Here is a 72,089-nt window from a genome sequence, read left to right as displayed (position 1 = left end):
TATGTATATTCACATAACCCATGCGCTTATGCCATATGTCAATATCTACAATGACACTTGTTCCATGTGCAAACATGGTTTCCTTTACCTTAGGCACGTTCACATCCAAAGTAAATATCTTGACATTTTTATTACCTTTTGCAACCAGGTGACACTGATTTTTGAAGTCTTCCATAAAACATCCTTAAGGATTAAATCTCACTTGCAGACCCTACTCAACCAATTGTCCAATAGAAACCAAGTTCTTTGTAATATTTGGATCATGAATTATATCTGCCAACAAATACTTCATTTTTTATCCTGCATAGACAATAACACTTTACCAACATGCGCAATGGGATGTGTCTACATAACCTAGTTTTTCCATTTTTTGCATGTCTCTAAACCACTCACCATGACTGGTCATGGTGGTTAGAGGTGCCAGAATCCATATACCATATATCTTGAGATCATAACACATCTCCTATTTGTGGAACTAAGCATGTGTTGCGCATCACAAAAACAGCTGCTCACTTCTATCATCACCACCATGTTTACTAGATGATGCATAATTGCCTTGCTGCAACTTTCCACTCTTAATGTCATTCTACTTTTTATAGCAGTCCTTTGCCATGTGCCCTGGTATGCCACAATTATAGCACTCCATGCTATTTTCACTTTGATTTCTTTGCCAACCACCTCGGTCTCTTTGGCTCCCCCTACCTCTAGACTGGCCTCTTCCACCTATGTATGATTGTTGCTGCTTTGCGAATCACTAGTTGTCCAGAATTCTAGTTTCCTTATCGGCCACACCTTGGCCTCGACCACAACCTCTTCTGAGTAGAAGGCCTATTTTGGTGTGTTCTTATTTTGTGAAGAAGAGTTGTCACCAAGAGACTTTTCTTCTATGATCAGTATAGACACTAAGTCCCAAAAGTTGGGAACATTCTCCCTGACTGCAATGGAGGTCCTGAATGGCTTGTAAACTATGTTAATTATTGATAGTAAAGATAATGATTCCACTTTACTTCAATACATGGGCTTTAAAAATCCCATAAAGTGTAATAATTTGTATTTCATTTATGCTCATCCATTAATGATCGTATCGAATATTTGATATTTTGGTTTTGATTTTTAGAACAATTAAATCACATCTTTTGTGAAAATGGAAAATATTATTAATACTATAGTAAAGATAATGATTCCACTTTACTTCAATACATGGGCTCATCCATTAATGATCATACCAAATATTTGATATTTTTGTTATGATTTTCAGAACAATTAAATCATATCTCTTGTGAAAATGGAAAATATTATTAATACCTCAGTAAAGATAATGCTTCCACTTTACTTCAATACATGGGCTTTAAAAATCCCATAAAGTGCAATAATTTATATTTCATTTATGCTCTCTCTCTCTCTCTCTCTCTCTCTCTCTCTCTCTCTCTCTCTCTCTCTCTCTCTCTCTCTCTCACACACACACACACACACACACACACACATACATGCACACATACACATACAAACACAAACACACACACACACACACACACACAAATTATCTCTCTCTCACACATGTGCATCCACACACATACATGCATGAGCACTCTCTCTCTCTCTCTCTCTCTCTCTCTCTCTCTCTCTCTCTCTCTCTCTCTCTCACACACACACACACACACACACACACACACACATGCAAATATATATTATCTATAATATTATATTTTATTATATTTAGACACATATACCTATATATACATGTGTATTTATAAAATAAATAAACACACATACACATATAATTTTAATTAATTAAATTTTAATCAATGGGGATCCATGGTGAGGTGTTCTCACTCTTAAATAAATGTATCTTCCATACAATGTCTTTTGTCTTTTCTTTACAATGAGAGAGAGAAAGAGAGAGATACCTACACTTTAAAGTTTTCATCATGAAGCTCACCTTTTAAGACGGAGGCCCCTATTTTTCTCTCAAGAAAATCATTAGGTAGGAAGGGATAGAGAGAAAGAGAGAGATACCTATGCGTTGAAGTTTTCATCATGAAGCTCACCTTTTAAGAGGGAGGCCCCTATTTTTCTCGCAAGAAAATCATTAGGTAAGAAGGGATAGCTATGATGTGAGATAAAAAAATTCAAATTTGAGAATGACACATGTGGTAGGGGGGAGAAATAAAATAAAAAGAGCATTGAAACTAAGCGTGAACCAAGGTTGCATTGAAAGATGTGAGATTTAAATTCAAAATTGCACCCTTTCCAAAATCCTCCTTTCTCGCTTCCCCCTTTTCTCTCCTTCTCCTCACCTTTCTCGTTTTCTCAAACTCTCCCTCTCCTTTGGCCATGTGGATCCTTGGGAACTCGCTTTATCTTGTATAGATGTTGGACACACGCTCCCTACTTCTATGCATTACTTCACTATCGTAGTCTTGGCCCCAAAGGAGCTTAACACCGTGCAACCTTTGTCGTTGTGTAGTGGGTCCCAATTCCCTTCACTTCTCTGGGCCAATAAGCTCACTCTTGAACTCCGTGCAGCATCAAACAATGATGTACAGTGTTGACCTACCCCAAGTGTACACTATAAAAGGTGATTCCATATAATCAACTAGGCATATCCGAGTGGAGAGTCACCATGTGACCGCCGCAAGCTAAGGTGCACTACATGCTTAGGGTGAATGCTAAGGGTGATGTAAGCATGCTTGTAGTTAGAGGTCAATGATCAGCTAGCTGGGACTTTTCCCGATCATTGGTGCAACCCTCAAGGATAGCCGCTATCCTCTTTGTGGTTGTTGCTAAGTCTTTAAACATGTGGGTTAACTAATAACAGGTCCATGCATAAACATTGTCATGTCCCAACCATGAGGTCAAGGGTGCAAAGGAGATACTGTTGTTCGAACTTTTAATGCTTGTACCATTTTTAAGCGGTGGAGAGCTTGGTCAGAGTGAGAGCTTTGTTTACTACTGGTCTTTTATAACAAAGTGTAAAGATCTTCCTTCTCAACCCTATTTTATGTTCATGTATGTGTATTGTGTATGATGTGAGAGTAATCATTGTAGAAGACTTTAAAGATAAGTGTAGGTTAGTTGCAAAAGGCAATAGAGTGGGCAGAATGTTTACATTGAATGTAAATATACCTAAAGTGAGTGCTACAATGTTTGTAAATGGTTTAGGAGTTGTTGCAGATACATATATTTAGCATAAGAGAATTGGGCATGTAAATGTGCAAAGAATGAAGTTCATGCAAACTAAAGAAATTGTGACAGGGCTGCCTAAGTTTAAGGTTGAAGGTATGCAAAAAGTATGCAAAGCATGTCAATTTGGAAAGAAAACAAAGCATGTATTTCCCATGTATTTCTACATGACAGAAATGTGAGCAGGAATGTACTGGAGGTTGTGCATTCATATGTATGGGGTCTTGCAAAGACTATGTCTATGGGTGGCTATACAAGTACTACGTAACATTCATTGATGACCACACGAGGAAAGTGTGGGTGTATTTCATGAAGGAGAAGAATGCAAAGACTATGTCTATGGGTGGCTATACAGGTACTACGTAACATTCATTGATGAGACCACACGAGGAAAGTGTGGATGTATTTCATGAAGGAGAAGAATGAATTGTTCACTTGTTTTCAGAATTTCATAGTTATGGTGGCTGAAAAACAGATAGAAAAGCATGTGAAGTGCCTAAGGTCAGATGGAGGGGGAGAATACTTCTCCAATGAGTTCTTTAAATTCTTGCGAAAGAATGTCATTCAGAGACAATTTAAGCCGTAAACTTGATGACAAAGAGATGGAGATGCATGTGTATGATCAAGAGATGATTGCCATTTTGCATGCAATCAAGAAGTGGCATCACTATCTTTATGGAAGCAAATTCTATGTGCAAAGTGACCATAGGGTTATTCAATTCTTCCTATCTCAATCAAACCTCTCACCTAAGCAAAGAAGATGGCTAGCTGCCCTTCAACAATATGATTGTTTCATCTCAATTCCACACATTTACTCCAAGTCAAATCCTAAACCTACAGAGCTTCTCTATACCCAATACCTTTGTGAAGATGTCAGCCACTTGATCCTCTATGCTGACATATACCAAAATCCACATCATCTACTAGAACCTTCTCCCTCACAAAGTGATAATACACCTCAATGTGCTTATTATGGATTAGTTTACTAGCCAATTTTATGCTACTCAACACGTTATCATAATAAATGACAATGGCTCATCATTATGCCTAAAGTGTAGTTGTTTGGTGCTGTTTATTAAACTATCTCTCGGAAAAATCATATGATGCACCTTTCAAGATAATGAATATTCTCCACCATATCCAACCTTTTAAGTAGCATAAAGCTTGCATAATTTACATGATGAAACCTAACATGCCAAATTGTGGCATGATTTGTTCACACAAGTAGAACAAGCATGCTGATGTACTTGTTGAGAATAAAACCTGTATAATCTCCCCTATAAAGTGCCGGTGTGAAAGCTCGTCAACTTGTATTTTTCAGGTTTGCAGTCCCTTTGTTGGCTACATTTTCTTCTCTAATGGATACATAACACTTGTAGAGGGGGTCTTGTGTGGATTGTGGCTTTGGTGGAACAGCTTGGTACTTGAGGTTTGGTACTTGAGGAGGATACTTGGTTTTGCAGATTTGTGCATTTCTAAGTTGAGCCCGAGTTCAATTATGGCTGCCTCACTGTTCTTCATATGTTTTCTAAGTCTGCCAAGTTGGATGGCTCCAACTATACATTGTGGAAGGTGAAGGTGAAGTCAGCCTTGCATGGAGTGAATCTCTAGGACTGGCTAGTTCCAGCTGCCAATGCCACCTCTCCCACCCTCTCTATAGTTGGTGTGACTCAAGTGCACATGTTGATGCTTAGGAGGCAAATGATCGTCGTGTTTTCTCCTTTCTCATTCTGAATTGTCACAGGATCCTCTTATGTGCGTAGAGCAGATGTGGCACATGAAGTTTGGACGACCCTTGCAGATCTTTATGAGCTTAAGTCTCCAGGTCAGATTTTGGCTTTGGAAAAGTAGCTTATGAATCTTTCGGTCTCTGAATTTCCTTCTTTATCTATTTTCATCTCGAAGATGAAAGATCACCGAGACAAGCTTGTTGTATATGTGGCAAGAATATATCTACTCAGGATATGGCTAGTCGGCTTCTCTCCAAGCTTCTAGAGAGGTTTGATGCTTATTTTCAGTCTCTTTTTTCTTCTCTTTGAACATTTCTCGTTACTTAGGAGGAAGTGCTTCCCTCCATTATGTAGATTGAGTCTCGTTTGAGGAGAGCGGACCGGACCTCTAGTGGTTTTGATAGAGCTTTAGCTCCTGGAGATAAATGGAAGCATCGATAGAAGAAAGGGAAAGGGAGTTCTGACAAGAGCTTCAAGGACAATGACAAAGATAAAGATAAATCTTCTAAAAACAAGGACATGAAGTGTCAGTATTGTGGCAAGAAGGGTCATAATACCTTAGTGCATAGTCTCGAGGTCTTGTAATAGCCATATGGGGAGGGATGCATCACAAGAACTCTCCTTGATATCTCCAAGTCAGAGACACGATAGTAGCGCTCCACCTAACCAATAGGGTCTCCTATTCAATGCAAGAAACAAGAAGAAACGAAGTAATAAAAGGTACTCATTTGTCAAGAGGTTGGGATTGTTACCTCATATAGAGACCATCACAAACAATGCTCTAGAATTCAATACACCAAAGGTGTGTAACATGAATTCACCATAAAATGACAATAACACAAGAACATGAATAAATTATAGAATGCCAAGTATGGCATGTATCCATATGTGTCAATAAATTAGATGTACATTCATCGTCAATAAAGTGATTACATCTCGAGGAGGACTCTCGAGTATCTACATTATAACATCGATCAGCTACCATACTGAAGCCATCGCCTCTGCATACTCTGGTAGTACACTTTACCAACAAAAAGAAATGGGAGAATAAATTTATGTCACACATAACTCAACGGAATATTCAAACAAACAGACAAACAAAAATCCATAAATCCATAATGTAATATAGCAAAATATAGCAATCCAAAACCAACTGGCTTGGGAAAGCTCACTAGTCATAGGGGTTCTCTCCAGCATGTACATCTATATCATCTCCAACATCCCTTGAGGTACCTACATATGCAGCTTCCCTAGACTCCTATGCACAGCATAGGGATCACAAAGGTAGAGATGATATGCTCATCCCTATCAATAACTGCACAAACACGGCCTATACGTAGGCATGCTTGGAAAAGCAATGCTGTCCCACAACCGAGCTCCAGGCATATACCATCTGGTGGAGAAAGAATCTCCATGAAGCATGCTATGAAGGGCACACTACACTCCATCACACCACGCAACTCCTCCCCCATAGGTGATCTAACCCTCACAATCGGATGGCAAGTGATGATAGAGTACAAAATCCTTGAACTTCATGCCCAAAGCCTTAAAGTGAGGCTTGCTCCCCTGGCAAAATGAAGCTACAACCATCCCATGCCTTCGTGAAATGAACATCATAAAGGTACAATACTACAAAGGACACAAGAAGACGTTATAAACATTTTTCAATCATGCAAAATTGACCATGCAAAAAAGTGTCCAATGGACAAGCAATTACCTTAGAGCGTAGTCTCGAGGTCTCGTAATAGCCATATGGGGAGGGATGCATCACAAGAACTATCCTTGATATCTCCATGTCAGAGACACGACAGTAGCGCTCCACCTAACCAATATGGTCTTCTATTCAATGCAAGGAACATGAAGAAACGAAGTAATAAAAGGTACACATTTATAAAGAGGTTGGGATTGTTACCTCCTATAGAGACCATCACAAACAACGCTCTAGAATTCAATACACCAAAGGTGTGTAACATAAATTCACCATAAAATGACAATGACACAAGAACATATCGATTTTTAAAGATGACGTTTTTCGTGACACTACATGTATCCTTATAAGCCAAGTTGAATTCTTACAAAAAAGATGTAGTCAGAATAAAACATAGAATGCCAAGTATGGTATGTATCCATATGTGTCAATAAATCAGATGTACATTCATCGTTGTCATATAAAGTGATTTCATCTCGAGGAGGACTCTTGAGTATCTACATTATAACGTCGATCAGCTACCATACTGAAGCCATCACCTCTGCATACTCTCGCAGTATACTTCACAACAAAACGAAAGGGGAGAATAAATTTATGTCACACATAACTCAACGGAATATTCAAACAAACGGAGAAACAAAAATCCATAAATCCATATTGTAATATAGCAAAATATAGCAATCCAAGACCAACTAGCTTGGGGAAGCTGACTAGTCATAGGGGTTCTCTCTAGCATGTACATCTATAGCATCTCCAACATCCCCTGAGGTACCTACATATGTAGCTTCCCTAGACTCCTATGCAGCATAGGGATCACAAAGGTAGAGATGATATGCTCTTCCCTATCAACAACTGCACAAACACGGCCTATACGTAGGCATGCTTGGAAAAGCGGTGCTGTCCCACAACTGAGCTCCAAGCATATACCAGCAAAGCTGGTGGAGAAAGCTTCTCCATGAAGCATGCTATAAAGGGCACACTACACTCCATCACACCATGCAACTCCTCCCCCATAGGTGATCTAGCCTTCACATCGGATGGCAAGTGATGATAGAGTTCATAATCCTTGAACTTCATGCCCAAAGCCTTAAAGTGAGGCACGCTCCCCTGGTGAAATGAAGCTATAACCATCCCACGCCTCTATGAAATGAACATCATAAAGGTATAATACTACAAAGGACACAAGAAGACGTTATAAACATTTTCCAGTCATGCAAAATTGACCATGCAAAAAAGTGTCCAATGGAGAAGCAATTTCCTTAGTGCGTAGTCTTGAGGTCTCGTAATAGCCATATGGGGAGGGATGAATAACAAGAACTCTCCTTGATATCTCCAAGTCAAAGACACGACAGTAATGCTCCACCTAACCAATAGGGTCTCCTATTCAATGCAAGGAACATGAAGAAATGAAGTAATAAAAGGTACTTATTTTTTTGTAAAGAGGTTAGAATAATTACCTCCTATAGAGACCATCACAAACAACGCTCTAGAATTCAATACACCAAAGGTGTGTAACATAAATTCACCATAAAATGACAATAACACAAGAACATATCGATTTTTAAATACTATGTTTTTTTGCGACACTACATGTATCCTTATAAGCCAAGTTGAATTCTTCCAAAAAAGATGTAGTCAAAATAAAACATAGAATGCCAAGTATGGCATGCATCCATATGTGTCAATAAATCATATGTACATTCATCGTCAATAAAGTGATTGCATCTCGAGGAGGACTCTCGAGTATCTACATCATAACGTTGATCAGTTACCATGCTGAAGCCATCGCCTCTGCGTATTCTGGCAGTACACTTCGACAACAAAAAGAAAGGGGAGAATAAATTTATGTCACACATAACTCAACGGAATATTCAAACAAATGGAGAAAAAAAAATCCATAAATCCATAATGTAATATAGCAAAATATAGCAATCCAAAACTGGCTTGGGGAAGCTCACTAGTCATAGGGTTTCTTTCGAGCATGTACATCTATATCACCTCCAACATCCCTTGAGGTACCTACATATGCAGCTTCCCTAGACTCCTATACAGCATAGGGATAGCAAAGGTAGAGATGATATGCTCATCCCTATCAACAGCAGCTACACAAGCACAGCCTATACGTAGGCATGCTTGGAAAAGCGGTGCTGTCCCACAACCGAGCTCCAAGCATATACCATCTAGTGGAGAAAGCATCTCCATGAAGCATGCTATGAAGGGCACACTACACTCCATCACACCACGCAACTCCTCCCCCATAGTAGGTGATCTAGCCCTCACATCGGCGGATGGCAAGTGATGATAGAGTACAGAATCCTTGAACTTCACGTCCCAAAAAATGCTCTAAAATTCAATACACCAAAGGTGTGTAGCATAAATTCACCATAAAATGACAATAACACAAGAACATATCGATTTTTAAACATTACGTTTTTCACGACACTACATGTGTCCTTATAAGCCAAGTTGAATTCTTACAAAAAAGATGTAGTGAGAATAAATTATAGAATGCCAAGTATGGCATGTATCCATATGTGTCAATAAATCAGATGTACATTCATCATCAAATAAAGTGATTGCATCTCGAGGAGGACTCTCGAGTATCTACATTATAATGTCGATCAGCTACCATACTAAAGCCATCACGTCTGTATACTCTAGCAGTACATTTCGTTAACAAAAAGAAAGGGGAGAATAAATTTATGTCGCATGTAACTCAACGGAATATTCAAACAAACGGAGAAACAAAAATCCATAAATCCATAATGTAATATAGGAAATTATAGCAATCCAAATCCAAGTGGCTTGGGGAAGCTCACTAGTCATAGGGGTTCTCTCCAGCATGTATCATCTCCAACATCCCCTGAGGTACCTACATATGCAGCTTCCCTAGACTCCTATGCAGCATAGGGATGTATATACAGACCTGCCAAAGAGTCAAGCTAAATGCACAAGCCTTGGCATCCCATTCCACCAAGACTACAATCGATTCCGTGAGAATTTGATGTCCCATACCATCAAATTACCACCAAACCAATTGATGTGACATATAAAAAGGCTCTTTCCCCCCTCGAAAGATCACCACAAACTCTCGAGCAGTGGGATGTCGACTGGCAATAAAAAGAAGAGAAAACCATGCTAGTAAGTTTAAGAACAGTTCTCTTCGATCAACTTCTATAAGGGCATTGGGCATTACATCTCAAGACTATACCCCTTTCAGATTTACCTTGATTTCTACAAATCAATCCTAAATCTGTTATTATTATCTAGGCGTATGCTAATCCCTCAGATTAGTACTCCTAGATAAACCATTGAATTGAGTACTACTAGCAGCACTGCTAGCCCCTTTATCCCAAGTAATACACTTCTAGGGATTACTTTTACAAGGCAATTCACGTGACTAAATCAAACTAGTCACTACTCTCTAGGCCCAAGTAGTGACACTATTTTGTTACTACCAACAAGGGCCAGCTTGCCTCTACAGACCAAGGCTCTCTTGTTGCTACAAACAGTAAGCAAATTGTTTGGACACAAGGCATAACCACATCAAGACTACGCTTGTACATGGTCCTTATTTGCCAAAGTTATCACAATCTTCTAGCAACTGTTAAAAGATTGTGAAGGGTTATGAGCACTACGACTCAATTAGGCTGACCTTGATTTCTCGCGATAAGCACTTCGTTTAATTTGGGCACAACTGACGCCATTGCCGGTCCTCTTAGCCCAAGTAAAACACACCGCAGTTTTAGATTTACACTATAGCCAAACTACGTGACTTTGATGGTCAATACTAAGTCTATGTTCAGCTTAAATTTAGTCTCTCTGAACCAAATGTGTGATCACCACATGTGCTACCCTCAATTCACTTCGAACTAGGACCAAGTCACTCCGGACTAGACCTGAGTGGTGACACTACAGAGAAGGTGTGTCTACAGAAGAACACATTTGTTTGTCACTACAAAACAAACACAAATTTGTCCGAACAAAAACTTTGACTCTGCAAGACAACGTTCGCAAAAGTGTAAATTGAAATCTGGCGAGGCTACGCTCCCAGAGTCTTCATAACAAAAATAAAAATGGTCGAGAGGCTATGCCTTGCCGGGATTATCCCTTGCGGCGGGGATTATCTTTCCTCCCCTTCCGAGAGAGTATTCGTTTGAAATTTTCTCATTTTTAATTTCATAAAAATGAATAAGAAAAATATATTAAAGAAATAAATGGTTTTTAACCCTTTTCTTTTTTTTCTTTTTTTTTCTTTTTCTGGCCGGCGTTGTGGCTACTTTGGCCGCCGCGCGGCTGGCTGCCGTGCCGCTAGCATGGCTGGCCTGGCCGGGCCTCAGCAGGGCCGTCAACTCCGCCCGCCCGCCATCCACCCTTTCAACGAGAAGTTCCCCTATACGAGCTCGTGGGCATCGCCCTCTTCGGCGACGGTGCCTCGGGTGTCATTGTGGATGCCCTACCCCAGCTCCACGTCATGGAGAGGCTGCTGTATGAGATCCACTGGGTGGGCGAGGTGCTGGCGCCCGACTCCGAGAAGATCATTGAAGGCATGCTTAAGCTGGAGGGTCTACAGTTCTACCTGAACCGGAGCCTTCAGCGCTTGTGTCGAAACATGTGGGCGCTTTCTGTTGTCGGACGGCACTGGACAACGCGCCCACCTTAAAACACAGTATTTTCTGGCCACTGCCGTGGGGCTGGTGTCGCCCCCCCCACACAGTTCAACGAAACGCTTTTCGTTCCAGAAAAGCTTCAGTGAATTCTTTCGCAGATAAGCTTCGTTACCAAACAAAAAATATATTCGCAGATAAGCTTCAACACAGGAAAAAAAACAAGAAGCTTACCTCCAATTTGCTTGCTGTGTGTGACGGGGGGAGAGAGAGAGAGTTCTTCCCTTCCATTCTTCTTGGCTGCCTCCCTCCACACACTCCATTGTGGAGATAAGGGTGAGAAGATGAATGGTTGAAAACCATCGAGCGGGCTCCGGTCCCCCGCTCACGTGCGGACTCTAACGATCCCATCGAACCATGCTCTGATACCAGTGTTAGATATCCGTAACGCCGCTACTACGAGCGTTACCACAAGAGGGGACGGCCTCTGGCTCACCACCCAGCCATAGAGGAAGAATAAGGATTGCCCCTCATCCCCCAGGCTATATAGTGTGTGGCCTGCCATCCACACTAGCCTAGCCGCCCATGACTCCGCATGGGCGTCCTCTCCCACTGAACCCCGGACATGGCCATGCGGTCTGCCGTCGGTCACAGGCATTACAGCCTACGTGACACTTCTCCATCATTTTGAACATTGACAGTCGGTTGTATTCGCAAGTACTGCCACCTCTCAACGTGGTCCTTGTTTACACATCTCCTCCATTGGCCTTTCATGCACACATGGCAAAAGTAGGACAATGGTTTGCACCATAGCCCGTGCATATCTGATTAATTGTAGCCGTTGACACAGTGGAAGGATCGAGACCCTTTGATTCGCATGCAATCCCACTCTCTATCTCTGTCTACATCACCAAGCTTGATCTCCTAGAATCTACGATTGACTTTCTTCCCTGTCAATGGACATTCTTTCCTGAGGGTTGCATTGAGGAATGCCACCACACTTGAAGCGTTATATAACACCCATCCGTCAGATTTCAGCTGCTCCTGTGTGAGAGCTCTTTTGAGCACCACACCAGCCCCATCGTGCTCGCCCTTCCCATGGCCGGATGCAAAGAAACTGTGCATCATCTCAATACCTGTCATATTGAAGTATCGGGCTACAAAATAGAAAGGGCGCCTTGCTTTGAATTGTGAAGCAGCGCCATCAAACCACACCCAGTGTCGCTTGACACTGCATCCTTGAGCTTTCAGCCACTCATTGTGCAAAAGAAAGCAGTGCTGCACAAACAAAGTGTCGTGGATTTTGTCATCAGAGATGTAGAAGTGGGTTGTCTTCTGAATGGTACCAAGCACATCACGTAGGTACGAAATGTGGACCAAGATTGTCACCTGAGTTGAATACCAATGCATTGACTGAATTTCATTCTATACCTTAATGTAGTAATTCTCTGCAAAATCCACTACCGACACCACTACATCATCTGGAAATTTATCCAAACACTCTTTGAATTGTTTAGCTTGCTATCTATACTTATAATTGTGTTTGATGAAGTTTCCCAATTTGCTTTGAAGCAAGGAAGTGAAAGTCCTTAGGCTGACTTGGCGAACAACAAAATCTTTTCGAGTTTTTGCTTGACCGTTCTCATCCACTTCCTGTGTAGGAACGTCATCAAAAAGCTTGACAGTCATCATAGAGATGTCATCGCTATTTTCATGTGGACACAAGGAGATCTGTTTAATGCCACAATGTTGGCATGTACCCAAAAGACATTGTCTACAGTGATAAGCACAGTCAATGGGTTTTGGGCATGATACAGACTCCCACAGGTCTGTTAAGCTTGGAAATGTGGCATTAGAGGCCGCGCACTGTGCTGTTCCATCATGAGAACTGCAAACAAGGCACCTACAAACTGTATGGCCGGCCATGTAGCCCATATCTTCCTTGGCGCATCTGATTAAGAGCTTCCTTGAAGTAGAAAAGCTGCACATGGTATTCACAGCAACAAGTGTTGCGGTCCTTCAACTTGCGTACGAAGTATGGCTTTAGATGCTCAAAACATCTGAGGGAGATCCTTATGTTAGGATGAGCCACTTGGAACCGCATATAGAAGTCCCTCTATGACAAAGAAGACAAATTTAGACACACTAACAAGCATTATAAATCATTCTGAAGCAACCTATAGCATTGGTAAGCATTATGATACACTTTCAACAATGAGTGTAAAGCTATGACACTCATTGGGTAAAGCTCTTAGACGCACTTAGTAGCACCTTCTGCACCTGGCAGCACTTGTAAATGGTTGTAAAGCACTATAAAGCACTCTCAGGCACCTGCAAGCACTTAGAAGCCTGAGGATCCATTTAGATGAACTTGGAATAACATGGAATTTCTTGGAAGCACTTGGAAGCACTTAGAAGCACTTGGAAACACTAGCAAACACTTACAAGCAAGTAAAGCATGTGGAAGCACTTGGAAGCACTTGGAAGCACTTAGAAGCACTTAGAAGCACTTAGAGGCACATGGAATCACTAGCAAGCACTTAGAAGCACTTGGAAGCACTTAGAACAACTAGCAAGCACTTAGAAGCACTTGGAAGCACTTAGAACAACTAGCAAACACTTGGAACCACTAGCAAGCACTTAGAAGCACTTGGAAGTACTTAGAAGCACATGGAAGCACTTAGAAGCACATGGAAGCACTAGCACTTAGAAGCACTTGCAGCACTTGCAAGCACTTAGAAGCACTTAGCAAGCATTTAGAAGCCCTAGCAAGCACTTGGAAGCAGTTAGAAGCTCCTGTTATCACTTCTGAAGCTCTGTTAAGCCATTACGAGCATAAGCACTTGGAAGCATTTGGAAGAACTCTCAGGCACCTGGCAGCTTTTTGAAGCACTATTAAAGCACTCAGAAGCAACAAAAGGATTTTAGAAGCACGCAGAAACATTTAGATGCACTTGGAAGCACTTACAAGCACTTGGAAGCACTTACAAGCACTTGGAAGCACTTACAAGCACTTGGAAGCAGTTAGAAGCTCCTGTTTTATCACTTCTGAAGCTCTGTTAAGCCATTACAAGCATAAGCACTTGGAAGCATTTGGGCACTTGGCAGCTTTTTGAAGCACTATTAAGCACTCAGAAGCAACAAAAGGCACTTAGAAGCACACAGAAACATTTAGATGCACTTGGAAGCACTTACAAGCACTTTGAAGCAGTTAGAAGCTCCTGTTATCACTTTTGAAGCTTTGTTAAGAAGCACTATAAAGCATGGTTAAGCAATATAGTGCACTGTCGGTCACTCAGAAGTGGTTTGAAAATGCTCAGAAGCACTAAGATGCACTCATGACTTGGAATTTCTTGGAATCACCACCCATGAAGCACTCAGAAGCATCTAAAATCAATTGTAAAGCTTTGTAAAGCACTATAGTGCATGGTTAAGCATTGTAATGCACTGTGAGGCACTTACAAACATTTGGAAGCATGGCAAAGCACTCTAATGCCCTATCATACAAAATTTTAGTACTGTCAAGCACTCTAAACCACTGACATTTAGAAATCAGTATCGTATAGAAGAGCATATCCGGATACACTATCAATCATATGCGAGCAACTGTGTAGCTCTTACAACACACTCTCAACACAGTGATATACCTGAGGCAAATCGAGTAGATGCACTGGATGCAGTACATGCGCACTCTTGCCTATCCTCTTTCGAACAACATCTTTCTTGTTTGGGGAGATGTGAGTTTCCACTGACCAAAACTGAAACATGATTTCCCTGATTTCACTGGTGATGGTGCTTGCCCTATGCAATTGATGGCAGTGACAAGAATTTAAGGGAAGTGACCCTTCCTCCGCTTCATGTTGCAGCTAAAAATTGGCCGCAATGACATTCCTTTGATGAACTCCTAAAGCCTTGGCAACTTCTCTACCACTCATTTGATTGTCAACACCAGATGTGCCATTGAGGCATGCCATGACAATAGCCCACTTTAAAAACAACTCGTTATTTGAATGGGGTGTCTTCACCTCAGATAATGTATGACAAATGTTAGAGAAAATGAGTCTCTCAACTGTCTTTGATGTGTGCTGCAACACTGAGAACGTTGGATGACGAAGGAGCTGTTATAGAATCTTTGTTTGAAGGCCCTCGAAAAGCCCGTTTGTTTGTTTGCACCAGCACTGAGAAACTGCTCTGCAGATTTTCTTTGCCTCTCACTCATCAATGTCACCATCCTCGTGAGAACGTGCCATCCTCTTCTCAATGCTTCTTTGTTCCCTCTTCTTTGCAACCCAATAGTTTCGAAGACCTGGCAGAAATACTCTCGGGATGTGTTGTGTGATAGACAATGGGGGAAGATATACGGAGCCTCCTGTATTGCCATTCTGTACACTTTGAGACTCCATGTGGAGCCAGTTATGAGGGAGCAAGGAGACTGAGGTTATTGCAAAGAAGACCATTAAAGCACAACTGTAGTCTTCATGGAAGAGAGAGAGAGAGAGAGAGAGAGAGAGAGAGAGAGAGAGAGAGAGAGGGAGAGAGAGAGAGAGGGAGATAGTACAGATGAATACAGCTTGCGCTCAAGCTTTGTGTGTAGGCGGGAAGCAGAGGCTATGGCACAGAGAGAGAGAGAGGTAGAGAGTGAGAGAGAGTGAGAGAGAGAGAGAGTCACGGCAAGCCAATGGATTGCAGGACGAGTGCAAATTGAGTGGAGAAGAGAGAATATTCAGAAGCGTTTAATGGGCATACCATTCCCTTAATGAATGCTCAGTTGCATTTTCAAGCCCGCCTCATTTTCAAATTTAAGCCTCTTTCTCCTCCCAAAGGGGTGGCTAAAAGGAGTGTCCAAGACACTCCTTTTTGGTACCATCTATACATGCTTTCACCCAAAAGGAAGCTAAACTTAAAGCACTTACCGATTCTCATAAAGAAAATTTAAGATAAGTGCCTGAATATTTCAAGTCCTACAATATTGGGGACATGTTAATATGCAGTGAGAAAGCTCAGAGAATGCCTAGCACAGAGCCTCATACATCTTACGATGGTCTAGCCAAGGTTAATGAGTAAATCTTATTGACCTAGGGGAAGAACCAAAGCCAAAATTCATTGCAAAAGATTTAACCCCAGGTCAAGAAGAAGATATCAAGATATTTTCACTTGGAAATACACGGATATGAAGGGAATTACTCTGAAAGTGGTAAAACACACCATTCCTTTACTAGATGGTGCTAAACCCACTAAACAACAAAGAGCCTACAGCTTAAATCCCAAATATGGACAAATGGTCAAAGAGGTGCTAGACAAGCTCATTGATGTATGATTTGTCTATGAGATAGAACACATAGAATGGGTATCCCCGATAGTGATTGTTCCAAAAAAGAATGGAAAACTTAGAGTGTGCATAAACCTCAAAAAGGCTCAACATGAGACAACATTTGCTATGGAATGGGGGATCTATGCATATCGCGTCATGCCATTCAATGCCCCAGCCACTTTCCAACACTTAATGAGCACATCTTTCAAGGATCTTCTACAAAAGATCTTAGAAATATTCATTGATGATTTCTGTGTGCACTCAAAATGGAAAGAGCATATCGCTTGTCAAAGACAAGTCTTTGAGAGATGTAGATTGTATTGCATCTAAATCTCAGTTTTCGGTAAAGTATGGAATCCTTTTAGGACACATTGTCTCTAAAATTGGAATATCCATGGATGATAGCAAAATCCAATTAATATTAGAACTTCCACCCCCGACAAATTATAGAGAAGTCCAAAGATTCATGGGCCATGTTGGTTAGTACAGAAGGTTTATCTTCTTATATGCCGTATTTTCCCGACCATTGTATAAACTCCTAATTATATTTTACTGGATAGATCAATGACAATGGGCATATGAGAAGCTAAAAAAGGCTTTAGTAGCCAGTGCACCAATCTCTTAAGAGCTCCAAATTGGGATCTAACTTTCCATGTGCACATCGATACACCATCACTTGCCATTGAATGTGTACTAGCCCACCCTGAGAACACAACATCGACTTCCCTGTAAGCTTTGCTAGTCGTCAACTTAATGACACTGAGGAAAATTACACAACAATAGAAAGAGAAGGACTAGCTATGGTTTATGCTGTAAAGAAATACATGCATTATTTATTGGCTAACCAATTCATTTTCTTTATTGACCATCAAGCATTCCTATATTTGGTAAACAAACCTTGCACTACATGACGCATCACTAGATGGTTACTTATCCTTTTGGAATTCGACTTTATAGTAATAGTTAGAAAGGTTTCATTGCATATGCATGCTGATCATCTTTCAAGAATACCGAATGGAGAACCACCAAGTGTGAAGATGACCTTCTTGATGCTCCTTTATTTCAAATTGACCATGTGCTCAACTGGAGTGATGAAATAGCTCACTTCTTAGTAAATGGGCTTTCTACTGATCATCCTATAAACAAGGACAAAGCTAGATGCCTAATCAAGAAGGCTAAACCCTATCAAATGATAGCGGGAATGCTTTATAAGAAGGGTCAAGATGGAATCATGAGAAAATGTGTTCATGAAGATGACTTTGTAGCCGTTTTTGAACAAGCCGATTCAAGAACAACCAAAGGACATTTTGCAGTAGGTGCAGCATCATGTGGTATGAAGGGTGTTGCCCACGGGCATAGTGGCATGAATTTGGGTGGCGTAACATGGCTTGATAAGTGGAGGATCGTACAGAAGCTCTAATGGGTGTTGATGAAATATGGCTAATGGTACCAATGGTCTAGTTGTTTGCAAAGATATCCCCCTTACTCTTGGGTCCATTTGGTGGAAATGGCATGGCACAATAGAGGGAGATGTGATAAATGGAGGAAATGGGGTGAAGGCTCCTCCATTGGTCCTAATAGTAAATATAGATATGTTAAGTAGTCCTGGAACAATGACTATTGGGGTTACCATAATTGTGACCAAGGGCATGAGACTAATAGGTAATGTTGTGGGGTTGGTCTCATAAGTGCTATTATGAGTGGTGTATTACTCAGCACCATAGCATCTAGAATGGTGGTGGTAGTATCTTATTATGTAGGGACATCTCTGCGGTCTAGAAACATGAACCCATGCTCACAGCTTCTTGGATTCCCATGTAACCTTAGGGAATGGAAACTGGAGCTTGGATTATGGTATAGCCAGGTTTCACTATATATGTGGGATCATATGGGCTTATCGGTGGTGTCTCCATCTCACTTAGGGTAGGACCCCGTACATTGCTTGTCCCAATCTATGTCACAAGTGATATTGAGAGGGTATGGTGATTTCATGTCTCAGCCTCGCTTTCTCCACCATAGCATGAATATAATCCACAACCATTGGAAGACGCTCTTCCTCATCCACCGTGGTAGCAGAGGCAGCTTGATTATTTTCATCCCAACTGACAGCACAGATGAGGCCCATAGCAAAGTCTGTCAGGGTTTCATGAATCGCATCAAATCGCCAATTTCATCCCAATTGACATCATAGAAGAGGCCTGTAGCCAAGTCCGTTAGGGTTTCATGAGTCGCATCAAATTGCTTAATTTCATCCAAACAATTGACAACATAGAAGAGGCCCATAGCCGTCCATCAAGGTTTCATGAGTCACATCAAATTGCCAATTTTAGTTTGTAACACTGTATCTAAGAATCTTATGCATAGATCCATTTTGGATACAAATTCATTGTGTCTGGTACCCTCTAGGCTATCAGGAACATCAAATAGATGTTCAGTTTGGATGGCCTCGACAACTGGTGCAATTTGGGCCACTAATCTTTGCTAGGCTTGACATAGTGTTTCTTCCTCTTTCGTTCTAGCAGTTCGAATCGAGGACTCTACTTCTTGCACTTTCTCTTTTGTCTTGCCATCTGGCAATAAGATTTGTGTAGGATTTAGTTCAACAGGCCACAATGGGTTGCCGATCACAAGATAGGCTGAAATTTCTACGTGCATGGGGTTTGTATGTGTGACAAGGCTACATTGGGTGTGGCCTTGGAGTTGACCTTAACTCCTTCATCACTAGTTTGATATGTTGCATGGGTATGTCCATAGGGTGCAATCGAAGCCGAAGCCTAAGCCTTGAAGTAATTGGCCATGTAGTCAATCAAGCTAGTGGCTAGTCTTGTGTTCATTGTTTACGTGAGGTTTTCTCTCCCAAGGCATTGTAGTCCTTCCATTGATCCATAATCAGATGAAGTGGCACTACCTGAGAGTCTTAGGCCTTGCACCACGCTAAACTGATTCCCTTTGAAGAAGGTCCCGAGCCAAGGGTGGGCTGGTAGGAACCTAGTTGGGTGGAAGCGCTTTCCTCTAAATTTGTGTGAAACACACCCAAATCTTAACTGCATTTCATTTCAAGCTTTTTTTTATTTTAAAATTATTTTAAAAGTGTTGCCCAAGTTTGTCCAAAAAGTGGGTTTTAGGTGTCTCTAAACAATACTACGGCAAGAAATGGTACACTTTTTTTGAGCCGGTCAGGTGAGTTCCTATAGTTGAGGGGTCCTTAACTATGAAAATTCGTAAATTTTTCAAGTCATATACAAGTTACGTCAAAATGATCGCAATGGCGTACAACACATATTTGGCAAGTTTATGTGTGCACTTTTTTTTAAAAAAAAATCTTTATTTTTTATTTTCGTTTTCATTTTAAGTATCCACTTTTAGACCTTGGGTTTGGGTGGTTTGACTCCTTCTAGAGTATAGCCAGGTGCATTTATTACCTTACCCAACCAATGGACCGAATTCAATGGGATTAATTGATTGGATTAAGCCTAATGGCAAAAACTAGATTTACATAGAAATCAATCAGAAATTAATTTTTATCTAATCCACTCACTCAAATCCGAATGTTGGCAAGAGACCAACATTGGCCATGTAACAAGTCTAAACTAGTGTTTACCCTATGCCCAGATTTGATTTCGGGGTCTAATTACCCAAATAAAATCAATTTTGAGACCCAATTATTCTTTTTTCGAAAATGAAAAATTAAAAAAACTTCACAAAAACTAAAAAAACATAAAATGCAAAAAGTGCAAAAAATAATAATATAGAAACGGTGGAACGAATTGGGGGATTAAGGGTAACAAGCATAAAATAACAATAACAAGAAGCAAACATAATGCAAAACAAGCGTAAAACAGAAACAATACCCAAGCATTTAAGATGCAATAGTGGCCAAGCAGTACAGCTATTCCCCGGCAACAGTGCCAATTATGATAAGCCCTTGTGCTAAATCGAGAACTAATGTACCATAGTAAGCACACAAATGCATAGGCAAGGTATGTCACTTACTGCATGATAGCTTGAGCTTGGGATTCTCAAGGTAGCACTGTTGATGGAGCATGCAAGAGCTCACGTGAGAGCATGTCGTCATCGCGCCGTCATCGTTGCCCACACTCCTTGTAGCTCAACCGCCTCGCAACTTGATCCCTCTTCCACACACTCACTTAGACATGCATAGAAAAGCACCTATAGAGCTAAAATCATGCATACAAGCCAAAAAAAAAAAAGAGAGAGGGAGAGAGTAGGGAATAAGAGCAGTCTTAGATTATACATAAGATAATACAAGAGAATGAGGGGTTGGGGTTCCCTTTTACCTTATCTTCTTTGTTTTTAGGATTTACACCATTGAGGTGGCCAAGGCTAAAAATTATGTCCTAGGTCTCCTAGATTGTTTACACTAGTATAAACCTTCTACTCATGCTGGTACCCTTAATTAAGCTATCTTGTGGCACGCTTTTCATAGACAATTGGTGAGCGCTCATGTAAAATATACAATACATAACCATTTAAATGAAATCTGGACTTTCCGGCTTCTACAACCAAATGAAGTGAAAGTGAAGAGGTGGTCGGCCTTGATGCGTAAGAGGTCTCTAGCAAGGGTTAACAAGGACCAACCCAAAAGTTGATGAAGTGGCCTCCAGCATCGGCCAATATACCATGTTATTAAAAACTTTACCATGTTATTTACCAATGAGACTGAATACTTACTCTAGATATCTATTGTGAATGGATGCAACTGATGAAATTATTTTTAGATGGAGTAGATGATCAAGTAATAGTGATGTAGAGATAGCACTACATGAATGGTGCATAGCACATACATGCTTATGAATAATATGCTACCATGGCTGAACACAAGAGAGTACTCATTCACGACATTGTTATAAGGGGAGCTCGACCAAACACCAATCCTTTTATAGGCAAGAAAATCGACATCATGATTCATACTACATTGCAACATTTTGGGATTGAGGGGAGGGAAAACAAAAGAGAAAATTATGTGAACCTTTGTGCCATGGTTAACATAAATTTAGGAACATACAATTTTTGTTGTCCCACCCATGCACACTCCCCCCACAAATTCTTGAGGGGGTTTAGTTTACAACATATCCTTGGCAACCAAAAACATTTGATGAATATGGATTCTTACTTTTCTCACTTTCACCATCAAGACCACTTGCTCTATAAAGACCCAAATAAGTCACGATACACTTAATATTGTACCTTTCCCTCCCCCACACTCTTTCCCCTTCCACACACACACACACACACACACACACACACAACCACCACACGTACACGCTTGTGCAAAATGTGTATCATGTATTTTAAGTCATTAACATGATTTTGTATTTGATAGTAGGTTTCACAGAGAGAGAGAGAGAGAGAGAGAGAGAGAGAGAGAGAGAGAGAGAGAGAGAGAGAGAGAGAGAGAGAGAGAGAGAGAGAGAGAGAGAGAGATTTTATTAACGTCTTCCAAAAGACCGAACTTGGCCTATGAGACAAATCAGTGTACCTCTATGGGGTATCCTCTGTCATCCCAACAAAATGAAAAAGTACTGAACTAAAAAGCTGAATCAGGGTGTGCAATAAGTACAATGAGTGGGGGAGGGGATGGAGATCTACTACTAAGAGAATGCAAAGCTATATGCATGAAGTATATAATCATGATATGCAACCTAGCTAGCTCCATCCTGTACCATACTGGGGGTATAAAATGGTGTACATCAATGAAGGGGGTGACCACAGCTCCCTAAAGAACATGCCTGGGTCTGCTAGGAAGAAGCAAGCCAGTCGCTCTTCTGCACCCTCTCTGTGAAACTAGGCTTTGATCTCTGTCATCTCTCTCTACTATAGGCGTGGTGTCTGAAAGCTAGGTGCCCTTTGTCTCCTGCGAGCTCTGAGTGTCTCTGCTCTCTGGAGAGTAATTCCTTGTCGTGTAGGGGCTGGGAGTGGGATGGATCTATGAAAAAATGTAGTAATCTGTGCCTGTCATCCCCCCTCTGGAGCTGTTTGAGCCTGTAATGATGTCTCTCTGTGCTGTATGTCTAGAATGAATCTCCCTAGTATGCGCTGGTCTGCTGCCTCAAAGATCTGTCGGAGGGAATGTGGCTCTCTGAACAAAATGGGATATCTCTCTCTGATGGTTGTATATGTTCTGCATCTACATACATAATGCTCCTCACTCTCCACCTCCTCTTTGCACAATCTGCATACCCTCTCCTCTCGGGGGATCCGTTGCTTCTCTGCCAGTCTCGATCTCCAATCGATGTGATGAAACTCTAAGCTGACTAATAGCCACTCGGGAGCCGTGTGGTAAAAAGCCCTCCATGTATCTAGGCCTCTCTATAAATCCATCATCAGTGATACTCATGAAGTGATCTCTGTAGTATAGCATCTTCGGTGGAAGAGGCTGTGTAGGTGATATCCATGTCTCTCGTGAATAGAGCTGCCATAGGTCCTGTGTCAATACTCTGTTCCTCTCACTATGAGAGAGACGGATATGTGGTGCATCCATGTCTTACTGGAATGGTGGTAGATGATCCATGTCTAGAGCAGGCTGTGAGAACCAATGTGTGACCTGTGCATACCATGATCCTCTGTCTCTTGCCTCCTCAGCCAGCTGTCTAGATGCCTCAAAAGCTCTATATGACAATCTGTCCTGTGGCATCTCTCTGAATCTGTCTAGCAGGCATATAGTCTGGAATATGGCCTCTACCATCATAGGAGGCACAGCAAACTCTGCTCGGATAATGTCATGAGGTACTGACGGTTTGCTGCATATCATGCATGCCATCATGAGGGCCTGTGGTCTCTCTATCTGTGTCCACCAATGGGTAGCAAGGCCTGGCACCCATATTGCTGCTCCATACATCAGTGCCGGTGTGACTAATGTGTCAAATTGCCACCCCTTCATCTGGGGCTCTTGAAAATGCACCTGGTGGCACTGTCTCTCTGCGTATCCCTGTGTCAATCTAGCTCTGGCTGTTGAACCCATGGTGAAGCGTGTGGCTGCTTCTGCAGAGAAGGTAACCCCTAGGTACACATATGATGTCACCACCTCCACCTGGCATCCTGCGAGAGTGAATGTCAGCTGACTCCTGCCCTATCTCGATGTATGAAAGACCATAACCTTGGTTTTCCCAAGGTTCATAGTAAGACCCCTCTGTGTGTAGAAATCATCGAGTGCATGTAGATGCTGCTGTACATTGGAGACTCAGACATTAATACAATATCATCAGCATAAAGCATAATATGTACTGAGGTATCTGCTAAATCAACTCCATCTCCGCCTCCCCGTGTAATGAAGTCAGCCACCTCATCAATGTATAACCCAAATAGCGTGGAGGAAAGTGGGCATCCTTGCTTCACACCAATGGTGCTAGCAATAGTCTCGGACATACCTCCTGGACATCTGACTCGCCCGAAAACCTGCTCATATAATGCATAGATGCCCCATGTCATATCTACTGGTATGCCAAGAGACTGTAGGCACTGAAACAGCCTCTCTCGTGGTACTGTGTCAAATGCCTTGCGGAAATCCACAAGGCAACAATAGAGCTTTCTCTTCCTCACTCTAGCCTAATCAATCATACATCTCAAAGTGAATACATGGTCATTGGTGGTAGAAAAAGCTCTCTTGAAGCCTGCCTGCCCTGATGAGCGTGAACCTACTCGCTCAGCATATAAGCTAAGCTCTTGCTCCAACATTGCACCATAGACACGTGGCCAACCATAACCATCCTATAGTTGCTCGGATCGAGAATATCCCCTGTTTTGTGAATCGGCACAATGGTGTGCATCGTCCACTCCGCAGGCAAACCCTCTGCTAGTGCCCTATTAACAGGTGACAGTGTGTAAGAAAAGGAGCCAAAGAATCTACTGCATATATGAGATGCTCACCCTGCAGGTATACCATCTATTCTAGGGCATAGTCCCAGATCTCGCAGGCTCTCTTGAGTGGACACGATGTGGGAAGCTCTGTAATAATGCAACCGTGTGTGTAGGAGTGATGCCAGCTGGGCTATAATGGTATCCATAGGTGCCAAAGGATCCATGAGTAGGAGCCCATCCTCTACTCTACCAGTGTATATGTCTGTCATGTCATGTGTGAAGTAAATGGTAGTGTGTGGCGTCGGTATGTGGGGGGCTGGTGATACTGGTGATCCGGCTAGTGAAAATGCCAAGTATGTATGATCTTTCCCAATAGGACAAGGTGGAATGGAGAATGAGGTGACAAGCTGTGATGCCTCCAAAGACCCCATAATGTAGTCTACCACCGTGCCTCCGGTCCGTGTATGACCCCCATGTGGGAAGCATGTCAACCCTCCTGATCCCGACCACTGTAGCATCCCGTTAATAACGAGATGATGCCTGGCTCCCAACTCTAGTAAGTGGTCTCCATAATGTCCTCTGTTTGGTCCAGTGTCCTCTGATGCCTGATTAGCCCCTATCTCATCTGGATCCACAGGGTGGAGGATCTCCATGTCATCATAGTCATACACCTCACACTGTGTCTGCTCTGTGTGGGCATTGAAGTCGCCCGTAAGAAATACTTCCCCTAGTGTAGAATAATGCATAATCTCCTCTGAGACAGACAAGTGTATGGCGAGGCTCCTGTCTCCTCCTCCTGTGGCATGTCCTCTGAGTAATGACATAGGAGGATCCTAATGGAGGAAAGTAACATAAGGCTATGTATATAACCCTATCCTATGAGAGTTGTAAGCTGATCCACATGTATCTGGCCTCTGGATCCTGTGCTACCACTCTCAGTCTCCCCTGTAGTAGCTCTCGTCTGAATAGAACTACTACTCCCCCTGACCCTCTCGAGGTACCCTGACGTGTGGTCCTCCTGTATGCTAACTCCCACTGGAATCCCTCTACTCGAGGTAGCCCTCTCTCTGGGCTCTGATGTGTCTCTGTTAGAAGTATGATGTCTCTCCCCACCATAACATGCTTCAGTCATCCAGACTGCACCCATAGTGAACCATTACAGTTCCATACTGCCATGTGTATCTCTGTTAGTGGCCTGGTCTGTGTCCCATAGGCCCCAAACTACTAATCCATGGGCCAGCCATCAATGATGACCCGACCATCTCGATAGAAGGCCTTCTACCTTCTCTCCTTGCATGTAAGACTCGTGGCATGCAAGCTCTCCTATGCTCAAGCTGCATCCTCATGAGATCATCATCCAAGAAAATAGGAGCTCCCTCTAAACCTCGTAGTATGAACCTCTTCCTCATGAAGGTGACCCTCTCCGTCTCTCTTGCAAACTGTAGGATGAGGGCTCGCTTGCGTGTTGAGTCTTTCTCGGCTCTCCATGCTTTGGTGAAGGGGAGAGGGTCCTCTTCCCTGTAGCTGAGCTTCATGCATAGAAGTTGTCCATCTTTCTCGCGAGTGGAGTCGGGTGTCTCGGCTATACTTGTGACTCGAATGTTGAGGCAGCGGGCATGCCTCATCTTCTCCTTCCCTTTGAGTCTCCTCCCTCACTTCTTTACGGATGTTCTTCTTCACCACCTCAACCCATCCTGACTGCTTGGCTTCGAGTTTTCCCTCCATGTCCTTTGTGATGGCCGTGAGAGTGTTGTCATTGATCTCCCCTTCTTCCTTCTCAGTATTCTTGATGGCTACCAGTTCCACTTTCAATGCACTCACCTCCTCCTTGAGTGTCGTGTTCTCTTGGGTGCCCAAACTTTAATGAAGTGGGAATGCACTCACTTATAAATATTGGCTAAGTCGCCTGCTTTCTGAAAAACGGAGGTCCAGACGCGCCCGAAATGCGTTTTTGGCCAAGAAAATTTTTGTTCGATAGGACAGTATAGTTTCCCTATAGCTTTACTCTCGCGAAGAAAGCTCCTCAATCAGAGATCGTTTGCCAGTGCCTCCCGACAAGGGTGTAGTCACCAACACAAATAGGGAAGAGTAGTTGAAGCTCTTACCCTCGTACCGCTTCCTATGGTTCTCTTGCTTGCAGCTCAGCCCTTAGCACGAACCAGGCTCTGATGCCATGAAAAGATGCAGGAGGGAAGAGAGCTTGAGCTCTTGTAAGCACACACACACTCACAAAACCCTAATAGAGAACACACAAGGTGAGAGGCTGAAAATCTTCTTCTTCTTCACTCAACACTCAACACACGATATACAAGATAAGAGTACACACATAATATGAAAGGTACTCAACCAATACATACAAGGGTTCTCTATAGTGTGAACACAACTAAATGAGCTGGCGCTATAACTATGCCAGTCTAACCTGTCATCCCACTGGCCGCATATCACCCATGATCTCACCAACCATGCCAGTGGTGTAAGTGTGGGGCCTATCCCCCAGGCAGGTCATTAGTGTCCACCGCCTCACTGGATGAGCTCGATATCTCAACAATCATGGCTTTCGAAGCACGGGTCACGGGCCTTATTTCAATCACTATAGGTAAGTCATTGATTCTCTGCAAAACTCTGTTTTAAGAACTGTAGGAAGACAGATTGGCTGTGCAGACACTGTGTGTGCTGCAAGAAGGTTAACAGTTGCCATTGGGTGTATGTATGCACATTGAGGTCACTGGTTGTGACATTTGAGAGTACTACAATACCACTGCAGAAAATACAACAGTTTGTGCAGGACAAACCAGAGTGCTGTTTCTCGTAAATTTGTGTGTCTGGCAAGATGTCAAATGATGGCATAACCCAGATTGTGGCTAAGAAGCTTGATAAGAACAACTTCCATGCTTGGAGGTTCAGGTTGACGAATTTCCTGATGGAAAAGGGCTATTGGGACTACATAGAAGGTGAGCATGAAGAGGCACCGGAGATACTGGACATAAATCCGACTACTGCAGATGTGAAAGAGTTTAAAGACTCGAACCAAGGAGCCAGGAAAGTTATGTATTGGCTCTCCATAAGTATACAGGACACCATGATTGGGCACGTTTAGGATGCCAAGTCCCCTAAGGAGACGTGGGACACCTTGGTAAAACTCTATGAAACAAATACCAAGGCACGTAAGATACAGTTGAAGAATGAACTTCATACTATGGAGAAAAAGAGCATGTCTGTGAATGACTATGCATTGAAGATAAAGGGTATTGTGGAATCCCTTGCATCTATTGGTGTGTCAGTAGATGATGATGATAAGGTGGAAGTGTGTCTACATGGTCTAGGGCCATAATATAAGGCGTTCAAGACGTCTATTCAGACTCGGGAAAACATTCCCAACTTTACAGATTTGGTGTCTATCCTGATTATAGAAGAGAAGAGCTTGGGTGAAGACCAACAGTCTTCACAAAACAAAAACAGTTCAGAGCAACAGGCCTTCTATACGAGTTCAGGAAGAGGACAAGGTAGAGGAGGCTGTGGACACGATCAAGGAGGTGGCCGAACAGGTAATCACAATTATGGCCAACAGCAGCAACAAGAACAATCCCAGAATACACAACAACAACATCAACAACAACACAGGTGGAAGAGGCAAATTCAGAGGCAGGGGGAGTCAAAGAGGACGTGGAAATTGGCAAAGGCAATATAATGATGCACGTGAATGCTTTTATTGTGGTAAGCCTGGACATGTGCAGGCAGAATGTTATAAGAAGCAAGCTAATATGCAAAATGGGAAAGTGCAGCAGAACAACTATGCATCCTCAAGTAGAAACAATGAGGATAATGAAAGGTTGTTTGTTATGCAACATGTCGTGAATGCCATGTCTGAAAATATTGAAGCAGCACAAAAAGATGATGTATGGTATGTGGATTCAGGTGCTTCGAACCACCACATGACAAGTCATGGGGAGTGGTTCAAGGAGATAAAAAACCTTAAAAGACCAGGTTTTGTGGAAACAGGGGATGACACTGCTCATCCAATTGCCCATGTTGGAGAGGTGCCATTGTCTATGCAGGATGGCAAAGTGAAGTACCTTGCAGATGTACTTCACGTTCCGAACATAACAAAGAATCTGGTTTCAGTTGGCTAGATGATTGAGTAGGGTTTGCAGGTTCGGTTTAACCCTGATGGTTGTTATGTTGAAAACTTTAAAGACAAGTGTAGGTTGGTTGCAAAAGGCAACAGAGTGGGCATAATGTTTACGTTGAATGTAGACATGCCTGAAATGAGTGATGCGATGTTTGCAAATGGTTCAGGAATTGTTGCAGACACAGACATTTGGCATAAAAGAATTGGACATGTGAATGTGCAGAGAATGAAGTCTATGCAGACTAAAGGAATTGTGACAGGGCTGCCAAAGTTTAAAGTGGAAGGTATGTAGAGAATATGTGAAGCATGCCAATTTAGAAAGCAAACAAAGCATGTATTTCCACGTAACAGATATGTGAGTAGAAATGCACTAGATGTTGTGCATTCAGATGTATGGGGTCCTATGAAGACCATGTCTATGGGAGGCTGCAGGTATTATGTGACATTCATTGATGACCACACAAGGAAAGTGTGGGTATATTTCATGAAGGAGAAGAGTGAGGTGTTCACTCACTTTCAGAATTTCAGAGTTTTGGTTGAAAAGCAAACAGGGAAATATGTAAAGTGCCTAAGGTCAGATGGAGGGGGAGAGTCTGGTAGTATCTCAGATAGGAGATCTACTAGTGGTTTTATGTTTTCTTTGGGGAGTGCTGTTGTGACTTGGAGCAGTAAGAAGCAGCCTACGGTTGCTCTATCGAGTACAGAGGTCGAGTACAAAGGAGCTGCTATGGCAGCATGTGAGGTAGCTTGGTTGAGAAAGCTACGTGCAGATTTGGGTCTATCAGTGGATAGACAAGTTGTCATTCTCTGTGTGACAACATTAGCAGTATACAGTTGGCCACCCCAGGAACCCAGTTTTTCATGCTCGCACGAAGCATATAGAGGTCCACTACCACTTCGTCAGAGAGAAGGTCTTGGCAGGAGACCTTGACCTTGTTTATGTCAGCACACAGAGGATCAAGTAACTGACATCTTCACCAAAGCTTTGGGTACAGAGAAGCTCGAGATATCGAGCTCATCCAGTGAGGCGGTGGACACTGATGACCCGCCTAGGGGATAGGCCCCACACTTACACCACTGGCATGGTTGGTGAGATCATGGGTGATATGCACGGCCAGTGGGATGACAGGCTGTGTGACAGCCATTCTAGAGACTGGCATAGTTATAGCGCCAGCTCATTTAGTTGGGTTCACACTATAGAGAACCCTTGTATGTATTGGTTGAGTACCTTTCATATTGTGTGACATGTACTCTTATCTTGTATATGGTGTGTTGAGTGTTGAGTGAAGAAGAAGAAGATTTTCAGCCTCTCACCTTGTGTGTTCTCTATTAGGGTTTTGTGAGTGTGTGTGTGCTTGCAAGAGCTCAAGCTCTCTTCCCTCCTGCATCTTTTCAATGATGTGCTGGTGTAGTTTGTTCTCCACCTCATTGAGGTTGGAATCGGATGTCTTCTTGTTCTCCTTGATTAGTGCCTTCATTACCGTCTCGAAGGGCCTCGAGTTTCTCTTGGAGACTCGGGGCCATTCCTCTAGATTACTCTGCAGTCCTTCCCACAGGCAGGGAGGAGAGAGAGAGAGAGAGAGAGAGAGAGAGAGAGAGAGAGAGTTATGTTGCTACCTTGGGGGCCTGAGCAAGGGTGGGTGGGGAAAGGGCGGCTAGCGGAGAGGAAGGCGGCCTAGCATAGCGAGGCGGTGGCGAACAATGAAGCGAATCAGCGAGGCAGAATCACAAGCGCGCGAGGCGGCGGCGAACAATGAAGCAAATCAGTGAGGCAGAATCACAGGGCCTACGGGAGAGGCGCAGAGCCTAACGGAGAGGGAGGCGGGCCAGCATAGCGAGGCGGCCCGAACAGTGAAGCGAATCAGCAAGGCAGAATCACAGGCGGTGGTGAACAGTGAAGCGAATCAGCGAGGCGGAATCACAAGGCCTACCGGAGAGGCACAGAGCCTAGCGGAGAGGGAGGCGGGCCAGCATAGCAAGGCGGCGGCAAACAGTGAAGCGAATTAGCGAGAGACAGAATCACAGGCACGAGGCGGTAACGAACAATGAAGCGAATCAGCAAGGCGGAATCACAAGGCCTACCCCGGAGAGGAAGGCGGGCCAGCATAACGGGCGGCGGCGGGGCGAACGAATCAGCGAGGCAGAATCAGCAAACAGTCTCAGCAGGGGCAGCGAGGCGGAGGGAAGAGAGAGAGAGAGAGAGAGAGAGAGAGAGAGAGAGAGAGAGAATATATATGTGCTATACTTGTTCATGAACATGATTAGTGTACATTGAATTGTTTTGACTTTCTGCATATGGGTGTGATATGTGCACTAAAGAAAAACAATAGGTGTTTCTCTTGTATCAATTTATCACCTTCTAAAGAAAAACAAAATGTGCTTCTCTTGTATGTATGATTTTTAGAGACATGTTAGTATGTATGTATGATTTTTAGAGACATGTTAGTATGTAGTGCCCTAAGGGTTCTTTACATTGATGCTCACAATGGAGTTTGTAGCACAATATTTAGCTCTATTTTGATCGATTCTTAGCTCTCAATCTCTATCACCTTCTTAGATGCTTTTTAATATCTATGGTAGTCACTTAAGCTCAACCTTATCTTCTACCCAAGAGAAAGGCTGAGATTTCTAAGCCTTATTCTCCACACTCCCTTGACCATTGTCTAAGATTTTTTATCCCTCTTCATCTCAAGGTGTTCAAACTCATGAGAGGGATTCAACAAATAGTGCCTCCAGCTCGTGAAATTTGCCCAACAACGCTAACTAGTCTTTCTGCACATTCCACATCGTTGCCTACAATCAACCCAAGCTCTCTTGGTTGTTAGAAATGCCCTAAGCTACCCACAAACCAATTTTGAGCTCATTTCATGCACTAGTGATAACGGTGGGATCAAAAAACCAGTCAAGCTTAAACATCGAGTTGCGTTGTTTTTTGAGAGAGATTAAGCTCATTTTGAGTTGTATTCAAAGGTACTCAAGGCCAAGCAACAAGCCCATAAAAACATCATTAATTTACTCAATTTTATCCTCCATCTTTCAGCTCTTTTAATCACTATGATTAGTACTGAATCACTATCATTAGCAATCAATTAGTAAAAATTAAGCTTAATTAAAGTTAAAATTTAAAAATTAGAGTATTATTTTAGTGTGAGAAACTCTCTTGCATTAAAATTCATCTCATCCACTTACATTGCTCAATTTAAGTAGTTTTTTTATCTCATCTAGTTCAATTTTAGCAGATAATTTGCATCTTTACCACTTATAAATGGGTTAGACACTCATGAGCACTAAAATCAAGGCTCAAGGTAAGACCTCCTTCTCATCACTCATGGAGCATGTAGAAGTCGTCTCAAGATTTAACGGTGATGGGTTCTACACATAACAAAGCAAAACCATATACTTGCTTATGCATTAAGGGCTTTGGCAGCTAATTGAGGATAAACAAGTGGAGGTTGAGCCACTTCAAAACAACAAAGCATTAGGCCTTATCACTCAAAATCTTGGTGATGATGTGATTAGTCACATTGCTAGTATTAAGGATACCAAGTTGGCATGACAAGAACGTAACAAGATTTTCGGCACCGACTTAAAGAGCTCAAAGATCAACCTTCTCATGCAATTTTATATGCTTCACAAGAAGGACACCGAGACTATGACACAACGCATCAACAAGTTCAAAGGTATCAAGTAAAAACTTAGTGCATTAAAGAAAATAATTGAAGAAGAATCTATTGTTGTATTGTTAAAAAGTATTGACAAAGAACCATATGAATCACTCGTTGCTATACTTAAAAATGTACCCAACAGTAAAATTCAAGATATATAATCATCTCTACTTGAACATTCATCAAAATTCAAGGATAAAGAACCATTTAAATCACATTCAAGTGAACAAGCACTATATGCAAAAGGTGAAAGATTCAACTTTCAAGATGCTATCACCGATAAACCAAAGCCTCTTTGTGACTACTATGAAAAAATTGGTCACCTAGAAAAAGATTATTATCTCACAAAAAGAAACAAATAAACTACATCAAGGTCAAAGATGCCTCAACAAAAAAAGCATTCTTCCACATAAAGAACCATTGTATGTTTCATCCCTTTTGTCTCTACAAACAGTGTAATGTAATTAACCTCTGAGGCCATATGATATACTCACGCTAAAACTCATCAAAGTAGCATAAGAACTAAAGAAGCTTAGCACAAGAAAAGAGAGAAAGACTAAAAGCCTAAAAATTGTACCCAATCTAATATCAAAGAGAGATATTGAAATGAACGATACTAGAGTACCAAGTCATCTAGTTAAATTATCCCACATGAACAAACAAAGCCACTATGTACTCTCCTTATATAAAAAGAGACCATTTCAAGCAATAAAAATAAACAAACTCTCAAGTCTTTTTATAAGTACAAGTCTTAATCTTATAACCTAATTGTGAGTTTAAAACGTAATTAACTTAGTTCATTCAACATGATTGTTATCAGGTGTCACCCATTCTTACTTAGCTTAACACTAATCACATATTAACTAGTATAAGATCAAGTTTTTCTTATTATTACCATCTCTATGAAAGCTTGGATCCACAAGCTTCAACAAACCACATGGAGAGTTAGTTGTCATGGAATTTAAGAATGTATCTAGATCCAAATGTGCTTTTCCATTTCACTATTAAAATGCTCTTGGAAAGATTAATTCAAACACACAACAATTGTTATTCATAGTCCATTACTTTTGTGAATGGTAAAAACTACCAAAATGAGACGTTGATCCTTGTATTCACTAAATAACATGAAACGATCAGATCTTTTAAATTTTATCGATCTTTTCCTTCATGTAGTTCACGTAATTCAAGTGGGATACATGTTCTCCTTCAATGTTGATGTGTTGGTGTCAAGAGATTGGGAGATGCAAAATATGCCATATACTAATTCTTCCAATTAACTTTCACAAGCAGCAAAGAAAAGCACTCAAGATGTGATGCAAAAATAGTTAGGTTTGCTACCCATTATTAACTACTCGAAAATTTCATGATTAATTTTTGTACGCTCCACTTTCAAAATAAGATGAAGTTTTAAGGTTGAAGAAAATTGAGAGTAAAAGATCTTGCATTGTGCTCTTTTGGAATGATAGCAAGGTGGAGAAACCTTGTGCCTTTTCTAATGGATAAGTTGAGTACACATTCCATCAGATAGCACCCAGTCGTTTGCGAGAACATATGCACAAGTCATGTGGAGGTAGCCTTTGAAGCCACATTTCTAGTTCAATGTGGCCACCTCAAGAGGAGCAATTCATTCCATCAGTTCACATAAGAGCAAAAACCATTAAAAGCAGCAGATCGTGACTTTAATCTCCATGCTGTGCAATTTATGGTAGCTCTCTGTTTCTCTCTCTAGCCAAACCCTCACCAGGTAGCTTGTCCCATGATCCATTGATTGTAGATCTGTGATTCTCTGGGTGGAAGGCACAGGTGCACAATCTGAACCCACCTTGAGTATTTAAAATGAAAAATGCTTCATGTGAGGGTCTTGAAAAACAGCATCCAACCAACATGTCGATAAACGCTGGCCTCACACTGCCATTCTCCCTCTTCCTCCACTTCAATCTTCACAAAAGGAGATACTCCAAGCTTTGCTAAGTGTCTCAAGCTATGGATCTGAACAAGCACATGAGTAACATTTGTGCAAGATCCACACCGTTCTGAAAAGATGCAAAATCCGTCCTCTACATATACACAAAAAAATTTAGCAGGAAAGTGTCCTTGTCGTACATGGAGAACAAACAGTGTATAGCATTAGCAGGATGATGGATACAGGCCCATAATATTCCATCCCAACTGACCTTCAAAAGAGTCACTTTACCAGCAGCATGCTTCTAACACAGTTGAACAATTTTGTGGCAAGAATTTTATGTCTGCCTTGTATTCCCAGCAAGCCATATAAAGCAGGACTACTAATCACTACTGAGCTTCAAAGGCCTCAATTTAGCCATCAAAAGATTTCCACTCCACTGGGAACCTTAATGCAAATCTGACTTTCAATTCAGTTTCTTGGATCCAATGTGGGCATTAACAGAGCTCAACCCTTGGTCAAGAAGACACTCAGGATACAGCAGCTATTTGTATAGGCATAGCAGCAGTCAAAGCTTCTGTTTTTTTAACCAGAACAATCAAAGCTTCGTTTTCTCATCTTCTTGGCCAACATCATAATGTTTCAGGGCTATCGCAGGTAGACCCATCATCACCAATGTTCTCATATTTTGCCACCAAATATGGTGATAACTGATTTTGACCCCTGCTGCAATCAGCTTAGCTATCATCCTGTCCAGCTCCCACAGAAGCAGCAACATTCAGATCCAAGAATCTAGGCAACTTAATTTCAGGTTTGATATCAGCCAGTGGCTCATAATTTATCCCATTCATTGTTCTCTGTGTAGCCTCACTTATCTGAATGTCCTTAGAATCATGCACCCCTTCTGCCAGGTCATTGCTGTCCCCTGGCTGCCCATCACCCACAGTACAACCTGCCTCTGGTACGCCACTGTCCCTGATGTTCTCACAGCTGTTTGCCAAGTTCGCCACCCTGTCACAGTTTGTATCACCCATATACTCATCGCCCTCCATGTCACTGTCCTCGTATTTGCTATAATCAACATGGCTTCTGGTAGCTCTTTGGCTCCGTCGGAGGCCCCTTTGGAGTTCCTCAACGGCCTTCAGTTTTCCTCTTCTTCTGCCTCTTCCTGCATGCTTAGTGTAACGTTCTTCCCAAACATATTCGCCTTCTTCATCACTAGATCCCATATAAAGATCCTCATCACCATCCTCTTCTTCTTCTTCTTCTTCCTCCTCCTCTTCTCCCCGATATTCATCATCTCCATCTGAACTACCTGCTAGTCTCCTCTTCTTTTTTGGCATGTAGGAATCATCATATACTGCCTCCCCTTCAATATCATCTTCACTAGAGGCATCAGCCTCATCCTCTGACACATCATCAAATTCACTCTCCACATACCTTTGAGGCCTGCGGTGACGTCTACCCCTGTCACAAGGCATTCCTTAAAAGCGTGAGATGCAAATCAGTTTCTCATAAATTAAAAAATCACACTTCTAATGCTGGGTCAAAGAAGCAATCAAAATATTCAAAGACCTGCCATATTGCCCATCACCGGAGAAGTCTGATTTGGAAGAATGAGTGGCAGTCTCAACAATGAGCTTCGGCTGACTTATGGTTTCAATGAGCTTTGACTGACTTGCAGTCTTGGTCACAGGTTGATCTTCTGAAAGTTTTACGTCCACTTCCTCGTCTGACTGCTGTCTAATGGCACCATTGAATGATTTATTGTCCTCTGCTACCAAGGACTCTGGAGATGCATGCTGCCTCCTGTAATACCAAACAAATCAGACAAGAAATCAGCACAAGCTTGAGATCTTGCCAAATAGAAAAAACTATCCAACAAGCCAACAAATGTTGACACAGTACACATACTTGGTAATCTTGATTGCTTCGCTGATTGATTTGTCATAATCATCTGCATGTATTGCATTTGCTTGTCAGTGAAGCAAATTATTAATTGCAAGCCAAGAAAAAACGTACAAGATGCGAGGGAGGTGTGCCGTCGGCTGGTCGGCTCAGCCTGAGGACCACCCACAGCATTCATGAACACCAACCAGCCATTGGGGGCCTAAGCAAACCCACTCCTTTCCCATGAATTTTTCCACTTATCAACCTTCAACATATTCAGCTAACCTCACCAAACAAAAAGAACGATTAAACATGGAAGACAACATCAGGCCAACACTAAAGAATAGTCGTTACCAAAAGTATAAGTGACAGGCTTGCGTTCACGCTTTGGCCGACCAGCAGCTAAACCCTCAGTATTGAAATAGCTATCAAGAAGAAGCGCCTGCCTTTGCTGCTTCTTCAGAGCACGTTCTTTTTTCTGTTACCAAAAAGGAAGCTGTCTCATCAGATAAAGCTAGCTTTTCCCCGCTGCCTTTAACATCATGGTTAGAAAAGTACGGTTACGTGTACCCTTGCATCCATATGGAGTATGTTTTTTATTTTAAAACTGATCTTTTCTGTTCGGACTGAGCCAAAGTGCCAAACTTTATTATTGTGTCTCCTACTAGGTCAAGTTTTGATTTTTTTTTTTCATTTTGGGAGTAATATATAAGTATTTATAGTGCACTCATGGTCATAGACCACGAAGGGTCCGAACTTGAGCCCATGCATTGGCACAATCTGGCCTCACCACTGGGCTACAAGCCTGTGGCTGCTCAAGTCTTGAATTGTCCCAAGGACATGCCCTAGGACCCTGCATGTGAAACGATATCCATGGCCTTGAAAACCAAATACCTTATGCAGGTCCTTCAGATCAGGAACAATATCATTGTTTATTCTCTTGCCGATTGCAACCTCCATCCTGTTCCTACTTGAACAAAGTTTATCCTGCATGGTAAAGCAGACAAGTTAATCATAATGTCTCAGCCGAATTCAAAAAAATATATATACAAACTTTTAAAAATTCCAATGCATACCGCAACAGTTTGGAATTCATCCAAGTTTGTTGCCAGAGTCTCCCAGTGATGTGTAGTTGGAGGGGGCACTAAGCGGCCCCGAAGCTTAGGCTTGTCTTTATTATCAGACCTCCGCAGCTCCCTGTATAATCTCTGCCCAGCAACAGAATCATTCTCATACCTACAAAGCAGAGTCTAGTCAGAAAATATGTTCATTAACCCTAGCTTGAAGCAGCTTTTTAAGCTGCAAGGGTGGGTTGTAAGAACCTTACCAATATGTTGTCCCTTGCATATCATTGCCAGTCCTCTCCTTCCTAATGCTGGAGAAGGGAGCCCCTTGCTTTAACATCTCATCAATGAATGTGCGCATATCATCTTGCTGCAAACCAAAATTGGAAAACATTTCAACATATGAAGCATTTTATACAATAAAAGAAAATGCTCTTCTTTCGCTCTTGATCACATATTTCAATGATGATTACTACAGGTTTTTCAAGCGAGTACTCATTTTCTTTTAGTACTTGCCATATTTTCAACAACAAAAAACCCTCCAAAAATATGATCGCTCGTGCTTTGATCCTTGGGAGCAAAGATTACTTGGGAATTAAAAATCATTGATTAATTGTTGTTGATTTCTTGTCATTCCAAGAGAAATGGTAAACTGAAAGAATTACTCAATCTCAGCAATTACAAACTCTTCACAAGAGAACACCCAAATAGGTGAAAGGACGTGATCTTCAGCGGTGGAATTATTTCCCGCTCTGCACCCCCAGCAACCCCATGTGTGTGTGTGTGTGTGCACGCGCGCGCATGTGTGCGTGTCCTGCTCGCACCAGTGCTAGGTGGCCGTGTGCCCTGCTCGAGTCACCTTTGCTCATTATCTGCTGGAAGCCTTCGACAGCTCGCCCTTTGGTGTGTGTGTGTGTGTGTGTGTGTGTGTGTGTGTGTGTGTAACCCTTGGCTCTACGTGAGCCTAGGAAGGCATATTTCCTTTCAAAGAAAGGAGTTTATCTTATTGATGATGTTTTGGATGCTGGTGGCCATGTGCTTTCTTTTGTGGTTGCCGCCATGAAATTTGGTCTGGGGATGCATTATAGATCACTCTGGCAGCTTATTCGAGAGCTTCTTGCTCCTTTTGAACCAATTGCAGATTTGGATTGCTCTGATCGTTTGGTTGATTGGAGCCTTAAAAGAGAACAACCTGCACGAGGCCCTTTATCAATGGCTGAACTTTCGGTTCATTCGATATATCATCTCTTGTTGCCTGCCTCTTGGGTTCAAGAACATGCAAATCAGATTTGGCATCTTCATAAAAGTCAGGCTTGGTGGAAACAACGGCTTCATTCTCTTTGGAAATGCAGTCTTCCTTTGAAAAGTAGACTTTTTTTATGGAGATGCTTGATTGGAGTCTTGCCGGTCGGCCTTTTCTTGGCTAGGCGACTTTTGGCACCTTCAACTTGTCATAGTTGTGGTGCTTCTCAAGAGACAGTCTTTCATCTTTTGTGGAGTTGTCCTCTCACCAGGACTTTATTGGATCGGATTGCTGCACGTTTGAGAGCCCGCTTCCGACAGGCACCCTTTGGGAAATACTTTTGGATCTTCGGTCTTCTCCCTTCACCCCTTAGATCTTATAAAGTCTTCTTTGATTGGGTTCGCTATTGGACTTTATGGACTACCTGGCAGTCTCGCAACAGGATAGTTTTTGCTGGGCCTCATTTGGATACTTACTCATTCTTCCGTTCCTCTCTTCAGCAATCTTTATATGACTGTCTCTCTCTTCATGAGATTGACTCATCTCTGTATGCTCTTTTTACAGATTGTTTTTAGATGTTTAACTATGTTCACACTGAACATAGTGAACACTCTAGTAGTCTCCCTTGTATATGGTCTTTTTGGCTTTCATGCCTGTATGACCTATGTGTAGTTCCGGGCTAGGGGACGCCCGCCCGTGAACCCTGCGTGTGAAACTGTCTGCTGACATGGTTGTGTGGCATGTGAACAGGTGGTAAGTATTACCCAATCTAGGCTCAAATAGCCCTTAGGACTTAGCCAATATTTATAAGTTGTTGGGGTAAAGGCGTTATGCCCACCCTTATAGTGTGTACAAGCCCATAAGTTATAGTACATAGTACACTTAGTACTTTTAATGTACTAAGTGCACTATGTGTACTAGTGCAATATACATGTGTGATAGGGGAGTCACACACTCATGCCTCATGAGTTGACTTATCCCCACAACTCTCTCTCTCTCTCTCTCTCTCCCTTGCTTCTCTGTGTATGTCTCCCACATGACCTAACCCTAATTCTCCCATCAACTGGTATCAGAGCCTGCAGGCCGACTAGGGGTTGACGCTGAGTTTCTTCAGAAACGCGTAGCTGAAGCTGAAGCTGGAGCAGGCCTGTCCTCTCTGTTTGATCGAGCAAAGAAAGCCTGTGTAAGCTCAGTGCTGGGCGTGAACCTGTGTTAGCTCAGTGCTGGGCGTGAACGAAAGCAGCATCACCACCCCCCTTGCGTGTAGCGCCAGCGCTAGGCGGCAGCAGCAAGTAGCCTACGCTGCCCAACAGGCCAGCCCAAGTCGCGTGTAGCGTCAACAGTAGGCTAAGCAGCCAGGCGAACACGACGTGAGCGAGTACGATACGCAAGCGAAGGCTCTCGCTCGACGCCTGGCCAGTAGCGAAGGGAGCCCGTCGACGTGTATGCGGTGCTAGGCGAAGCTAGGCGAATACGTCAGGCGGGCGTGAAGCGGACAAATTCTCCTACTGCCTAGCGGACTTCTTCGGCCCGTCGTCCATCACTGGCTCGCTAGCCTTCGGCGAGTCGGCCTTCGAAACCCCGCCGCAGTACACGCCCTTGGTACAGAACCCATTTGCGGAGACGTTCTACTACGTGGGCGTAGAGGAGGTGAAGGTGGGCGGCGTGGTGCTGACCATTCCGGCGGACGTGTGGAGAATCGACGGGCAAGGCAACGGGGGGACGATAGTAGACTCCGGTACGACACCAGCCCAAGCCCCACTACAGAATCAACATCACAACAAGAGCTGTCCCTACCTGCACAGCTGCAGGAGCATCAGCAGCAGCATCATCTATACAGCAGCGCCTGAGGAGTTCCCCTTTCTGCACTCTTTTCCTGCAACAGCCTGCAAATTGGAGAAAAATCAGAAAATTACAAGGTATTTTCCTCAATTTTTTTTTGGGATTTGCAATTGAGCAAGTACAATCAACAATTGAGCAGATACAGGTGCCCAATTGCTCAATTTTTGAGCAAAATTGACAAAATTGGGTGAAATTGGTCACAATCAGGATCAATTTGCAGGACATTGGTCACAATCAGGATCAATTTGCAAGAAATTGAATGTCGAAATTTGGGGCTTTTGATGTAATTGTGCAATTAAGCACTCATACATGCTGTATGATGTGAAAAATCGCACATTTGGGCAAAATTGCAGCAAATTGCAGTGCAAATCAAGGGGCTTTTGTGCCGATTTGGTTGATTTGCATGCAGGCAATCGCATTTGATGCTGTGGATAATGTGTTGATGCCTTACAAGCACTCAATGTGCCTGTAAATCAAGGGGCTTTCATGCATTTGATGTATATGTGGCCAAGAGGAAGCATCGTGAACACTCTGGATGCCTTCATGTGCGTCAATGTACCATGTATGATCAGAAATTGATCTTAAATCAAGGGGCTTTTCAAGTTTTTATGCTTGTTGAGCTTGGCAAAGCAGCAGGCAAGACATTTATGCCTTGAATCCTCAAAAATCAGCTTGCAGTCAAGGGGCTTTTGCCCAATTTCTGTTTGGAACTGTTGTATGCAGTGTACAGGACTGTAAAAGTCTGATTTTCACTCATTTGGACAGCCAGGAGAGCATTTATTGCTATTGTACCTGCTGGTACAGATTTGGCACAGCTTTGTGCATGTTTTGGCATGGTTGTACACCGTTTTGAGTGACCAAAAGGTTCAATTTCAGCTGCTGTACTTGCCGGTACAGGTTTGGTACATCATTTGTGAGCACTTAGTACTGCTGTACAGTACTTTGGAAGGGCAAAAGAGCACATTTAAGGTGCTGTCCAAAATCTGCAGCAATCAGATTTTGGTGTTTTCATCACATAAAGTGGGAGAAAAGTTGCATTCTTGCTTCCGCAGTGGGAGATAAAGCTTGGGAGAACATTTGTGAGCACTTTGTGTGCTTTGGGTGCAGTGTTTGCACATCTTGGGTGCAGTGTTTGCACATTTGCAGGGAGTCAGGCATTAAAGGTTGCATTTTGCTATGGCAACCACAGGTGAGAGCTCTTCATTGCTTCACATCAAGAAGCTTGAAGGCTCGCATAATTATGATATTTGGCAAACCCAGTGCTACAATGTGTTGCTCCAGAAAAAGCTGCACAAACCTATCAAAGAAAGGGGTGTAATGCCCGCTTCTCTTACAGCTGAAGAGTGGGAAGATATGGATGAGCTGGCAAGATCTACTATCATGTTGTCTGTGTCAGACTCATTACTTTTCAGCATTCGTGAAGAGAAGACAGCTTGGGGAATGTGGCAGAGATTGTAGGACTTGTATGCCCAACAAAGTGCCTCAAGCAAAGTGTATTGGTTGAAGAAACTCATAGGTCTTCAAATGAAGGAAGGGGCGTCTATGACAGCCCATCTAAATGAGTTTAATGGTATTGTCAGCCAGGTCATTAATCAAAAGTTGGCAATGGACGATGAGTTCAAAGCCACTTTTCTGTTATGCACTTTGCCAGAGAGTTGGGACACATTCAGGACAGCCACTAGCAATTCGAATGCTATGCTGTCATATGCAGATGTTGAGGGTGCTCTTCTTCAAGAAGAGATGAACAGAAAAAACAACTCTGTTGGAAAGTCCAATGCAATGAATGCACGTGGGAGATCCCAACAAAGGGGTAAAAGCCAAGAACGGGGAAGGAGCAAGTCTCGCTCCAAAAAGGATTTGGAATGCCATTATTGTGGCAAAAAGGGACACATTAAAAAGCAATGCTACAAATGGAAAAATGATCAAAAAGAAAAGGGAAAAGGCAAAGACAAAGAGAAGGATGAAGCCAAAGATGTAAAGCCAAAGGGCAAAAGTGGAGTCAAGATTGAAGAAATCAATGTGTCACATGCAGGTGGCAGTGAGGATGAGGTCCTATTTACTTCTTCACTTGATGCCCATTCACTTCTTACAGGTGGTCATGGTATGCACTCATGGATCATTGATTCAGGTGCCTCCTTTCATGTCACAGGTTGCAGAGACTTGTTTGTCACGTACACTGCTGGCAATGAAGGAGTGGTTTATTTGGGTGATAACCATGCATGCAAGATTCTTGGCAGAGGTGATGTGAGGCTTGTGTTTTTAGATGGCTCACAGCTTATGCTCCATGATGTCAGGCATGTGCCTGAGATCAAGAAGAATTTGCTTTCTACTGGACAGCTTGATGATGCTGATTATGTTACCACATTTGGTAGTGGAAAGTGGAAGATTAGTAAGGGCTCACTGGTTGTTGCCAGAGGCTCTAAGGTGGACACTCTTTACTTTATGCATGCAGGTGTTTGTCACCATGCTAATGTAAATGCAACCGAGCTGCCGGAAATCTCTATGTGGCATAGCCGGTTGGGACACATGAGTGTCAAGGGAATGGAGCAATTGTCTCGTTTGGGTTACTTGCCTTCTCTAAAGTTTTCAAGTTTTCAATTTTGTGAGCATTGTATATATGGTAGGCAACTACAGTGCCCACACAAGAAAGCTCTTGGACAGAAAGATGGTCAGTTAGAGCTTGTGCATACAGATGTATGTGAGATGCCTCAGCTTTCTTTGGGAGGGCAAAATATTTTGTGTCTTTTATTGATGATGCCACACGCAAGGTGTGGGTTTATCCTCTTCGTTTGAAGAGTGATACATTCTTAGTGTTTGAGAAGTTTGTTGCTCTTGTTGAGAACCCAACTGGCAAAACACTGAAGGCTTTGCGTTCCGACAATGGTGGAGAGTATATGTCCAAACAGTTTCAGGACTTTTGTGATGCTAAAGGCATCAAGAGGGAGCTCTCTACTCCTTATGATCCTCCACAAAACGGGACAGCAGAGAGGATGAACAGGACCATTCAGGAGAAGGTCCGTTCTATGTTGTCACATGCTGCATTACCTCATGGTTTTTGGGCTGAAGCTGTTATGACAGCCGTTCACCTTATAAACAGGTCACCTAACACGAGGCTTGGTGGGAAAGTGCCAGAAGAAGTATGGACAGGGAAGCCTCCGTCATTCAAGCACTTGAGAGTGTTTGGTTGCGTTGCGTACGTGCACATATGCAGGGAAATGCGCACCAAACTTGATCTTAAGTCTCACAAATGCATATTCCTAGGATATGGTGACAGAGGTGAAATGGGGTATAGACTTTGGGATCCCATGAATAGAAAGATCATACGCAGCAATGATGTCATTTTTGATGAAACATGCATGTATAAGGAGCCTGCAAGGCAACAGGAGCCTGGCAGAGTCATCTTTGATGATGATGGACATCATGGACAACAACAAAGGGCTGTAAATCAACCATTACAGCACGAAAACCAGCCCTTAAATGGTGCTGAAAATGGTCCAAATGACAGCCAGATATGGCAGAAGATATCCCTATGGATATACCACAGTTGGAGGAGATACCGGGCATGATATTTCAGCCTTATGGCATGGAACAGGAGCCACCAATGGGTGATATGCAGGCTGGACAGCAACCTGCAAATGATGGTCATTGGGTACGGAGGTCCACAAGACCCTCCAGAGCCCCTGACAGGTTTGTTCCAGGGGTTGACTACTTGATGCTCACTGACTGTGGGGAGCCCTCATGTTACAAGGAGGCTTTACAGAGGGCAGACAAGGTTCTTTGGGAGCGTGCCATGAAGTCAGAGATGGATTCTCTGCATAAAATGGAACTTGGAAGTTGGTGCCTTTGCCTGCAGGCAAGAAGGTTTTGCCATGCAAGTGGGTATACAGGCTCAAAGTTGCACCAGATGCAAAGCCAAGATACAAAGCCAGGTTAGTGGCTAAGGGCTTCAAGCAGGAATATGGTGTGGACTTTGATGAGATCTTCTCTCCAGTGGTCAAAATGACCACACTTAGAGCTGTGTTGGCTTTGGTTGCGCATGATGATCTGGACTTGATCCAGATGGATGTGAAGACTGCTTTTCTTCACGGTGATCTCCATGAGGAGATCTATATGCAGCAGCCAGAGGGTTATGCAGTAAGTGGAAACGAGAAGCTTGTATGCAAGCTGAAAAAGAGTCTTTATGGGCTCAAACAGGCACCAAGAGAATGGTATCATAAATTTGATACATTCATGAAATCACAGAAATTCAGGAGAAGTGACATAGATCACTGGTTGTACACCAAGAAAGCTTTGGATGGCAGTCTATTGATTCTCATCTTGTATGTTGATGATATGTTGATTGGCGGGAAATCTCGTAAGGAGATGGATGCCTTGAAGCAGAGGCTGCATCAAACCTTTGATATGAAGGATTTGGGTGATGCAAATCACATCTTGGGTATGCGGATACTTCGGGACAGAAATCAGCATGTGTTGTATTTGTCTCAAAAGGAATACATTGGCAAAGTCTTGCAGAGGTTCAATATGGACGGGGGGAAGAAGACTAGTACTCCTTTGCCTCCATATGTGAAACTCAGTGCTATGGACAGCCCACAGTCAGATAGAGACAGGGCTGATATGGCCAAGATTCCGTATGCTTCAGCTTGTGGCAGTCTCATGTATGCCATGGTTGCTACTAGGCACATTGCATTTGCAGTGGGAGTGGTTTCTAGATACATGGCTAACCCTGGCAAGAAGCATTGGGAAGCAGTGAAAGGTGTCATGAGATACCTGAAGGGCACACAGGATATGTGCATTTGCTTTGGCAAACAGGATGCATTAGTGCATGGTTACACGGATTCGGATTATGCCGGTCATCCAGATAACCGGAAGTCTACTACCGGTTATGTATTTACATTCACAGGAGGTGCTGTGTCATGGATATCCAGGATGCAGAAGTGCACAGCCTTATCTACTACAGAGGCCGAGTATATTGCAGCCACAGAGGCTTGCAAGGAGGCATTATGGCTATCTCGGTTAGTGGTTGATTTGGGATATACAGGGGATATTCCATTGTTGCATTGTGACAGTCAAAGTGCCATCCAGTTGGCAAAGAATCCTGTCTTTCATGCAAAGACGAAGCATGTGGATGTGAAGTATCACTTCATCAGAGAGGTGATAGAGAACAAGCAAATTCAGCTTGTTAAGATTCATACGGATGACAACCCGGCTAATCTGTTGACAAAGAGTTTGCCTCCGGAGCGGTTTGCTCATTGCAGACACTTGATGGGCATTGGATGAGGCCAGTTTCAGCCTTGATATGGCCTTGTATATTATCATGTACATGCTGATTTTTTCTTTTCCTTTACTTAAGGGCACTTTGCCTTTAAGTGGGAGGTTGTTGGGGTAAAGGCGTTATGCCCACCCTTATAGTGTGTACAAGCCCATAAGTTATAGTACATAGTACACTTAGTACTTTTAATGTACTAAGTGCACTATGTGTACTAGTGCAATATACATGTGTGATAGGGGAGTCACACACTCATGCCTCATGAGTTGACTTATCCCCACAACTCTCTCTCTCTCTCTCTCCCTTGCTTCTCTGTGTATGTCTCCCACATGACCTAACCCTTCATTAAAGTTTGGGCGCCCAAAAGTCACTTATGAATTATGACCGCTTCCAAGTTCACACTCACTGAAGTCCCGAGGCGGACAAGACTCAATGTCCAGGACCTGATCCTCCCCTTTTACTCATAAAATGGGCATCTCCCCATGTCCCTTCACCTGATTCGACCCCAATTCACTTACTTATTAAGAGAAAATTCGAGTTTTCTCCTCATGAAGATTTTGGGAGGCTGAAAACTCTGTTTTTCCACCATTTCTCTCCATTTCCAAGCTCTCCATAGCCATACCCAACTTGCTAGGGTGTTTTCCAAGCTTCCAAGAGTGTTTCCAAGTGCTAATCACTCTCCTACTCACTCCCAATGACTGAAATTCAACAAAACAGCTCTCATTTTTACTGTAATTTCTGGCCTTTTTGCTGAAAACCCTAATTTCAACCTTCCTTTCTCAAGTTGAACCATAGGGGAAGCTTTCCCAAGGTTCCCTGCAGGGACAATGAAATGCATGCCTCCAATGCTTTACAGGATGAGCAAACTCTCGTGGTGCACAATAGGGAACATGAATATATGGGACAGCCGTCCCGTGGCAAAGAGAAGATGCAAGAAGAAGAGTCCATAGTCTTGAGGGCTGAACTTACTCGTATGCAGGCTCTTCTCCATGCACAACAAGAATTGAATCTCTATCGCCGCGAGGATCCATTGATACATGACCGTTTGAAGGCCAAGAAAGCTGAATCTCTTATGGATCATGCAATGGCAATGATTGCTCAAGAGTTGCACATGCAACCGAGGGATGCAGCACGTGCATACTTGGCTCGTACCGAGGATGCCTATGTAGAAAAGGCAACCATTCCACATGTCTTGGAACCCCCATTGGTGCCCGAACAAGAACTTATATCTAAGAGGATAAATCTCCATGCTATGGGAGAGGAATAATCAGTGACTTCACGCCATGCAGGAATACCTCATGTAGCCCGTGAAGGATACAATGTTTATGGCAGTGGTCAAAATGTATGTCAAATGCCATTGCCGGCTGAAAATGTGCATGCACAACACATGCAACATGGGCTGCAATTTTCTGTTGGTACAAGTATTCCACGTATCTCTCATGCCACTCATGCCTTCGAGTGTGCTCGTGAGAGAGAAGTTATGGCTGAAAATGTATCAATGCATGTTGAGGGGCCAGCCATGCCTCATGCTTACAAGGCACATGTATCTATGCCTTGGTCCAAAAATGATACCAGTCACAGGGGCTGTCCCAATGGACAAACATGGGGGAAAACATATTGAGATGCACACACATGCATCAAAGTCTCGTGACTTCCAAGCCGGAGACAAATCTGTGAAGTTTGACACATATCATGGGGAATATGATGCATCAAAGGCACTTGCTTTTATTGCCCAGTTTGATATTGCTTTCAGTGATGAGGATTTCACTCAGAAATCCATGATCCAGCATGTAAGTATGTTCATGAAAGGCATTGCTGCCCATTGGTGGCTCACGGAGAAGCTCTCACCGAATCCTGTTAGATCATGGGAAGAGTTCATGGAGAGGTTCTATGCTCAATTCTTGCCTCCCAATGTGACATGTGGGATCTTCGACCGTAGTAATCACAACCTTAGTCTAACTAAACTGCACTTAATGATGTTTAAGAGATAGACAAATATGTGTCAATGCAATGCAGCTATATTAGATGATGAATGCGGTTACAATGAGATCTGAATAGATCTATGATGCTGAATATGCTCCCTATATGCTGAATATATTGTTATGCTGAATGAACTGCTGTCCCACTGTCTTTCCCTTGTCTCATGGGAAGGAAACGCTGAAGGGATGGCTTTGGGACTGAAGCAATGCGATGCGTTTGCTGAATATGATGGACTGAATGCTGGTGCGTGGCTGAATATGCTGCTCCCAAGGCTTCCTGGAGGAGAAACGCTGGAGAACACTTTGTTGAATGCTCTGTTGAATGCAATGCTGGACTGAATGCGATGAAGTACTAGAACGCAGATGTCAGACGCCCCTTCATCCACTAAAACGCTGATGATCTGATAGGTGATGATGCGCTTCTATTTATATGCGGGTACTGATGCAAGTCGGCCAGTTTGCTGCAGTCGGCCAGCTCTGAATATGCTCACGACTGCCATAAAATACTATAAATGCCATAAATGCTATAAAGGCTGGTCGGCTGACTTGAATGTTGTCGGCTGCCTCCACAAGCCCCAATGCTTTTGTCTAGATGGTTAATATGATGCTACAATACTGAATCCAACTCATACCGTGTGGTACATGCTGAAAACATTCATTTAAATATCCATAAAATGCCTGATGATGTTTATGATGCTAAAATGATGCCATGTCACTGTACACCTGAATGGTGTGCACGTGACATTCCCCGCTGCTAAACTGTTGCTAGGTGGTATACCTGGCAACCTTCGACTCCTCCGGTGATCCTTCTCCTCCGAACCACTGCCCCTTCTGTCTTCTACTGCCGAGACTGAGGTCGTCTGCAGGAGTGAAATCCTTTGAGCCAAGACTCTATGTACTGCGGGAACTAAATGGTAAATGCTGCTAAACTGCGTGGAAATACCTGAGTCACCCCTGACCTGCCTCTGGAAACCTTTCACCTACCATCTCCGTCGTTCCTCAAGCTCTGAACCTCCTGAGGCGATGTTGGAGCAAACTTCCATCTTCTGTGGAAGAGAAACCCCCTGCTTCTGCCAGGTGAAGCCCAAAACTTATGTCCTCCTTTGATGATGGATGTCATTCTTCCCCAGAGAGTTCATGGGCAAACATGTATGCCTTGCAGATGCAAGACTGACTGCTAAGATGTCTGCTATGCAAGCCATGTGCAAGAATGCAGATGGATGGGTTACTAATGCATTCCTAAGGGAAAATCCCTAAGGGTAGCCTGCAAGATTTTATCTAGTTTGGTTCCTTTTTTATTCGGTTTGGTTCCATTTTGATTTGGTTTGATTCAAGAGAGAGGAGAGATAAAAATATCACATTATTTTTTAGTTTAAAACTCATTCAAGCATGTGAAGTATGCACCTCCTTTAAGGGACTCCCCTTCCTTACATATGTGTCAAAATTGAATCATTATACTCAAAATATCTCATATTTTTAATATTGCTCATAGTTTTTTACTAATAAACCTTGTACATTTTCAACTCTTCATCTTATGTGAGCATTTACTCATTTTTGGATACCCAAAATATCTCATATTTTTGATATTACTCATAGTTTCTTACTAATAAACCTTGTACATAGTCAACTCTTCATCTTATACTGGGTTTACCTGTGCGGAAGCGATTAGCATGATGTCTGACTGAATGACTGATGGAATGAACATGATCTAAGGCTGGTTACCCTGTAACGCTCTGATATCAATGTGACATGTGGGGTCTTCGACCGTAGTAATTACAACCTTAGTCTAACTAAACTGCACTTAATGATGTTTAAGAGATAGACAAATATGTGTCAATGCAATGCAGCTATATTAGATGATGAATGCGGTTACAATGAGATCTGAATAGATCTATGATGCTAAATATGCTGCCTACATGCTGAATATATTGTTATGCTGAATGAACTGCTGTCCCACTGTCTTTCCCTTGTCTCATGGGAAGGAAACGCTGAAGGGATGGCGTTGGGACTGAAGCAATGCTGATGTGATGCTGAAAACACAGATGTTCTCCTGATACCTGCGAAGGAAACGTTGAGGAGATAGATGCGTTTGCTGAATATGATGGACTGAATGCTGATGCATGGCTAAATATGCTGCTCCCAAGGCTTCCTGGAGGAGAAACGCTGGAGAACACTTTGCTGAATGCGATGCTAGACTGAATGCAATGAAGGACTGGAACGCAGATGTCACATGTCCCTTCATCCACTAAAACGATGATGATCTGATAGGTGATGATGCGCTTCTATTTATATGCGGGTACTGATGCAGGTCGGCCAGTTTGCTGCAGTCGGCCAGCTCTGAATATGCTCACGACTGTCATAAAATACTATAAATGCCATAAATGCTATAAAGGCTGGTCGGCTGACTTGAATGCTGTCGGCTGCCTCCACAAGCCCCAATGCTTTTGTCTAGATGGTTAATATGATGCTACAATGCTGAATCCAACTCATACCATGTGGTACATGCTGAAAACATTCATTTAAATGTCCATAAAATGCATGATGATGTTTATGATGCTAAAATGATGCCATGTCACTGTACACCTGAATGGTGTGCACGTGACACCCAATGCATTGAATGAGATAACAATGAAGTGGAATTAGGTAAAGCAAAATGAGGGGGAATCGGTAAATGCATATGTACAAAAGTTTTGGAAAGTACTCTTGGAGGTGTCTCCATTTATGCATGTCACCAAGGCGGAAAGGAAGAGAAGGTTTCAATCGGGATTGCAACCCGTGTACAAAGCGGGACTACAAATGTATCTTGGTCATACCTTACACCAATTAATCGCAGCTGCGACCGCCACCTAACAATTGGAACTCAAATTGAGTCGATCCAATAAGGCTAAACCCTCATTTCAAGGCAAAGAGAGCACAGCCACCTAAAAAGGACCAAAACCAAGATAAAAATGGTCCAAAGGCTGAAAATAACACTACCAAGAAGCGTCCCTTCAAACTGAGAGACTATGGTCTCACTCCGGAGCAAAAAAAGCAATATATGAGTGAGGGGAAATGCTTTACTAGTGGTAGCACCGAGCATATTGCAAAGGCATGCCCAAACAAGAAGAAGCGTGATAATGCAAATGCATCAAAGCCTAATGTGCATATGGTTCCGGATGTGCAGGGCAACACTTCACATGATAGCAAAGATAGGGTTGTATGTAAAGCTTGGAGACAGCTCAAAGATCAGCCCGCTTTGTTCATGTTTGATGATTGTGCATCTGAAAATTTCATATCCACTCAGATGGCAACTGCTTTGGGTATTGAAGTGGAGGACATGGATCCTCAAATTGAAGCAGGGGCTACCTTTGTTGGTAGAGAAGTGCAGGTCATGCCTATTTTTGGCAAGTTGCGCATACACATTCAAGGCTATGTGGATCATGAGGATTTTCTTGTGGCGCCTTTGAATGGCTGTGATGTGTTGCTTGGAAAGCCTTGGCATACACGTATTGATCCGTGTAAGGCTTACAAGACTAACAGGATCACCTTCATGCATAAAGGCCGAGAACATGTAATTGATACTGGTGACGAGGGTGATACCGTTCCCCTTGTATCTCATGTACAAATTAAGAAAGTAATGACAAAGAGTGTTTTTGCGTACTTGATTTTTGTACGAGATCATGTTGAAGACAATAATGTACATGTAAACACTCTTAGTAATGATAGGCTGAAATTTTTGCAAGAGCACAATGATTGTTTTGCTGATGAGTTACCAAATGAGTTACCACCTGTATGACCGGAAGATCATTGCATTGATCTTGTGCCGGGTAGCTCACCACCTAATAGGCCAGCCTATCATGTAAGTGCATCCCAAAAAGAGGAGATCATGAAGCAAGTAAATGAGCTTCTTGAGAAGGCTTTGGTTCAGCCAAGCTCTTCCCCATATTGTTCACCCGTCCTCTTAGTTCAAAAGAAGGATGGATCCTTTCGTATGTGTGTGGATTATAGAGCTTTGAATAAGCTTACCATCAAGAATCGGTTTCCGATTCCACGCATAGACGACATCCTTGACAAGTTGGATGGATCAGCATGCTTTAGCCGAATTGATCTCAAGAGTGGATATCATCAAGTGCGTGTAGTGCCTGAGGATGTACACAAAACTGCTTTCAGGACAGCATTTGGGCTTTATGAGTATCTTGTTATGCCTTTTGGTCTTCCAAATGCCCTGACTACATTCAACATAATGATGGATCGCATATTCCGTGGGTACAGAAAATTTACAGGTGTCTTCTTTGATGACATCCTAGTCTTCTCGAAGACCGATGAAGAGCATAAAGCTCATTTGGCTATTGTTTTTTAAGAGCTCCATAAGCATAAACTCTTCATAAATGCAAAGAAGAGTGAGTTCTTCTTGTCAGAGACACATTATCTTGGGCATATTGTGTCCAAAGATGGAGTACGAATGGATCCTGCAAAGATTGATGCAATTCAGAAATGGCCCGAATTGAGTTCGGTGCATGAGATCCGTAGTTTTCTTGGATTATGCTCTTACTACCGCAGGTTTATTTGGCACTTTGCATGGATTGCTTCTCCTTTACATGATTTGACAAAGAAGAAGGCCGTGTTCAAATGGACTAATGTAGAGAGAGATGCATTCCTCAAATTGAAAGATACAACTACTCATGGTCCAGTGTTGATCATTCCGGATTTGCAAAAGCCTTTTTGTGTGGAATGTGCTGCATCTGGAAATTGCATAGGAGCTGTCCTTAATCAAGAGGGACATGCCGTGGCTTATGGGAGTCGTAGATTGCATGATGCAGAGCTATCTCTTGGCATTTATGAGAAAGAGCTCTTGGCTGTAATTCATGCACTTACTATATGGAAACATTACCTTCTTGGGGCTGATTTCACTGTGAAGACAGATCACCAGAGTTTGAGGTATTTTCTTACTCAAACTAAGTTGTCAGAGAAGCATATGAGGATGGCCAATTTCCTCTCTATGTTTCATTTTCAGATCTTGCACACCCCGGGAAAGAAGAATGTAGTGGCCGATGCATTGTCACGAAAGCCGTATGTAGCAGCTATCTCGGTTGCCTCTCATGGGGACTTGTCTACCATGCATGATTTGTATCATACGGATGCTGATTTTGCCACTATTTGGGCTGATTTGATGGCTGGTCATGCACATGCCTCATATGTGATCAAAGAGGGTTATCGCATGAAAGATAATTGCCTATGTGTGGTGTCTAACATGAGGCAAAAGGTTTTGGATGAGTGCCATGCTCCTCCATATGCTGGTCATAGAGGCATAATGCCTACTATGCACATGATTGAGCCGTATTTCTTTTGGCCAGGTATGCGGAAGGACATAGAGGCACATGTACGTGCATGTATCACCTGTCAAAAGGTCAAATTTGATAGGCAAAGGGCACCAGGTTTGCTTCAGCCATTGCAACTTTCCCACGCAGCCATGGGAAAGTATTACAATGGATTTCATTATGGACTTGCCACGTACCCAACACAGTAATGATGCAATTTGGACAATTGTGGACAGGTTTAGCAAGCAAGCTCATTTCTTGCCGGTCAAAAAGACCATCAAAGCTGAGCATATGGTTAAAATATATCTTGCACAAGTGTTCAAACATCATGGAATGCCGAAGTCCATTGTGGGGGATAGAGATCCCAAGACTACAAGTCTCTTTAGGCGGGCCTTATTTGATAATATGGGCACCAAATTGGACTTCTCATCAGCTTATCACCCTCAAACGGATGGGCAAAGTGAGGCTACAAATTCAGCCATGTTGGATCTCTTGAAATGTTATGTGGCAGATCAAAAGTCTTCCTGGGAGAGAAGTACTTACCGCTTGTGGAATTTGTTTACAACAACACGATACATGCATCTACGGGAAAGGCCCCATTTGAGATTGTTTATGGTAAGGTGGTTTTGTCACCCATCCTTTGCGCAAAGGATGAGATATTTGCAGCTGATGAGTATGTAAGAGACTTGGATATTGCTTTTGCTCAGGTGCGGACAGCCATTGCAAGGTCACAAGACAAGCATAAAAAGGCTGCCGACAAGCATAGAAGGCAATTGGATGTGAAAGAAAATGATTGGGTATTGCTGAAATTTGAGAAAGCAAGACTTGCAAAGAGGCCTGGCAAAGAGAGTGCATATCCTAAGCTTGCAACCAGGTACTAAGGGCCTTTCGAGTGATCGAGAAGATCAATGAAGTGGCTTTCAGATTGGCATTACCTAGTCATTGGCACATACACAATGCTTTTCATGTGAGTCTCCTTCGCAAGTATGTAGGGCCGGAGCCTAGTGAAATGGTCATTGAGGATCCACCAGAAGTGGATGAGCTTGAGGAGATCTTGCAGCCAGAGCAGAATGTGTATCACAAGGAACGCAAGCTTGCTGCAGGCAAAGTTGTGAGGCGTTACCTTGTGAAGTTTAAGAACTATCTTCCCATTGATGCTAAATGGGTAGATGAAGAGTTCTTCAAAGATTGCTCGGATGTGCTTCAGACATATTTGGATGCTTTTCACTTGCGGACAGCTGTTTAGAAGCCGGGGGGGATGTCACCATTTGGCCACCCAGCTGCGGCTCAAGAGAGAGATCAATGCCAACCTGGCAACCGAGGTAGCAGACTGGAGTGCCCCTCGGGATCCACTAGAAAGTCTTAACTGGTCACCAAGCCAGGGCGAGGGCTGAGCCTACCCAAAAACCACACGACTTGTGCCAATTGATCTGCGCTCCTCATGCACGGCAAAAAATCTCTATCGCCTCCGCAAATCTCTGGAGATTCCCAACATCTCCAGCAAAGTAGGCTACTGTGTCGTCTTTAAACTCTAAGTCCAGCAACTACTCCTACGTGCGGAGGGGAAGGCGCAATCCTTGAAGTCCGGTCTCCTGGGTGGAGAGAAAACTACTCATGGCCTCGACAACAAATAGGAAGAGATACGGTGCCAAAGAACAGCCCTGTCGAACTGAGCAAGAAAGGGGGAATCTGTCGCCTCGGGCTCCCTAAATGAGAACTTGGTTGTGTGATGCTAAATAAAGTCCTGAGACTCCACAAATCCACTCCATGGGGAATCCCATCCGGCTCATTGTGCCCTCCATACAGCTCCAATCCACCCTGTCATAAGCTTTCTCAAAGTCTAGGAGTAGCACGATGAGGTCTTGTTGCTGCATCTTGGCCGAAGCTGTCGCCTCCCAAAAGGTAAAGATGTTGTCCAAAATGCTCCAATCCTGAACAAAACCAGTCTGAGTGTCGTGGATCAAGTCTGGGAGAGAACGCTGAAGTCGCTTGTTGATGGCATTGGCCAAAATCTTATAGGCCGTCCCTAGAAGGGTGATGGGTCTCCATTGCCAGATCTCCAATCTATCACCACCCTCCTTGGGAATCAAATGTATCAAGTCCTCTGTAAGCCTCTCTGGCATGGCACCTGTGAGCATAATCTCATTGAAGGCAACACGAAGGCCACCTTTCATGATGTCCAATGGTGAAGAAAGAAAGAAACAGGAAGCCCATCTGCCCCTGGGCATTTTCCCGTGGGTAATGCCATCACGGCCTCCGCCTCCCGCTAGCTCCTCTAGAGTGAAAGGGGTCAATAAGAAAGATCGAAAGGCAGAGGGGGAACCACCTCTCTAGTGTGTCTCCAGACTCTCTCGCACGCATCCATCACCTAGGGGGATAATGGGGCACCAGTGAGAATAGATCAAAAGAAATCCGTGGCGATGGCTCTCACATGTGCGGGATCAGAGACAATAGCTCCATCCTGGCCACGCAGCCTGCAAATATCATCTCTCCGCCTGTGGGGGCCAGCTATCTCAAAGAAGTCTCTAGTAACTCTGTCACCGGCCTGAGTCCAAAATGAAGCCATGGCATGGTATCTATACTCCACCCTCCTCTCCTCAATGGACCGAATCTCTATGTGGGCGACAGCAATCTGACTCTCAATCCACGGGCTATCTGGGAAACTCTCCTGAAGACACTGTAAAGAGGCTAGGCCCCTCCTCACACTCCTCTCCTGGTCCCGAAATCCCTCCAATCTACTCCGGGTTGCATCTTGGAAGAAAACACCGATCCAAAGCCTGAGGAAAAGTCCAGTCCCGCCCATATTTGCTCGATCCAGCTGCAGATCTTGGGGTCCTGAATGAGGCTTTCTGGAATCCTAGAGCTCGCATGCCTGACATGCCTCCATGGGTCCTCTAGGGACAAAATAACTGGGGCATGATCTAAAAATGTAGTGCCTGCCAGAATACCAACCATGCTTCCATGGCTACAAGCCCACTCGTCGACATAAAACATGTCCAGCCGAGAGATTGGGGCCAGTGCTCCGCCTATCCGATCGAGAGAAGCTAAGACTGCCGGGGCTACGCCCAAACTCTAGAAGATGCCAAGGGTCCTATCCCCTAGAATCAGTATCATCTCCTCCCAGCAGAGTACTCCGCTCCTGAGACTGTGGCCGTGCCACCTCCTAGTCTATCCTCTGCTGCCTCAATCATATTGAAGTCACAATCCATGCACCAAAAATCAGCCTGGGGCAGGGCCTGTCGGACAGAGCTCCAAAAGATAGCTCTACCTACAACAGCATTCGGGGCATAGATGTTGAGGAAGCCAACGCTATCCTCACCAATCAGAATGGTAACCCACTGAGCACATCTTGGAACTACGACTCCTGATCCTGTCAACACAGACGGCAGAAGCTGCTCACTGACAAAGAGACATACTCCTCTCTACGTCCCTGAAGGAGACCAAAAAGTACGACCCCCGCCAAGTAGAATCTTCCCGCAGTAGCGGGTGCGCACCTTCGTAAGGTGATGCTCCTGGAGGAAAAGAATGTCAATAGGTCCCCCCACCATAGCTCGCTGAAGCTCTCCTCTATGAACACCTCATCCTTGAAAGCACTAAGGCCCCCCTAAACCCTAAATATTCCATGAGACAATCCTCATACCAATCTCTGTGTGAGGCGGAACTATCGGAACTACCCTCCACTCAAAGAGTCTTGGGTGCGGGTTTAGACGGGGAATAGTCACAATGTGTCTTGGTGCGAAGTCGCGCCAAGTGGGCGTGGATCCTACCCTCCATGTGCTGCCACTCTGCCCGAGCACGGGAGTATGCGTACTCCGTGCTCCATCGATCACAATGAAGATATCTATAAGAAGGGGGGAGAGGTACTGCGATAGAGGTATGCATGAACACAAAAAGCAGCACCTCCAGGCTGGAGGTCACCACCTCCCCTTCGTGGTCTCTATGGGCCGATCCACCAAGCTCCATCTTGGCCAAAGGCCATAGATGAGTAAGAACGTCGATGATGCGGAGATCATGAAGATGATGTGAAAGCTCAACTGCCTGGCCCTGAATGGTAGCGGCCACCGACTCTGGATCCCACTCTATTTCCGAGGCTACGCTCAAGGGGAATGAGAAGATCATCGCACCATTCTCGCCACAGGAAAAAGCAGCAGCCAAATGGTGAGGAAAAATGCAGCCGCCTAGAAATTTGCACAAAACGCAGCTCTTTGCTGCATATGTAGCAAAAAACGCAAGCCTTCTTCTGCTCCCAAAACGCTGAACTTCTTGCAATAAGGAAAGTCGCCGCCACCGCCTTGGCGCGACTGATACCATGATAAAGTTGCACAATGCGGAAACAAAACATAGGAGAGAGGGAAAGCAAAGGACACAGAGAGACATCAGACGATGAATATCATGTTATGTAGTAAGATGCTTTTACAATGGCAATATCAGCCAGCAAATGGTGTAGAACATGTGCCTGTCAAATAGGTTAGATGATAACAAGTGAATATGGGAGGGCCCCTTTTATAGTGATGCTAGGAAGTTGGCCGACTGCCCCTAGGACCAGGCCAACAGCCCACAACCTACTAAATAGGAGATAAATGGATAAAACCTCATAAATAGGCATTCCCCAAATACATTGAGATGCACAATTTCTAACAATTAGGTGGTTCTCCGAGACCAACTTTTAAAAGGATCGAACGAGGGACCTCTACCTGTACCTCTATCACATGCAATGCACAATGCTTTGGTCATCCCGGCGGTCCAACATACCAACTCAGGGTTGAAAAGACCACAGCTTGCAGTACTATCAGCTTTGTGAGAATGGTCAGTGACTGCAGAGGAATGATACTCAATCAATTGCCCTTTCAACTCCAATATCAATTCTCATTTCAACCAATGTTATGTTTCATATAATACCCCACTTGCAGAACGCACTGCTGGTTGAGATGAGACAGCAACCAATCAGGGCAAAGAGTCACTGACCAGAGACAAAAACGTTATAAAGCCTCTTTTAGTCAAGGGTTGGGGAAATGGTATGTAAGGTGTGTGTGTGTTGAGAGAGAGAGAGAGAGAGAGAGGCTCCAAACTGTGCAGGTGCTTAGTAACTCATTGGCATAGCAAGCAAACAAAGCAGTTTCCATAACCATTTAATAAAAAGCAACTGCTTACATCAAGACGAGCTTCACACAGAGCTTTCAGAATGATGACACGGACATCTGGACTCAGCTCTTTATATGTTGCGTTCTCTTCTCTGTCATAACAAAATCAAAATGAGGCTGGAATAGGAACTAGAAATGCATTTCCTGTGAAGAGCTAAAAATGAAGGTGACTCACCCATGGTAAGGAATCAATGGAAATGGCCCTTCTGCAACCTGGAGTAGAATCAACAATTCAAATCCATTATCTCTGTGAATGGTGAGGCACTAACCAATTAAGCAGACAGATGCTGCAGTTGTGATGCCGTCAAGAAGATGAGGGTACAGGATTGCCTACCCAATGCCACCATTCTTTCAGCTTCTTACAAAGGACTGTCACCCATGTTTCTCGATTTATCGGAGTTCTGCTAATGGGTGGAATAGCCTGTAGTGACTAGCTTTTTAGAGGAAAATACTATAAAATGACTCAGCCATCAGCTGCATGTGGCAAGACATTAGCATAGCTCCCAATGCAGGCATGTTCAAGAGTGTGACAGAATGGGCACCTTTAGCAGAGTAATGTGAATGTTATCCAGCAACGAGTTGGGCATCAAGAGAGCACTCTCGAGTTCCTCCATAGAGAAATCAAGTTTAACGTTCAGAATGGGACGAAAGACCTGCATCGTACAAAAGCTTCAGCCATGTGAATTAGAACTCCCCATTTAAAGCCTCACAAAGGACAAAGAGCCCAAGATGATCTCAGGGCAGAAGCACGATCTAGCTTCGGGTTTCAGCAAGCGAAATTCCACTGTCAACGATCTTGATGGTTGGTTTTGGGGGTGTGCGTGTGTGTGTGTGTGCGTGTAAGAGAGAGAGAGAGAGAGAGAGAGAGAGAGGTGTGAAGAGGAGGTGAGGGATAACTCACATTGAGGAAGTGGATTACGGATGCAAGCTCCCACATGCTTCGCAGGAGCCAGCGCTGCTTCTGAGCAGGAAGGGGCGGAGAAGTGAGCAACATGGGCGTGTTGGGAGGATCGGCGTCGCCGCCCCGGCCACGCTGCTGATGACTATTTTGCGGCTGTTGCTTTCGAGGGGTAGACCGCTCCACAGCAGGCGCCACGGGAGCCAATCGTGAGGGCGTGCGAGCAGTGCAAGCCCGCGGGGGTCGCTTCTGGTTCTGGCTCTTCTGATGATGATGCGGTCGGCCGCCAGCAGAAGCCGCTCCCGCCGGGGGCATGAGCAAGTCCGTCATGAAGTCTCCATTCGCGGTGGCCATGGGGGGAGGCGGGGGGCGTGGATGGGCGGAGAGAAAAGAGAGAGAAAAGGACTGATTTGCCCTTAGACGCCACTTTAGGTAAAATTGTTGCCTCATATCGAAGCATCAGATTATTAGATTAATTAAGTTTCTCAAAAACTTAAATTAATAAAGTAGAATATTCCTTAGGACGTCTCTCAATTTCAAAGGTGTGAGGGCTTTGTCCCGTTAGCAGAAGGCTTTCCCAAAGAGGAAAACATGGCACAATCGGTGGGAGCCGGGAGCCCATTTCCTTCGAGGAAGGGTTACCAAGCCCTTTCCCAACTGTCATGGGTCTTCGGGAGCAAAAATAGAAATCAGTTACTACTGGATTTCGTTGTTGCTATAAGACTGTACGTCCTTTTAAAGTTGGTGAGAGCAACTCCAGAGGTGATGGCGCGACAGGAGAGGAGCATTATGTGTTTTTTTTGTTTTTAGTAGAAAGCTAGTAAGGATGCAAAGGTGATAAGAAGGAAACATTTTGGACAATACTCTCATGATGGATTTCTTGCACATGGGCTCTATAGATTTCTTACACGCACATTGTTAGGTAAAGCCCAAGAAAAAATGTTCAAGTGCTTTAAAGGATAGATAGAGGACCATGGGCTCTATAGATGTCTCACACGCACATTGTTATAGGTAAAGCCCAAGAAAAAATGTTCAAGTGCTTTAAATGATAGATAGAGGACCATAGCATGATTAATCATTCACATCAACCTACGTAGAGTAAATGTATTACCATATCATGTGAATACGAGGAAATCAATGTGACACCCTTAGTGTTGTAGAGCTTTCCCTTAAGAAAGAGACTGCTAGGCTAGGTTAATAATTTTTTTGGCATTGTTGCCGGGCACTTTTTTGGAGGCAAGCTCCACGAGCTAAAGGGCTTCCGTTGGTTTGCTAGTATTTACAAAAAGCCTATGCCAAAAATCCAACATATTCAAGCTTGTGCAAGAAATCCATCCTTCGCAAACCTTGCCCACGTGGCTCCTAGGTGCACATCTTGGACCATTATAGATCCTTAACATGCATGTGCTTATTGTTAGCTTTGAACAATTATGAAATGAGCTTCTTTATCTGTGAGGTGTTCTTCTCATGGAGGGCACCATGTGTATCTAAAGACATGTTGATTTATTGCTTCTCATGAAAGGCACCATATGTGTATTTGTATGTGAAGACATGTTACTTTGTCCAATCCACTTGGGACACCTATGCCTATTGAGCATTTTCTTAGTGATTATCCATGAGTCCCTTGCTCCCTTTAATGTTTGACTATTTTATTTGGACTAGAGTCTTGATTAGGGCACTTTCATGCATTATTTTGGTGCTTAGAATTCATGTAACTACGTTATTAGTCCTTTGAGGACTTGGACATCATGTTACATTTATTCCCCCTTGGTGATCCACTTTCATATTATTGGAAAAATCTCCACTTTGTGCATTTCTTTTTCTTTTTTTGCTTATGTGCATAACCATCAATCTCATAGCTTTTCTTTTGTTTATTGTCATTTCAGAGCTCTTTTTCACCAACAGTAGCATGAGACCTGATTCTCTTTTCATTTTGTTTACTTGTATTTTCTTGTGTTCAAAATGATGTAGCACATCCATGGGTGGAGGATTCAGCTTCTTAGTGCCAAACAAGGCATTTTTCCATGTGAATTAAAAAATTAGAGCAAATGAATGTTGGAACACTTTCCATAATGTTTAAGGAAGGTAAAAAGAAGGGAATCCCAAAGGCAGCTGGGTAAGACCATCTCAGGGACCCAAAGGTGTAAGGACAGAGAAGGATGTAAGTTTTCAAGATAGATTGGGATCTAGGTTAAAGAATATGCATGGAAAAACAATTTTTAAAAGCGCAATCTTAACGAAAAGAAATAACCTCAACAAGGCCAATATCAAATGAATAAGGAAGCTCTTTTTCATGCACAAAGAGCTAGAAACTCACTCACAACACTAAAATTCTAATAAGGATATCAAGCACAAAAGATTCCACCCTCGATTATACACTCTTAAGATACTCCATGCATGTGTTAAGACTAGTGTAATTGCTAATTCTATGTTGAAATCAGTAAATTGGTCTATATAATCCATTTAATCAACCTTCCACACTCAATTATGCACACTTAAGATCATAAGATACTCCGTACATGTGATAAGATAGTGTAACCCCTAATTCTATGTTAAAATCAAGTAAATTGGTCTATTTAATCGATTTAAGAGAGGAAACTCATTGAGTTGCAATCCGATTGCAATCAAGGATCAAAAGGTACAAACAAATCAAGGGAATGTAAAGTAGGACTAGTAGTAGATTCTACAACACTTTGATGCATGGCAAGTTGGAGGGTTCACAATGACAAGTAGATATTTCCTAACCTTACTTGATTACCACTTGTCTTTTAAGCTTTACCAATGACTTGGGAATCTAACATTTTGACTCTCCTTTTCTTCTCACCCCTTTATCCATTAGGCTGATACTTTTGGCCCTTCAATATTGAGTTGTGTCACTTGGATCTTCCCTTTATTTTTGCAGTTAACCCAATCATCACTACCTCGAGTTAATCCACTTTCATACTCCAAGTGTGACTTGAAAACCAAACTTTGTGATTTTGTCTTTTTCTTGCTCTTTAAGCCACCTCCTTCAAAGAATAGGAGTTATTGGCATCCATAGTCAATGAATTTTATGTTGATGCACCCTTAATAATGCCACTTTGTTACTCTATTCTAGAGGTGTTTGCCTTGCCTTCTTAAGAGTTTTGTAAACCTCCTTTCCCTTAATTGTTAACGATGTTATTGACATCTTGGGACGTATCGCCTACATTATTCTTAAAGGACATCTAAGTACCTTGGTGTAAAAAATCCATAATTGCTAGATCATCAAGTCTTGGACAAATCATTACCAATACTTACAAGGTAGGTTTAATGCACAAAGGATGCTTTGTTGAGGAATGGCTTGACAACGACAGGCTGATTACAAAACGATGAGAGAATCTTTAAGCTTGATGCCTCAATACTAGAGATAGCCATGTATTCATGCAAGAATGGTCAAATTGCAAACATAGAGATATGGCATAAGCATATCGAGCATGTCAAGTTCTAAAGGCTAAAAGAAATGCAATAAAAATGTATTATGAGTGGTTTGGCTAAGTTCAAGGTTATTGGTCGATCCATCATCATTTGTTAGGCATGCCAATTCGAAAAGCAAGTAGGCTGCCACTTTTTTAAAGCATGGAAAGGTTCATGGGAATCCATTAGAATTGATACAAATGGATGTTTGGGGTCTGACCAAGCTTTGTACACATGCTAGATCAGAAGAGGTCTAAATTGGATCGAAAGGCAAATATTACATACTCCACAAAGAGCAAGGCAAACATGCATTCCACATGATGATAGTTAGAGATGTGATATTTGAACAGTTCTTCAGGGTCCTCCCGTTCTTAAAGCGAAACTTTTCGAGCGAGGAAAAAGTCGAGCGACACATTTCAAGGAACAGGCACACAAGAAGGCTAAGGCCAGTAATGAGAACACCATAGTAATGTGCAACACAAATTACACCATCATAGTGAGCAATTTGGAGTCCGAACCAACACCAAGACTTGTGTATCGAGATTGAAACATATGACAACAAAAGAGAACACAACAAAGCATACGACAAATTTCAAACTTCCTTAATAGCATCGCAAGTGGCAACTTTCCAAAAATGCATCAACTCTCATGGATTACAAAAAAACATAATGTGGATAGGAAGGCATAGCCCACCTAAATAATATAGGTGCAATGGCAACGATGAATATTAGTAGAGCCCCAAAATGTGGCACATAAATACCAAGATGGATCAGGAGATGACAATATCAAACAATATCAAGGAGCAATGTTATGGCGTCTCCCACCTAGTACTTGATACAACTCCACCTTAGTGAGCCTATCTTGGTGCATGAACTCATGTGCTGCAGGCTCCAAGCCAAGTACCTGGATGCAAAGAAAGTAAATATGCTTGCATGGTACATATGTCAGCTTTTTGCTCTCTCCTTTCTAGAATCCTTTGCATGAGCACCTAGGGAACTCAACAGTTGTCACTGAATAGTTCAATCCCAAGCCCCTCGACCCTTCTATGCTAACATAAAACACACGAGACTCATTACAAACTGCAGGTGCTTCTCTAATGACCTGCGCATCCATTGCTCTCCCTTTTTGAATATTGTCATGAAAGTCCTTGGTAAATTTGTTCCTCCACTTGATAATCTTTCCATCCCTGAATTTGGATTGAAAGGATGAAGGAACCTTCCTCGTATTATTGGTGGTACCTTGCAAAGGAGACGCACGAGGAGTAACACCCTGCAACACAAACCCATTCAAAGTGAGCATTTCTATCTCCTGGGGTTGAAGAGATGTACCCTCCTCCACCGGCCAAACTCCTGGAACAGGTCCCGGCATCCCAATAACTTGATTCTCATCAACAATCCAAGAATGCTTTGGTGTACTATTACAAAATCAAAGAAATCCTCCAACCGTTCCACGAGGGTATTGTCGACGCCCTCAAAAACAAGGTGCTAGTGCTCCTACTTCTTTAGCCCCCTTGTTAATATATCTTCCACATCTTGCATTATGTCTAGGTGGAATCCCAAAGCAATTCAAGTGCCTTTCAAGTATGCATTGTACTTGACACTTTGTAGTTGCCATTGACACGTCTGCAGCTGTTACATCAAAGAGGGAGATTCTTGACTTACAACCCACACTAGCACACATACTTGCATGCTTGTTCTCAGACAAATTTGTTGTTGGCACAAATACACAAGAGTCATCTTACACGAGTCATCTTGTGTTACAATCCAGGCACCCCAATGAAACTCTCCAACCTCCCACCAAGCTAGTCATGTTTCCAATGAAGGCACCTCATCTTTTTTTGCATGACCTACATGTGAGAAATTGCGAATCTCATGCTTGCATTATTTTGATGTAGTCTTTGACGGAGCACTTCTCCATTTGTGACACAATACTTTATGCTCCTCCTGGACAACCGACCTAATACAATTCATTGTACGTCGGACCATGCTCTTCTCCCAATGGAATACGCATGACCTCTCCTTCTCTAGCATTTTCTTCTTCGCCCCTTCATAGTGCAGACTGCAATCCGATTGGCATTGGCTTCATTTGCCATGAAACCTTTGAACTATGGGTTTCCAAACCCATTGTCTAGAATCTTACTTGGGCATTCCTATCCTCGACCCTAAATTCACGTGGTAATGGTAAGAAGCTCCCTCACAAATGGATCATACACAAAGGCTGACATGGTTGGACAACTTGCACTCTATGCGCATGGTTAAAATGAATCCACATGCTCTCTAAATTTCCACCTGGTCGCATCTTGTTAACCAAGTCAAGTCCACTTCTGGGGCCCATAGTTGACATTTTGAACACATGGGGTTTATGTTGAAGGCCCATCTGACCAGAAAATAGGACACTATGAATGAATGGAAACCTGTATTTTGTTTTCAAATGAAAGACAGCCTCCAAGCGATAACCATGGCCATACTTCCCCTTGCTTGCTTCTTCCAAACACCGCTCAATCCTTTTTTTGTTTGAAAGTGGAGTCACACTATCCAAAAACTCAACATACTCCTCCTCCCTAATACCAGTAGAGACTCCACCCTTCTCATCAACAAGTATGTTGAATATCACATCCTTAGTTACATTTGTCTCCATCTATTTGACTGTAGTAAATGGATTGAAGTTTTGCCCTAAATGAAACCATGTCTTTGATGCTTTGCTGCAGTTTTCTATTATGTCCTTCCTCATATGGATGAAATGGCAAGAGAGTAGATACAATGCTCTACACAAGAGAACATCCCTTGAGAGTGCCCCATCTATTATATAGGAGAGCACTCAAGTGGCTCTGATACCACTATTAAAACCCTAAAGATCTCTCTAGCTACTCACTATGCATAAACATGCATAAACCAGGCATATACTCAGCCACCTGACCACCCCCGAGCCCAAGGGTGCACACATAAATACAATGAAGCACCACATACCTAATCTTGGTGTCCCATACCACCAATAGATATGACTTCTTTCCAACAGCACATAGCTCTAGCATGAAATGGCAAGAGAGTAGATACAATGCTCTACACAAGAGAACATCCCTTGAGAGTGCCCCAGGCCCCTATTATATAGGAGATCACTCAAGTGACTCTTGACCTTTCATTTCCATGTGTAACCCTTGGCTGCTTGACCCTAACCTAACCCTAGTCCCAATAGAGCATGTTTCCATGCTCCCATGCTCACATGCGTTGGGTGGGTCAGCCTCCTAGTATATGCACATGATGTGCACATAACATTAACTTCTTTAACACTATGCAAAGCTACATGTAAACTACCATTCAGAGACAATGTTCTTATTAATTGCAAAACACTATTTACATTATCTGTGTAATTGTTCACCTTATCTAGATTATCAGGCTCCTTGTTGTTTACCTTAGGAGTCACTGCAACCACTTTGTAAAACTGGTGCTGCATGGCATCAAAATTGAACCCCCCTTCTCAATTTGAAAGCAACACTGGCTCAAGCTTCACATCTTCACCACCCAGCATCAAAGGTCGCAAAGAAATATGCATTCCTTCTGAACCAAAATGAGTTTTCAGCTCTTCTAAACCAATACAAAGTAGTCTGTCACTTGACATAAGCACTAGTTTTTGTCTCGGCCCTGGGCCGTAGATGGAAATATGGTGCGAAATTGGATTTATGCAAACAAGCCAAACAAGAATGGAGAAAAGGAGAAGAAGACCTTGTAGCAATCAAAAACACATTTTTGAGGAAGGAAAGACAACCATTAATCGGCTGGTTGATAGGCGAGTCCTTAATTTAATATTTATATTACTAAAATTCAATGTTAATAAACTTGTCATTATAATGATAATAATGCAATAGATATTCTATAACAACTAACAAAATTCAATTCCCTAGAGTAAAACTAAAATCAGTTGGTTTTATATGTAAATATAAGTTATGTATAAGAGTTTCATGGTATATAAATATTATTACACTTTTTAAAAATATTATCAATAGAATTATAGTATTTTTTATAAATGGTAACATATTTAAATCTATGTCAAAATTATATTTTCTTAAAGCAAATGTTAAAGCGACTTCGAAAACCATACCCTTTTAGTTATCAAGCTGTATAAATAGCATTAAATGTACTTACATTCCTTAATATTCTCTATCATAACACTAGATTTGCATTAAATTACATTCCTTAATATTCTCTATGATAACACTAGATTTGCACATAACTGAACAATAAGAAACGTTCAAAAAATTTATGCATCTCAAGTAACAAGTACGAATTTCAAAAAAATAACAACCAAAAAATTAAACTTCTAAAATTTTTGGGTTTTTCCTTTTTAACTCGGGTATCAATTTGATTTTAACTTATTGTCTCTTTACTTTTTAACTAGGGTTCTACACACATATCTTCTTTCTTCTTGGCTCGAGATTTTTCTTCATTCCTCATTTTCTTCTTCACCTACAACTTGTGGAGATCTTCTCTTGCAAGCATTGATGGTGGCACCAAAATGCTAGTTTCTAGGTTTGTGTGCAATTCTTCCTCCTTTTCTCTTTGTATTAAGGAAGGGAATGGCCTTCAAGCTATCCATAGCTACATTTTCCAAGCCAATAACTTAAAAAAAACCCCTATGAGCAGGCCGTGCCCACAGGGCATTTTATTTATTTATTTTCTCACCTTGGAGATAGTAGCCATGGAATATGAGATGGAGAAGGAAGCTAAGCTTCTCTAGCTTTTGTAGCTTATGTTTCTTTTGCATTAGGGTTTTCCAAAAAAACAAAAAAAAGCCCAGTGGGTATATTTTTACTTTTTGAAAACCCTCTCATGTTCAATGTCTGTGCTGCATTTTTATAATTTCTTCCTTCTCCCTCTCATACTACATGGTTTGTGTTGTGTTTTTAAATTTCTATGGTGAAATTTAGAAAGTCGCTTGTGTTTCTTTGGTTCGTCTTGTGTTTCTTAGGGTTTTCAATAAATAAATAAATGCCCTGTTGGGCAGGTTGCACCGGCGCGGGCTGCCCACAAGGCATTTTTTTTAATTTTTTGAATGCCATAAGGGCATGAAGAAAATGGCTTATGAGCCTAGATGCAAAGTTGCAATGGGTGATGGCATGGACCAAAGGGGCTTAAGAGAATGGTTCCACGCTCGCTAGGGCATTTAAAAAAAAAAGAGAGCTTAAGGGCATGGAGCAAAGGGGCTTATGAGGCATTTGACCATCATTGCTATGGAGAAGCCCTAATGCTCCATAGCCAAACTCTTTTAGCCACAAAAATTTTAAAAAAAAAGCCTTGTGGGCAAGCTGCAGCAGCGCGCGGCCTAGGCCGCCCATGTGGCATTTTTTAATTTTTGTGGCTAGCGTTTTTTTAAATTTTTGTGGCTAAAAGAGCTTGGCCATGTAGAGCTTGGGGCTAATAATAAATTGCTGCTATTTGAGCATAAGGGCTGTAGCCTTTTGTTTAATTTTGCCTATGAAGAAGGGGCCTTGGCCTATAATGAGGGTTTTCTTTTTTGTGGCCAACAAGATGATGAAATGGAAAGCTTGCCATGTCCATTGGTGGATTGTCATGCCATGTTGGTATACCCCCAAGATTGCTTAAGAAGAGGTTTCTTTTGTTTTTCTTGACTTGGTATATAAGACTACATGGCATAGTTGATTTAGAAATTGATGTTGTACATTTGGTTTAATGTTTTGTCTTTTGTTTGTTGTAACAATTTTACGAATAAAAGCAAAAGAAGGTGGACACAAACGAAAAGTATACCTATGCCTCTACCCAATGGCATGGACCTTGTCAGTCGTGTGGTGAAAAGTCAAGCTAAAGAAGATGTTGGGGATGAGGTGGAGAGTCAAGTACTTGATGCAAATGCTACACAATGTCAACTTGAGGTAGACAATGAGCTTATGCCGCACGAGGTAAATCTTGCAATGGTACCTTACGTAGTTTGTCCAGAGATTCCTAGTGATGAGGGGCATGAAGCAAACTTGTACCTTGCCCAAGGGGAGGACAGCATGAAAAAAACCAGGTTATTTAGTTGCCATGAATGTCCTCCAATTCTGTTATGCACACTATTACCACATGCCAAAGTGAGGGGCCTTCGGGAAGATTTACTAGGTTTGAAAGTGGCATTTGGGAAGGAGGGATATGTCCAGCAACAAGGGAGGTCACGCGCTTGTTTATACGGTGTGCTATCTCTTTCAATGTGGCTCGCACCATACAATGGAAGAAGACCATGCGGGCCGTTAGCCGCATTGGCTGTGAGTGGGAGGGTCCCTCGGCTGAGACAATCCGCACACGAGAATTAAAGAAGGAGAAACTCAACGTAGAAGGCCAGCTTGAGTTTTTGAAAGAAACATGGAAGAAATATGGCTGCACTATCTTATGTGATGGATGGTCAGATGTACGCAAGAGGAATGTGTATAATGTGCTTATCTCCTCTTGCAAAGGCACCATGTTTTACAAGGCCATTGATGCATCGGTTGCGGGTCTCACCGTTACAGGTCTCTTTATTTGGACACACATCAAGAAGGTGATTGAGGAGATTGGCCCACAAAATGTTGTGCAGGTTATTACGGATAATGGAAGCAATTGTGTCTCCATGGGGAGTATGTTGGAGGATGCATTCCCAACAATTGTGTGGACCCCTTGTGCCTCCCATAGTCTTGATTTATTGATTGAGGATTTGGGGAGAATTTTTTGGGTCAGTGAAATCTTTGCCACCGCGAGGAGCATTGTCAAATTTGTGACACAAAGACCAAAGGTTTTGAGCATGTACAGGGCTAATAGTACCTTGGAGCTTCTCAAGCCATCCACTACGAGGTTTGCATACATGTTCATAGTGCTTGAGCGGCTTCTTCGTGTGCGGCCAAATCTGATTCGCACTATTAGTTGTGATGCATGGATCCAGTCGGGTAAGAGTATGACCCCAAAGTTTGTGGATTTTAGACGCAAGATCCTCAATGAAGCATGGTGGGAAGAGGCAGAGGCATTAGTGAAGACCTTAAATCTCATCTACACGGTCTTGCGCATCACGGACATGGAGGGGAGTACACTAGGCCTCATTTATGAGTACATGGATAGGATCGGGAAGGCACTAGACAACAATGCCTACCTATCTGTAGAGAGGTACGTACTTCTTCGCTCATGACTCATGGCTCATGAGCCTTTGCCAAATTGCCTTTTTGTCTTGGCTTTTTTCTAAGTTATAACTTTAAAGTCTTTCTTTGGTTTTGTTTGTTACTTGTAACTTGTATAATCGCGGAGATCAAGCAGATTTGGCAAAACCGTTGGGTTTGGTTTCATAGACCAATCCATGCTGTGGCTCATGTGTTGCATCCTCTATGGCGTAGCGAGGATCAGCTTGAGTGTGAGGAGCTAAACGATGACTTCCAAACCTATGTGGAGAAATGGTGTGGTGGCAATTTGCAGATGTTGCGATGCTTAGAGGATGATCTCCTTGCATTCCGCAACAACACTGGCTACTTCACAAGACCTACTGCAAAACTTCGAGAAACGCAGCTTCAGCCGGTCTCATGGTGGGAGAAATATGGACATGGTGTGCCTACGTTGGTGAGTAAGAAGTCCCTCCGCTTAAGCTTTAACGGCGACACCTTATTTGTATAATGTACTAATCCTAAATCTGCTCTTTGAACAGAGACGTCTTGCCATTCGAGTCCTCTCACAAGATTGCAGCTCTGGAACTTGTGAGAGGAATTGGAGCACATGGGCGCTCTACCATACGAAGAGGAGGAACAAGTTGACTACAGCCCAACTTGAGCGTCTTGTTTTCTGCAATTGTAACTTGAAGCTTCTTGAGCGGGCAGCTATGGGTCCTGAGCCAATGCAAGTGAATGTCGACAAGATTGACATTGAGAAGATGCGGGATATTCCCACAATTCTACAAGAGGACCGAGATCTTTACACTTTGATTTACGAGGAGGCCACAACACCAGTTCACGACACACGTGGTGGTCGTCATAGGAGAGGGAGGCCGGCTGCAGCTAGTACTAGTGCTGCTAGAGAGGAGGCTACTGGAGAGGACTCATCTTCTTGCAGTGAGGACACACGCGAGAGCCATGAGGACTCTCAGGAGGATTCAGACTCCTCGGGTGCTTCAGATGAGGCTCAGCAGTGATCACTGGTTCACTGATGTTCCATGTTTTTTGTTTAGTTTTTCTTATCCTTAGGGATTATGGACAGCCGGCATGTCGGTTATTTTGTAGTTTTTGAACCTCTGACTCCCAAGTTTGATGACCATTGCTGATATGTATGATGTATTATGATCACAATTTGCAGCTTGCTATGTATGCTTCGGCCTTCAGCCTTTAGTTTTTTATGGTTCACATGAATTTGCCGCGACATCATACATGTCCATTATCTACATTCTGTTAAGTGTTATGATTCTAATGTCCACTTGAGTCTTTGATGTGTCTTGTTTGAGGTCTCTATGCATGTTTTTTGCATCTCTTGACATAAGTTTATTTAATAGGATGTCTCTATGCATGTTTTTTACGTCTAAAATAAATTCAAAAGAAACTCCGTTTCTTGCCGTTTCCGACCTCGCGGAAACTCGGAAACTCCATTTTCGACCCGGTCCGAACCGACCGTTTCTGCCGGTCCAGGTTACTATGCCCCCAGGTGGGTCATCAGCGTTCACCGCCTCACTAGATGAGCTCGATATCTCAACACTCCCTCTCGAGCTCAGCTCCATCTCATGTACACCAAACAAAGCCCTGAATCTACGGAGCTTCTCTGTACCCAATGCTTTGGTGAAGATGTCAGCGACCTGATCCTCTGTGCTGACATAAACAAGGTCGAGGTCTCCTGCCAAGACCTTCTCTCTGACGAAATGATAGTGGACCTCTATATGCTTCGTGCGAGCATGAAAGACTGGGTTCCTGGCCAACTGTATACTGCTAATGTTGTCATAGAAAGTGACAACTTGTCTATCCACTGATAGACCCGAATCTGCAAGTAGCTTTCTCAACCAAGCTACCTTACATGCTGCCATAGCAGCTCCTCTGTACTCGGCCTTTGTACTAGATAGAGCAACTGTAGGCTGCTTCTTGCTGCTCCACGTCACAGCAGCACTCCCCAAAGAAAACATGAAGCCACTAGTAGATCTCCTATCTGAGATACTACCAGCCCAATCTGCATATGTGTACCCATGTACACATATCTCTATCCCAGTCTCATAGAATAGTCCACAATGTAAAGTAGACCTCACATACCTCAGTATGCGTCTCACTGCATCCAAATGTGGTTTCCGTAGAACCTGCATAAACTGACTCACCAACCCAACAGCATAGCTCAAATCTAGTCTGGTGATCGTCATGTAGATCAAACTTCCTACTATGCGCCTGTACATAGTAGGATCCTCCAAGATCTCTCCTGAATCTGCACTCAACTTGCCATTCTGATCCAATGGCACGGAAATAGGCTTACAGCCTGTCATACCATACTTGGACAACATGTCCAAGCCATAGTCTCTGCAGTAATCCAATACCATATGGTGACCTAATCACCTCAATGCCCAAGAAATATCTGAGCTCCCCCAGATCCTTCATCTCAAACTTCTGTCTAAGCAAGATCTTTACATCAAAGATCTCTGCATCATGGTCCCCCGTAATGATCAAGTCATCTACATAGATGACAACAAGCACAACCCCTCTATCACCATGTCTGACATATAGCGAGAAATTTGCATTGGCTACATGAAAGCCAATAGTGACAAGATATTCAGAAATCTTGTCAGACCATGCTCTTGGTGCTTGTTTTAAGCCATACAAGGCTTTCTTCAACCTGCAAACATGCTCGGGGTGACCAACATCCTCATAACCAGGTGGCTGCAACATATACACCTCTTCTTTCAAATCCCCATGCAAGAATGCATTCTTTACATCCATCTGCTGATGTAAAGACCATTGCTTTGACGCAGCCACTGCTATCACAACTCTCACTGTTGCCATCTTGGCAACTGGGCTA

The 72,089-nt window shown here is 42.9% G+C and overlaps 2 protein-coding genes across 2 annotated transcripts; one reads left to right on the top strand and one right to left on the bottom strand.

The window, feature by feature from the left end:
- Positions 1 to 33,574: 33,574 nt before the first annotated feature.
- On the bottom strand, positions 33,575 to 59,095 carry LOC147631698 (DDT domain-containing protein DDR4-like). Its single transcript, XM_086808214.1, has 12 exons — positions 58,678 to 59,095; positions 58,319 to 58,429; positions 58,111 to 58,197; positions 57,952 to 57,989; positions 57,787 to 57,868; positions 37,272 to 37,378; positions 37,021 to 37,180; positions 36,839 to 36,931; positions 36,299 to 36,422; positions 35,969 to 36,011; positions 35,630 to 35,863; positions 33,575 to 35,521 (listed from the first exon to the last, which is right to left on the bottom strand). Exons 1-12 carry the CDS (start codon positions 59,026 to 59,028, stop codon positions 34,792 to 34,794), a joined length of 2,160 nt encoding a protein of 719 aa, XP_086664340.1. The 5' UTR covers positions 59,029 to 59,095; the 3' UTR covers positions 33,575 to 34,791.
- Positions 59,096 to 68,556: 9,461 nt separating this feature from the next.
- On the top strand, positions 68,557 to 70,239 carry LOC147631697 (uncharacterized). Its single transcript, XM_086807949.1, has 3 exons — positions 68,557 to 69,230; positions 69,308 to 69,674; positions 69,760 to 70,239. The coding sequence occupies exons 1-3, from the start codon at positions 68,557 to 68,559 to the stop codon at positions 70,237 to 70,239; spliced, it is 1,521 nt and encodes a 506-aa protein (XP_086664075.1).
- The last annotated feature ends 1,850 nt before the right edge of the window (positions 70,240 to 72,089 follow it).

This window comes from Cibotium barometz, chromosome 14, assembly GCF_041138505.1.
Source record: "Cibotium barometz isolate CiBa-2024 chromosome 14, ASM4113850v1, whole genome shotgun sequence".
NCBI lineage: Eukaryota > Viridiplantae > Streptophyta > Polypodiopsida > Cyatheales > Cibotiaceae > Cibotium > Cibotium barometz.
The sequence above is the reverse complement of the archived record's forward strand: the minus strand, read 5'-3'. Positions and strand labels throughout refer to the sequence as shown.

Bases quoted from the DNA above. Each gene is read 5' to 3' on its own strand.
- LOC147631698 (XM_086808214.1), bottom strand. From the start codon at position 59,028: ATGGCCACCGCGAATGGAGACTTCATGACGGACTTGCTCATGCCCCCG. The intron at 57,990-58,110 runs GTAGGCAATCCT...ATTCTACTCCAG, and splicing joins TGAAAGAATGGTGGCATTGG to GTTGCAGAAGGGCCATTTCC. The intron at 36,932-37,020 runs GTATGCATTGGA...TTTACCATGCAG, and splicing joins ATGAATTCCAAACTGTTGCG to GATAAACTTTGTTCAAGTAG.
- LOC147631697 (XM_086807949.1), top strand. From the start codon at position 68,557: ATGTTTTACAAGGCCATTGATGCATCGGTTGCGGGTCTCACCGTTACA. The intron at 69,231-69,307 runs GTACGTACTTCT...CTTTTTTCTAAG, and splicing joins GCCTACCTATCTGTAGAGAG to TTATAACTTTAAAGTCTTTC. The intron at 69,675-69,759 runs GTGAGTAAGAAG...CTCTTTGAACAG, and splicing joins GACATGGTGTGCCTACGTTG to AGACGTCTTGCCATTCGAGT.